The sequence below is a fragment of the Pteropus medius genome, unplaced genomic scaffold, assembly GCF_902729225.1.
Source record: "Pteropus medius unplaced genomic scaffold, Ma_sr-lr_union100, whole genome shotgun sequence".
Taxonomy (NCBI): Eukaryota; Metazoa; Chordata; class Mammalia; order Chiroptera; family Pteropodidae; genus Pteropus; species Pteropus medius.
Genome location: NW_024349519.1, coordinates 10045993 through 10118081, shown reverse-complemented (window position 1 = coordinate 10118081; position 72089 = coordinate 10045993). Strand labels below are relative to the sequence as shown.

General features: G+C 37.5%; 1 protein-coding gene, 1 non-coding gene and 2 pseudogenes across 10 annotated transcripts; all 4 read left to right on the top strand.

Annotated features, from left to right (window-relative positions):
- The first annotated feature begins 1895 nt into the window (after positions 1–1895).
- Positions 1896–1998, top strand: LOC120618790 (U6 spliceosomal RNA). Its single transcript, XR_005657294.1, has one exon. It is a non-coding gene; the product is annotated as a U6 spliceosomal RNA (small nuclear RNA).
- A 17431-nt stretch (positions 1999–19429) lies between these two features.
- LOC120618810 (uncharacterized) lies at positions 19430–19548 on the top strand (annotated as a pseudogene).
- Positions 19549–33374: 13826 nt separating this feature from the next.
- Positions 33375–33973, top strand: LOC120618569 (60S ribosomal protein L23a-like; annotated as a pseudogene).
- A 7466-nt stretch (positions 33974–41439) lies between these two features.
- RESF1 (retroelement silencing factor 1) lies at positions 41440–65365 on the top strand. Of its 9 annotated transcripts, none has more exons than XM_039882359.1 (8): positions 41456–41591; positions 42569–42607; positions 42935–43023; positions 50909–51037; positions 51227–51297; positions 55809–60817; positions 62091–62174; positions 64633–65365. In XM_039882359.1, the coding sequence occupies exons 6-8, from the start codon at positions 55867–55869 to the stop codon at positions 64797–64799; spliced, it is 5202 nt and encodes a 1733-aa protein (XP_039738293.1). In that variant the 5' UTR covers positions 41456–41591; positions 42569–42607; positions 42935–43023; positions 50909–51037; positions 51227–51297; positions 55809–55866; the 3' UTR covers positions 64800–65365. The 9 variants fall into 9 exon arrangements, with proteins under 9 accessions (XP_039738290.1, XP_039738296.1, XP_039738294.1 ...); XM_039882355.1 differs by having other exon boundaries at positions 51224–51297; XM_039882358.1 differs by lacking the exon at positions 41456–41591 and adding an exon at positions 41840–41971 and having other exon boundaries at positions 51224–51297.
- The last annotated feature ends 6724 nt before the right edge of the window (positions 65366–72089 follow it).

Sequence of the window (72089 nt, the reverse complement as noted above, 5' to 3'; positions counted from 1 at the left end):
GACAAGAAGAAGAAACAACAAAAAGTAACTTTTAAGGGAGATTGCAAATTATCTTTATTCAGAAAATTCACAATTTCTTGAGCTTTAACAGCACTAACAGGGAACATTAAGAAGAGGAGGTGGTTCGAGAGTATCTGTTGGTTTCTCAGAAAAATGTGTAACAACGAAATATTTTATGTTTAAAGACAGGTAGCAGATGTCTTGTAATTCTTCACATTGTTGCTTCATTGATGATTTGAAATAATCCAAAAGAAAGATAATTTCAAATTTCTGAGTGTTTTGAACAAGTGTTGAATATTTTATGATGCGATAACAAAGAATATTGTGTGAATGCATGACCCAGTGGCAATAAACTTCATTTTGGCAGTGGACTAGTGAAAAGGGCAATTTTTTGTTCAGCAAACCTCATTTGAGCACTCATATAGCACAGGCTTTGGAGTCTGACAAACACTGGATTCTTCTCTTCAAGTGCTACCACTTGAAGATGTGTGTCTTGGGAAAAGTAATTTTTCAGTGCCTCGATCTACTTGTCTGCAAAATGGGGGTTTAATAATGGTCTTGTTGAGATGGTTAAGTAGATAATATGTATAAGATTCTTAGTACTGTGCCTGGCACATAATGAGCCTTTGATAAATGCTGTCTACTAGTTTCAAGAGCGATGTACTGTACAGTGGGCTAAAAATTACATATATGGCATAAGTTGCAGTTTGAGCCTATGGTCCACTTGCTGTAGGATTTAGGCATGTCAGTTGGGCTAGTGGCCTGATATAAGAGGAAAATAGGAACCTCTGAAAACCTTTCTCTTCTCTTAGAGAAAGAGAGAGTGAAGGACAGGTTTAGTTCAAGAAAAGGGGCTAGAGTAAAAAAGAAGGGTAACAATGCCTAGTACTCAGAATACTCTACTGGCCACAATCTCTGACTGTAATGCAATTAAATTAAAAATTAATAAAAATATAACTTAAAATTTATTTGTTAATATAAAAGTGCACCATTAACTCATGAGACCAAGAAGAAATCATGGTAAAAATTAAGAAACTTTAAACTGAATGATAATGAAAATACCAAATATCAAAACTTCTGGGATGCATCTAAAGCAGCATGTAGAGAAAATTTTTTAGTTTAAAATGTTTATATTAGGAAATAAGAAAGCTAGAAATTTATAAGCTTAGAGAGTTAAAACAAAAAAAAAGAACAACAGAATAAACAAAAGTAGAAGAACATAAATAAGAGCAGAAAATCATAAACTAGAAGCCAAGACACAATAAATATTATCTGTAGAGCCAAAAAATTGATTATTTGAGACTAATAAAATAGACAAAACTTTGGTGAGAAAAGAAAAGAGAGAGAGGAAAGCCATACATAACTAATAGAATTTAAAAAGGGGGAATGTAATAGCAGTTTGGCAAATATTTAAATAATAATTAAATAGTATTTATACAAATAAGTATGCTAATAAATTTGAAATTTAGATTGAAATGCCAAATTTTTAGAAAAAAATATAACTTACCAAAATTTACTCTAGAAGAAATAAAAAGCCTAAATAGTTCTATCATCAGTAAAGTGCTTCAATCATAAATTTAAAATATTCCCACAAAAAAATATTAGACCCTTAAGATTTTATATGTGAGTTATATTGAGCTTTAAGAAAGAGATCATTGCAACTATATGAGCTCTTCCAAATAACAAAAAAGAAAGAAAGCTCCCTGTGGTGAAGTTGTCAACTGTATATTTAAAATCTTTCTCCCCTTCTTCCAAGGGGAAGAAGGCAACAGCGGGTGTGTAGCTGCACAGCCAGAGACTGTTTCTTCCTCCATTGTAGTTAGATGTGGTTATGTGAATAAGTTCTCCCCAAATGAATGTGAGCAGACATTAAAAGTACAATGTCTTGTGCTTGCTTTGGCATCACAAGACTGTACTAAAATTGGAATAATACAGAGAAGATTAGCATGGCCTCTGAACAGGGATAACACGCAAATTCATGAAACATTCCATTTTTTGTGCAGCGCCCCAGCTTTCTCACACCATTTGCTGATTAGCTCAGAAGAAACAATGAGTCAAAGCATAATGTATGGTGTGCCATGTCTTTCTCTTCATAGAGCATGTGTGCCCACGTCACTCTTATTATTTCCTGCTTGCTGAAACATGGACGTAGCTGCAATCTTGTTTCAACCATGCAAATGGAGCAAAATCCTTGGTGGTGACTTAGCCTCAAATTAGAAGGAACCAGGGTTCCTGAATGACAATGAAGATTAGACTCACCTGGCAATTTGGAACTCCCATCCTTGACTTTTATATATTAAGTGGAAAACTATATTAAAATATAAAACTGTGCATCGAGTCACTTTTTCAAAAATGGAAAAGATAAGCCATAAATTAAGAGAAAATATTTTTTACACATATAATCCATAGAGATTAGTATTCAAACAAATTTTAAAATTTGATGAATCATTAAGAAAAAGATTTTAAAAAGATGGACTTAAGCTATAAACTGTCGTTAACATTGATGGGGTTCAGGACATGCTACCCTCAAATATAGCACCTTAGCATTTTGAATATTTTCAGCTGAAGGGGTTAGAGGAAAAAAAGCAGAAGCAAGAAAATCACTCTGACCTCCTCCCCTCCCCTTGCCCTTCTTCCCTGAAACAGGTCAAAAACTTTTCAGTAAAGGTATCCTGCCTTTACCCAGAGAGGAAAGGAGCATCCTTATCTCCAAAGGCAAAGGGAGCCAAGAAGAATTCTAACAAACAGATCTTGCTAAGTGTCCCCAGTTTACTACAATTACCTCATACTTCTTAACCTACTACTGTATTCTTCCATGATTGTCCATTCTTCATTAAACCTAGCATAAAAATACACAGGTCTAACTATTTGTGTGTGTGTGTGTGTGTGTGTGTGTGTGTGTGTGTGTGTGTGGTGTGTGGTGTGTATGTTGGCTACAAGGTAGGCTGCTGTGTGGAGGGGGAGGGGAGGGTTAATTTCCCAATGAAGGCTCCCGTGACACATAAAACTTATATTAAATAAATTTGTATGCTTTTCTCCTGCTAATATATTTTCATCAGTTTAATTATCAGACTCAGCCAGGTACCCTAAAAGGTTAAGGAAAACTTTTCCCTCCCCTACACTAGTCAATCAATATATATACTTATATATACTGTTGACAACAATTCAACAAAATATATATTGAATATCTACAGTGTATTAGGCAATACTCAGGATGCTGGGAATACAAAGATCTTATATTTGTGAAATTTAAATTCTTGCAGATACGCAATGCACAAAAGTGGAGAATGCAAACAACCAATAAACATGAAAAGATTCTCATTGATTTTCAGGGAGATGTGAAATCAAAGCAGCAATCAGATGCAATTTTAAACCTATCATTGAAAAAATGTTTAAGTTGAAAAATATCAGATTGGTGGGGAGGATTTTGAAACAACAGGAACTACTAGGTGTGGGGCACATGATGGGGATTATAAATCACTAAAGTAATATTGAAGGACATATTGATAATATATAATAAATTTGAAGATGCGTTTATCCTATATTTGCATTTTCCTCTCTAGGTATACAATGTTTTACGTAAGGTTACATACATGTATTGTGAAATTGTACAAATATGTAATGGAATGATAGAACATCAAATTCAGGGTAGTGCTTAATTGTGGAATGAAAGGTGGGGAAGCATATAAACCAGGGATTAAAATGCATTGGCAATAATTTATTTCTTTAGCTGGATAGTGGATATTTCTGTACCTGCTGAGCTATTCTTTACATATTCTATATACTTTGCATGTCTTAAACATTGAAAAAAATTGGGCATACTCCAAATCCAATCAAGATCAGAAAGACATGATTGGAATGTTACATTACTAAAAGACAGAGGTCTAATGAATGGCATTTCATTTTCTCAACAAAAAGAATGTTTTTAACAATCTTGAGAGCTGATCTGTAGAGCATCTATAAAAGGAAAATAGCAGAACAAGAAATTGTTCTCATAGAATCTGGAAAGTATGCAGGGGAGAAGATTCCATACCTGTTTGACTTGATTGTGTACCAGGCAATGAGCCTTCAGAGTAATATCTGGCATGCTCATTGATAGTAATATTTGTCACTGCAAAGTAACAAATATAAAAACCGAAATCTCTCTTTATAGCTCAGAGGCACCATAGGGTAAGGATCTTTTCTGTTTTGTTCACCTGTGTATCCTCAGCACACAGCACCAAGATTGACACATAATGAATGAAAACTGATTCTTAAGAAATGGATAAATGAATCTTTTAGGTTGTTTCAATCAACTTTGGGTATATTTAACATTTTAATTTCTAAACTAAAGACTAGGCCTTGGAATAGATGACCCTGCCAAGATAGCATGAGAAGCCTGTGGACAGGCCACCTTGCCTTAAATGGTGACTCTTTGGCATAAGGATTATTCTGAGCAGAAGGTACTGGAAAATTAGCAAATGCAGGAAGAGGCTTTCTCCAAACTCCTCTTATCTGTCTCAAGACAGATCCTGTAAAATAACTCAATTGTTATAAATCACTTCCCCAGGGGTTTCATCAACCAGGTAAGATTGACTCAGTCATTACAGAAGAGGAGACTAGAAGTCTAGAAGATACCATACCCTGATATACTTCGTTACAAACTATCATATTTTCCATCTATTCTTCTAAAGGCTCATTCATCCTTTTTCAAAATCATTTACTCTCCCCTAAGAGGCCTAATCCTCCTTTCCCTTCCCCTACTGAGATGATATATTGAAAAAGGGCCTGGTTGGGACCCCCATAGTAGAGGTCTCACAGCATCCCCGGCTTCACTTTTCCTTGCTCTATAGCTTAACAATAGATTGTCCCCAGCGGCTTGACCCAGGGCTTGCAACGTCCCTTGCCATAGACTGTTCCCTTGTCCTCATGCTTACTGATCACAATCCTCCTGGTCTAGCATTCTTTCCAGACTACTCTCATCTTTGTTCCTGGGTTGCTAATGCCACTGGAGGACCATGTTGCCAGAAAAATGGCTCCATGAAGCACAACAGACTCTCCCCCAACCCCCCGCCCCATACCTGGAACCTTCATGTAGTCTCTGGAATAATGCCCAGATATTTCCTTAAATACCCTAAGCCAGACTGAGAAGCCAAGGTAGTTTTGAAGGTGTTAACTTGCTGCCTTCTCAGATCACCTGTGCTCTGATAATAAACGCTTATTCTAAGGATCCTAACTCCTGTGTCAGTCTATTGGCTGAGCGGCAAAGGCAGCACAAGCCCCAGACTTGGTTGTCCTCCGGTTTCAATATAATCTCTGAAATTTCACTGCTTTTGGGGGTATTCACTTTTTATTCCCGTGATGCCCCTATGCTCGTAATGTTAAAAATTAATAAATTTGTAAAAAAACAAACTAATTGAAAACAGACTCACAAATATAGAGGACAGTCTAGTGACTGCCAGAGGGGAGGGAGGTTGGGGCTGGGAGAAAGGAGTGAAGGGTTAAAGTAACACAATTAATAGTTGAAAGATGGTCATGGGGATGGGGAGTACGACATAGGGAATGCAGTCAGCAGTAGTGTAATGTCTGTGTGTAGAGCCAGAAGGAAAATAGAGTAATAAGGGGGATTGTTTTATAAACTATATAAATGTCTAACCAGTGTACTGTATACTTGAAACTAATAATAAAATAAAATACATTAAAAATTAATAAATGCGTATACCTTTTCTCTAATTAATCTGCCTGTTATTGGTTTATTTCATAGAGCCAGCTATTGAAGCTAGAAGGGTGGAAAGTTCTTCTTCCTATACCCTCTTCTGGCAAAATGTCATTCTTGTCAGTTTTCTCCTTCCTTTTTTCCCTCTGTTCCTCCTCTCTCTTTTCTCTTTTTCTCTTCCCTGCCCCCCCTCAACCCAGTGCATTCTTTAAACTCTAACACTTTTGACTAACATTCCTAAATGCAAAGGAGAATTTTGAAAGAGGAAGCTGTTGTAATCCATTTCCTAAACCATTCATTGATTTAATTTTACATCTGAAAAAGACTTCAATGTTCAGTAGTTAAAACAGTTCATTGCTTAATTTTATAACCTGCCCAAATGTTCCAAAAATAGTTTGGCTATTAATGAATGAGCCTTTACAAATATTTACTCTGCATTTGTGTTTCTGGTAGAATGCCAATGAGAGGCTCATGGTAATGCAGAGGCCTTCTGGGTTAAGATGGTGGACAGAACACAACAATTTAATTTGGTTCCCTCCCTAAAACTACAATAGGAGGATTTAAAAAAAAAAAAGACACGAAGGCTCAAAGATGGGGAGGACAACAATAATAAGCCTTTGGAAGCTGAAAAGGAAATTGATTGAAAACTAACTTAGAAAAAGCTGAATTCTATGGCAACAGTGTAGAAAATTGAAAACAGACAATCATATTGCAGGATCACTCACAGATTCAAATTCTTCCCCCTATCCTCTCCCTGGCTCTATCGTACTCGATGACTATTTCTCCCTGCCTCCAGTAGAAGTTGGAATCTCTGGGGAGGATAACATTAAAGTCTCTGGATTGGGGGACAGCAGGCACCATTGAGAGCATTGAAACCATTCAAAAACGGATGTTTACATGATCACATGCATCCTGCACACTAAAGCTCCACCTCCTGCTCCACAGCCCTCATCAACCATTCAGTTCCCAAATTATGGCAGCCAGATCTTTACCCTCTAGACAGGAGATTGGCAAACTTTTTTCTAGGGAAGTCTGTGCAACCCAAGAGAGAGGAAGTAGATAAAATTACATTTAGGATTGCCCAACAAATAAGTTGCCCTACAGTAACCTCAAAATACACAAGAGCTCTCCTTGTACACAGAACTTCCAATTAGTTCTTAATCATGAGGAGAAAACCAAAGATCACCAGAACTCTAAAGAATGTCTCTGTCATGCAAGATAAAGCTAAAGAAGCAGAAAAAGCACCTTAGAGAAAGAAAACTTTACAAAGAAATAATGTTTGTTTAGTCAAAACTTCCCAGAAGAGACCACCAAAGAAATCTGTTATGATTACAAAAATAAACACCAAACTTAGTTTATTAAAAATGTGCCAGGCAAGGGAGACACTGGCCAGATGAAGTCAGTCAAATGGACTCTGAGAAGCTTTGACACTTGAGTTTTATAAAGTTTCATTGGGGAGGAGTTAATCAAAGAATGGTTTTAGGGCGGAAGTTGGCCAGGGTGGGGGAGGGGCAGGAAGGAAGGGTAGGGCTAGAACAGGAAAGAACTGGTCAGATTTTGCAAGTGAGCTGAGTCTCTAAGGGCTTTGATAGGCGAGGCAAGGCAGTTGTGAAAAAGTCTGTGGTTTTATCTTTCCTAAACGCAGGGTATAAGCTGAGCTGTTGCTGAAATTGTTTGTCTGTTTTGCAAATTGTGGTTTCTAGGCAGTTTTTCTGTTTTTCAAGTTCTGGTTTCTGTAGTTTTCCATTTCTCAGTCCTGAGAACGATAAGAGAAAACAACGCATCCTTAAAACAAAAACAGGGCACTATTTTCAAAAAGAGGAACATTGATAGAACAAAGAAGAGCCTTTGGAATTTAAAAATATGATAAGAAATGAAAACAATAAAGAACTGAAAAATAAAATTGAGGAAATTATGGAGGGAGAATAGCAAAAAGATAAGGAGATATGGAAATAGAAAAAATAAATCAGTCTGTGCAGTCTGGCAGTCAAATAATAAAATTTTCAGAAAGAAAAAACAAGAAAAGAAATTTTTTAAAAATGAAATAATTCAAGGAAAGTTCTCAGAACTGAAAGACGTAAATTTCCATATTGAAAGAGCTTATCATAATGGATTAAAATTTTTCTACACCAAATCATTTAATTGTGAAATTTAAAACATTTAGGACAAAAGAGGAGATTCTCAGGTTTCCAGAAAAAGAGACGAGAAAGAATGGGGCACAAGAAGGAAGAGCCAAAATCAGAATTGCTCTGGACTTCTCAACAGCACCATGGTGTAGGGGAAGAAAAAGTTTTCTTCACCTTCTTAGAGTCCCTAGCTGGAACTGAAAATTAAACTGACAAAGACGGATTAACAGAAGAAAAACAAACAAATTTTATAGGATTTTTACATGTACATGGGAGCCTTCACAAGAGAATGAAAACTTGAAGAAGTGACCAAAAGAAGAAGCTTTTATACACTGAACAAAAATACAATAAGAAGAATTAATTATAAGACAGAGGGGCTTGGGCTATGGGTAATAAATGATGAAGAAGTAACAATATTTGTTTATACAGCCCTAAGTTCCCTGTCTGTGGTGATAAGAATGTCTCTCTTACTCCAGTTACAGGGAGGATACCTTTCATGTAGAAGATCTAGCGCCTGCTCTCAGGGAAGCAGGATGACATGGTGGTGGTTGAGGGATGGTTGTCACAGTGACCTTTCTGATTATGCTGTTTTCTCAAACTCCTTCAATTCGAGATACTCGATATGCCAAGATGCCATATTTTGGGGTAGCATATCCTGAAATTCATTATTAGGAAGCTAGAAGACAGTTCAGCAATGCTTTAAAAATTCTGAAAGGAAATTTATTTCAACAGAGAACTCTCTATTCAGCCAAATTATCAAACAAGTGCTAGCGTATATAACAAATTGCAAAGAATAAAAAAATACTTTTCACACTCCCTTTCGAAAGAGACTACTGGAGGATATGTGCCACCAAAATGAGAAAACTAAGAAATATGAAATGTAGGAAACGGGAAAGAGGCAAAGGGAATACGCGAGATGATAGTGAAAGAAAAATCACGAATGGAAACCAGGTACAAATGTGGAAGGCAACTGATTCAGATTGGAAGTGATGTAAGTCAAGATGTTACTGTTGGGGGTTATCTAAATCTGTTGTTGCCCTGGTGGCGCTACAGTGGCCTCGGTTCTTTCCGCAAATGCAGTAAAGAATTACGAATCAGCAAAATTTAGGAAAAGTTGAATTTATTAAAGTACATTTCAAGAGAGCAATGAGCTATGCCAGAGATGGCCATAGCCCCACAGAATTTGGGAAATGTACTTTATATAGGCCCTAGATGGGTGAGTTTTTTGGGCGGGGTACTAGATGTTTGGCATGTGAGGTCCTTTTGATTGACACTTGACTATTATATAACTCTTTGTCTAGTTGCATGCAGTCACCCAGAATTCAGTGTTATAATTAGATTCATGAACTTTTGAGCATATGTATGATATTATAATGATGGTATCATGAGACTAAGGTCAAGCAAGGACAGTGCTGTCATATGCTAACTATACAGGCATTTGTGGTTGGCCTAAACCAGTGGTTATTTTGTGGGGTTTTTTTTTTTTTTTTTTACTTCCTTGTATTTCAGGATGTAAAGATGTTTTTAACCACAAAATGGGTGTTTGTGGTAGGTCTTAAGGGCGGTCCCTGGGTTGGGCCTGCATTCCCCTCATCTACCTAACTGCCTAACAAAGAGACAAACATGTCGAGAATGTCATCTTCATGTTTAACTGGAGGTCAGAATCTTGTCTGCATTTAGCTGGTTTCTATTGTTTGCCCCTTCTCCTTGCCGGCCTGGATCAAATGAGAATCTCTATTTTACCTCACAGAAGAGTTCTGCTTTGATCCATCCACTCTTGAGACCTAGACATAGGCCATAGTTAGCTGGATGAAGTTCTTATAAACTCTCGGAAGACACTGTTCTACCTTGGACGTTTTCACCAAACAGTGGCAATATTTTATTTTTCTTATCTAGATAGTTCTCTTCTTGATACTCAGTGTTTTACATCCAAAAAGTACAGTAAACTTTTTTCTTAATGTATGGCAAATGACAAAGTAATTGAATTGCCTAAGGTTTGGGGTCTTGTTATTGCCAGAATTGTGAATGAACAACTGAGTCTACACAGTTAGCTTGCTAAGAATTCTAGAGATCAGGGAACCAAATGCCAATTACTTAATATCATAATTCTCATTACAGGTTTTTTCTTATATTGTTTAGAGATACAAAAGTAAGTTGTAAAAGTTATAAAGAAAAGCAGAGAAGTAACTAATATAAAAATCTCGAGAAAAGGACGAGGAGAATGCTTTAGGAAGAAGAGAGGGAGATGTAAGGTCTTTCCTCCTTAATTTTTAATTGTTGTCCATTTACTTCCTAGAAGACCACCAAAAAGCCCCATTGATCAAGCAAAGCTAAGTTTATTAGGCAGACTGCAGTAAGGAAATATACCACTTTGGTAGAATATTAGTAGCACCTCAAAAGGAAAAGTCAGGAGACAATATTTCTCAGTATGTTGAGATCTTGCTTGCAAGTATATCCTCTGTTTGACTCAAACTCTTATAAAAATTCTCTACAGATTTAGGCATTCTTAGTTGACAAAATGTTTCATTCTAACTTTTCCTTTCACTGTATGCATGACCTTATCTCTCATTATTATTTCATTTGTGAAATATACATATAGATTATATCCACAATAGGTTCTTATTCTATTTAGAATCTGTGTTGTCAAGACCCCTTCCTACATTAACCTCTAAATCAATGTGGGGTTATTTTTTTGTTTTTTAGTCAATAATTTTAAAACTTTGATCGACGCCTATAGTTAAAGTTCACTTTTATATCACCACCCAGTAAAGGCATAGTTGCATATATAATTGAAACAAAAGTTTCATGAGATAATTACAAGATAATCTTGCAGTACACTATGATATTTCTTATTCTATTCATTTCAGTTATATTCTAGTTCACTCAATTCCACTTCATTTTTTGAAAGTCCTGGTGAAAACCCACCATATTGGTTTTGCTAACCTAAAAAAAAGTCAAGATAAGAGACAACAAACATTTGAGATCCAAAAAGAAATGTAATTCTGGGAAGCAGTGATTCAGGCAGAAACCCAAATAGTGTTCTGATTAGGAGACAAAGGCAAGGAGTACTTATGGGGAAGGGAAAGGGAACAACTGCATCAATAGAAAGAAGACATTTCTATAGGTGAAGATAAGCTAACATAGGGAGGCTAATTCTAAACAAATGTTTTTAATTTTCAATTTAGTAATCTTTAATCTGGTAATCACAATATCTGCTTTCTTGTTATCTTTGCAGATAGTTCTTTGAGATCAATGTTGATTTAGGCCCAGTTCGAAGATTATTTTGCCCTGTTTTAACATCCCAAAGGTTTGAGGCACAAGACGTGCAGGGCATTTCCTCTGGGATGTCACTCTGGCTCCATTTTAAAGTGGCTCCATTTATATTATTTTTTAATGCTCTCTACTACTTAGCTACATCTCACATTTACCATCTGAAAAATTTGTATAATTATTTGGTTCAACAGATTATAATTTTCATTCTCAATTCTTAATTTGTGTCTTTCTTAATTTTCTAGCACATGGAGATTCTCTATTTATCATTTTAGTGAATACTTATGACTCAACCTGTTCCCCCACCCCTCCAAAAAGGGCAGCTTGCTGCCAGCATTAATTTAATTTTACATAACCACACTCTTTGAGGCTGAAGCAAATATGACTGGTTTTCAATGTGAAAATAAAATATAAAAACTCTTCTTGGAGTTATTTCTAAACAGAACTCGTCTCTAATTCTAATGTAATAGAAATGTATTCATAAATAGTATTCATCAAAGAATCTTCAGCTAACAACTGTTCGAGAACAATGTTAACATTATGCATAGGAACGCTACGTTTTCTAGGATTTGAGATTTTCAGCAATTAAGAATTACTATATTTTGTAAATGGAAATACCACTACTAAAAACAGAATGCTATAAACAGAATGATATCATTTGTTTCCAAAGACTATCGATATACTAGAGGGATGTGAAAATAATAAAAGTGAGATATTTCGTGGCAAACTTTGGGGGTAAGGTTAGGGCCATAATCCGTGATTTATCTCAGGGTAAATGCTGAAGCTATAAATGCCACTGGTGAGTATTCTCAGGGCAAATGGGAAATGGGTTACTAGCATTATAGTGAGAGAATGTCATAATTTCAGTCTTGTGAACTTTGTTGAGATTCGCCTTATGGCCAAATACATATTTAGTTAATAAAATTTTCCTGTGTACTTTGTGTGTTTTTTGCAGTCATCATAGTGTTCTGTTTCCATTATGTCAAAATTTGTAAATCATACAGGTCAAATCCTCTATATTCTTGCTGAATATTTTCTATCAATTACTAGAGAGATATATATTAAAGTCCTCCACTATGACTATAGATTTATCTGATGTGTGTGTGTGTGTGTGTGAGAGAGAGAGAGAGAGATTCTGTCAGTCTTTGCATTATATGTATTTCAGGCTATGATTTTAGACACTTATAAAAGAAATTCATACCTAGGCCAAAAACAATGAAATTACCAAAAAAAAAAAAAAAAAAAGTCAAAGAGGCTATCATAAAACAGCAGCAAGGAAAAAAATCTTCAAATAAGCAGAGTTAGCGACCCTTGGCTTAGGGACGGTGTGATCCACAGGACAATGAAATGTTATCTTCATTGTGCTGAGAGTAAGTAACTGACAACTTGGAATTCTAAACCCAGTGAAAATATCTTTCAAGAAAGAAGACAAAATAAAATCACTTTCAGACAAATAAAACTATGTCTCCAGGATAGAAAAGGCTTAGCTAGAAGTAAAGTGATCCCAGATGAAAAGTTTAAGATACAAGAAGAAACAAAGGGTAAAAGAGATAGTAAATATTTGGATAAATCTAAACAAATATCAACTATAAAATAATAATGTTTAATGACATTTAAATTTAAAATTAAAAATCCAAAATAATATTAACTTGTGACAGGTTCATTTTCTGGAGGAGATATTGATTAACTTTAGACATTGTAATTTATGAAATCACATTGCAATTTACAGGATAACCATCACCAAAATACAAAAAATAAAAACTACATCCCCAAACCAAGTGTATAACTTCTAAACTAGTAGGAAAAATAATAGAATTAATCCAAAAGAAGATAAAAAAGAATAGGAAGTAAAAGATAGCATAAACTTGGGTGGTAGATTTTTATGTTATTAATTTTATAAAGGTAAATGAACTTGGTGCCTTAGCAGTTAAGAGAAAAAGTTTAGATTTTAAAAATCCCTTCTATAGGCTGCCTGCAAACATTAGAAAGGTTGAAAGTAAATAGTATGAAAGAAAAAGAGGCCATATACTAAACCAGACAAGCTCAGGGGCCCTGAATGGCAGACCTTACAAACTTGGTTACCAAAGTAACCATAGAGGATGGTCTGATAAATTCCTAACTGGGCAGGTCGTGGTGAGTAGTCACATCCCAGGCCTACAGCTTCCTTAGTCAGTCTTTAAGTGACCTCTGTCCATTGTTCTTAGCATGTAGGATAACATACCTTTGGAATGTCAGCATAATTTTCCTTTCTAGACCCCTCAGAGGCACAACCCCAGGCCCCAGAGCACAAGACCACCAGAGTGGGAGACCACAGAACCCCTCATTTTTATCTGGTTTCCCAAACATTCCAGTTCTCTGTGTTGTAAATGTTAATTATTAACTATGTAAAAATTATTACCAATGTAAAAGAAGTATATATTTCTCCATTTTACTTTTTATCCATTTTGATTTTTCCCACTCCCTTAATCCATTACCAATGGATTTCATGTAACTCTCCATATGTCTTCTCCTTTGACTCTAAGGTATAAAATAAGCTGCAAAACATTCCCTAGAGCATTTTCTCAGCTATTGAGATTTTGCTTTCAGGCATGTCCTCGAATTTTTGGCTCAAATAAACTCTTATAAAACTTTTTTCATCAACAATAGAAATAGAAAAGAATAGAATATAAAGTAAATAGAAGGGAAAGTTATGCCAAGCAAAAAGAAAGCCAGTATAGCTATGTTAAAATGAGAAAACAATAGAATTCCATACAAACAGCATTATTAGAAAAAAACAAGGCCACTGTTAGTAAGAACATAAGACTGTTCATTCATCCTTTTCATTTTATAATTTGATCATCAAAACATGGTGGTATATCACATATCTTCCATTATCAAGGCAAAGATTTGTTCATAAAGTTTCTTCTTATGTCTTAAAGTTTCTACTTCTCCCCTGCCCCTCCTTTTCCTCCACTTTCTTCCTCCCCTCCTCCTCAACTATCCCCTTTCTCCCTTTTCTCCTAACCCCCCTCTCTCTGGGGTAACGAGTGGGGGGATAAAAATAAAACTTCCAAGATACAGTAAAATAAAGATTTTTCAAGAATTTAAATTTATTTATTTTAGTAAACCCTTACAAGCATTAATCTTTTTAGGGAAAAGAAGTATCTCAATGTTTTAATTTGAATTTCTGTGATTACTTGTAAGGTTGAACTTTTTTTTTTTTTTTTTTTTTTGCATTTAGATTTTCTCCATTATGAATTATTGTCCAACATTCTCTGCACATTTTTCTAACAGCATTTTTGCCTATTTATACCTGGTCTGGTCAAAAGAGGGGACTTACACTCAATATCTGTAACTAAAAAGTTGAATTTATGACTTAAGTAAGAAAGAACTATGCTGATCAGGTACAGTATCCTCAAGGAAAGCAAACTGCTGGGCTAATGAGGTCCTTGGGAAGCATTTGCCTAGTGGTCCTTGGGAAGCATTTGCCTAGTGATTATAGAGACAAGAGTGGGTTGACATCAGCCTTAAAAATGTGGCTTGTGCTAGTTACAGAGATGAGAGTAGGTTGTTCTGGCAAGACTTGTTGACTAGCTGACTTTCAGGAACATTGAGCTGTTTTTGATTGGTTGGCTTTCAAAGGCATTTTCACAAAAGCAAATTGATTTAGGAGGATTGCTTGTTACCATGGCTATAGAACTGTCAAACTTTCTCTGAAGAGCATAAGGACATTTTAATACTTAGCTCTGTATAATAAAGATATTAAGCTTTGTCATGTGGTTTAAATTTTTGTTTTCAGGTTGTCTTTTAATTTGAAGATTCTTCAAGTGTAAAAACCTATATTTTGTCAAATTCCTTGTCTTCTTTATGCTTCCTACTTTTTCTCAGTAAAATCTTTCACTTGTGGAATATGATGAGGAACTTCCTATTTTTTTTTATCATTAACTCTCATTTTAAAAGCAGCTCTTTGTATCGATTCATAATAATGTTAACCTAAGAAGAACAGGCCAACGTGAGAAGCAGCACACAGTTATTTGAGATACAAAAGAATAGCTATTTGGAAAGCATAAATTCAGGGAGAAATCCATATAGTGCTCTGACCTGGAAGTGAAGGTAAGGGGCATTGAAGAGAAAGGGAAGGCAAAAGATTACATGAATAGAAGGAAGAAATTTCTATGGCTGAACAAGCTAAGGAAGAAATTTCTATAGGTGCAGATAAGCTTACATAATGATGTCAATTCTAAAGAATGTCTTTAATTTTCAGTCTGGTAATGTCTGCTTTCCTGTTATCTTTGCAAATAATAGTTTGGAATAAAATGCTGCTTTAGGCCCAGCCAAGGTTATTTTTCCCAGTTTTAACATTCCAAAGGTTTAAGGATTGAGACTTGCAAGACAGTTCCTTGAGATGCAGCTCTGACTTCATTTCGAAGTGGTTCCATTAATATTATCTCTCGCAATGTCTATATATCTTGCTTTCTCTAAAATTCTAAACTCCAATAGGTCGGGGTTTATATCATTTTTTTCCTCTCACAGCACATATAATGGTGTATGAGAGGGATGTAAGGTTGCAGTGTGAAGCCTGGATTGGAACAGGATAATTAAGACTGAGAGATACTAAATTATCTAGTGGGGTAAGATTTGATAAGAGTTCATATAAACCAGGGACAAGTGAAATGTGGGAAAAGATTCAAGTAGAGGTAACTGAGGATCCTAATTTGATAGAATGTAATTTGTTGACAAAATTAACACTTGGCAACACAAATTTCTGCCATTTTCTTTTTTTTTTAATCAACAATTCTGCTGTTTATTTGGCATTAAATCAGTGGATTGGAAATAGTGGAGTCCTCTTGCACAGTCTTATTAAGGCAAGGTGGTTGATAAAGCATAAAGACTGGCCTTATAAAAAGAGCCACAAACAATTGAACTTAATAAACCTGCAGGGAGTACTAGAAGACTGAGGACTCAGGTGGTAGCTTTATTTAAACGGTTACATCTGAACTTAGCGGACAAAAGTAACCATAATTAGTGTGCTTTCTCCGGGGTGGTCCCTAAAGGTGCATAAATCCCCAAACTCTGTCTAGGACGTCCTAAGGGTAATCAAAATCACAGGTATTTTTTTCCCCCAAAAGAGTCTCAAAAATTTTTGTGCATGTCATATTAAGTTAAAAGGTGGAATAGCCTACATCTGGACTTCTCGTTATGTGAGATAATGAATTTCCTCACGATGACTGTAGGGGAGAAAATTTTTATTCTACCCTTCTAGGTTCTTTTGGCTGGTCTAATAATTAAATTGACAGGACAGATTAACAGGAGAAAAGCAAATTTAATTTTGTATGTATGAGTGCCCCACAAAGACACATGAGGCTCTCAGATAGTCAGACAATTGAGTCTTATATGCCATCCTGAGCTAAAGAGAAGTGGGTAGGGGCCTGAGGTTTCAAAAGAAGGAAAGACAACTCACAGGAAGATGGGAAGAACAAATGTTTGGTAAACAAAGCTTTTCGATGCCATGCAGAGACAATGGGACAGAGAGGACTGTCAAGGCTGAGTGGATTGTGTCTGCTCTGCCAAGTGTCAGAGGTATTGCTGACCGAGAAGGGAAGGTTCGATGGTGAGACGCCTAGTTGGAAGAATGCACAAGAGGCAGACATGAGGATGAAATGACAGGACCCAACTTTATTGTGCAGAGCACACTTCTGCTGGGAAGTGCAGTTCTATTGGGGAGTGCAGTCTATTGCATGGGGCGTGCAGTCTTGTGTGCACTTCTGCTCCTCTTTCTCATACTCCCCTTCTGCTCTCCTGGGGACCACGTGGCTCCTCACTTAGCAGAGTACAAAAGTGCCATTCAGCCACGCATGCATGTTACAATAAGCTGAAGTATGTTTACGTATTTTCTAAATCTGGAGTCCTATTCTTAGCCATGAGCCTAGATCACAGCCAGACCTTGGACCAGCCAGATCTTGGGCCAATCAGGCCTTGGATCAGCCAGGCCTTGGATCACAGCCAGACCTTGGATCACAGCCAGACCTTGGGCCGGCCAGGCCTGGCATCCACAAGGACTTTGAACAAACAGGCCCTGCCTAATTCCCCTAGCCTACTACACCTAGCCCAAACTCTTTTTAGTTATCTCTGGTGATAGTTCTCTTCCTGGGCCAGATCTTCTATCTAAATTCTTTTAGGCAGTTAAGGGGGAGGTAAAGGTTCTCCTGAGTCTTTTGGGCCTTTATTGTCTTCAGCTCAAATGTGGCACATTCTGGAGGGACTTGTTCTTATTGATGAGCATTCTTATGCTTAAACCTCTAGAAAATTTTTATAAGCGTTTATTAGGGTTTATCTGAGCCAAACAGAGGATATGTCTCTGGAAGTTCTCAAGAGACTGAGAAAAATGCTCCCTAGAATGACCATTTGCAGTTTCTTTTATACATTTGCAATTAAGAGGGGGACTATAAGGAAGATTAAATGAGGGTGGAAGAAAGCAAGATGAGGACTGGGTTACAGGATAGTTAATAAGATTATGTGCTCTCTTCAGGGTGGTTAAGCTTCTGAGGGGTTTGAAAAAGAGGTATTTCAAAGGCGTGTTAACCTAGATGCACCGGAAAAATGGGTAGGACTTGCTTAAGGCAAAGATAAACCTTTTACTAAAGTTATAGGCCTGGGTAGTGACTACCTACCATGACCTGCTCAGTTAGGAATTTATAATTGTTCACCCTGTGAGATTACTTTTAGTTAAATTTATTATAGCACCCCTTTCTTGTCCACGGTCTGAACTCCTTCATGATGAAAGAAAGAAGATGGAAGGAAGGGAGGGAGGGAAGGAGGGAGGACAGATGGACAGATGGATGGACAGATGAAAGGAGAAAAGAAAGAAGGGGGAAGAAAGAGAAGAAAAAAGCGAAAAGCAAGTAGCCTAGAAATTAAAAGTCATAATCAGTGACTTGACAGAGGTAAAAGAAGGAGGCCTACAGTGAGGGTTTCCTGGAGAAAAGTTTTCTGCCAGTTATTTGCTAATTGTATAATGCTATAGTTTGGGGATGCAAAAGGCATCTGAAAGTCACTTAGTAGTACTCCTTGACTTTTTAAAGAAAACAGATTTAAATGCTCAAAGGTTAAATTATTTTCTAAGGTTAGTTAGTACCAGAGTTAGAACTATAATTCATATCTTCTGATTTATAAACTCATGATATGCACTTTACAATATGCCTTTATAAACTCATGGTATGCACTTTACAATATGCCTTATTACACATCCCAACCTCTGCCTCATAGTTCAACAGCTAATGGGTGAGAGAGCACAAACTCAGACAGCTAAACAAAGATGTTTAGCTATGTCTTAATGATTTTGGATAATATGCTCTCTCTGGATGGATTCTTAAGAATGTAGTTAATGTTTCCCAAGGATACTAAAGTCACTCTTTCATTTCCTTATGCCCCTCACATGAATGAGGTTTGCTAGGCCCCAGGAAGAAGATAGATCATTTATGGGTGGCTCTGATAAATATATCCTTCGCTTTCTACATCTTGCAGAATAATGAATAGGTAAGGCAAGTCAAGTTTTTAAGAAAAAATGGCTTGGTTAAGCATGACTTTTCCTGTTAGGACATATTCATTTGATTTTATTCTGATCAGAGTATCTTAGCAGGGTGGTCTTGCCTTAGACTTTTATAGGGAAGGATAAACAGCTATAGTTGGGGTGATTTACAGTTGAGATTGTTTTGTAAGCAAGGGACATCTCAGTCAGTGGAACAGATGTTTTTCTCTCTAATTAGCTAGTGTCGGGGGGACAAAATATTCTAATGGAAAGGAAAAGAATGGAAAGTTGATTAGATACAAAGCAGGTTCAGGCAAAGGAGAAAAGTCTGGCCTTGTCACAGCCTTTTCTCAATCAACAATTTTTGAATCTCTCATTATTTCCTGATTAGTCTAAATCAATCTAAATCCCCCAAGTAACCAAATCCTCCCTTGCCTTGCTCTAGACTTGATGGAAAGCTCTCAGTCACGAAATTAATTTATGGAAAATGTTAGTTTGTTGTGAATGCTTTCCAACTTTTAGTTATTAATGTTCTTACAATTGAGGTTCTCTGCCAAGAGCTACTTCAATAATGTAGCCAGAAATAAATCAGAGAGTAGTAGTGATAGTTGTACAACATTATGCATGTACTTAACACCACTGAATTGTACACTATAAATGTTAAATTTTATGTGTGTGTATATATATATATGTATATATATAAAACTACAAATTTTAAAAGTCAATAGAAAAAATCAGAAAACATAATGGAAAAAATTTTTTTATAATAGCAAGAGAAACTAGATTATCTAGGAAGAAAATTATAAGATTGTATAAAAAGCCATAATAGAAGTCTACGACCATGCTACCATGAACAAACCCGATCCCGTTTGATCTCGGAAGCTAAGCAGGGTTGGGCCTGGTTAGTACTTGGATGGGAGACCACCTAGGAAGACTAGGTGCTATAGGCATAAAGAATAAAAATAAATAAATAAATAAATAAATAAGGGCTTGTAAGCTGACAAGGTCCTTGCAATCCATGAGGTCAACCCAGGGTTGCCTTGACTAAAAATAAAATAAAATAAAAAGCCATAATAGAATATCTGAATAAATGGAGAGATGTACAGTACTCCTAGATTGAAGGACTTGATATAAAAAAAAAAATAACCAAGGAAATTTTTAACTTATCTATGCATTCTATGCAGTACAAAGGAAGTCACGATAGAATTTATATATACATGTACAATAGATAGATAGACACATGCACAAAAATTGATTCTATAATTATCAAAGACCTGGAATGGATTGTTCAATAAGTAGTATTGAGACAAGTGAATAACCATCTGGAAAGTGATAGGTGAACTCCTACAACTTACCTTACACCAAAATTAATTCCAGGTGGATGAAAAATGTAAACTCAAAACCATAATAAAAACAAAGAAATACAGACCTTTCCTCCCCAAATGTGCTAAATTCTTGAACAGGCATGACATCAAATAGGAATTCTAAAAGGCAAATAGAAATGTAAAGGTGCTATCTCCCATTATAATCAGTAAAACCACAATAAGTTATTTCTTTATACTCAGTAGAATGACTGACATTAAAAAGGTTGATAAAACCACAGATTGGTGAGAAATGAGCAACAGAAACTTTTGTGCCCCGCTATTGGCAGTGTAAACTGATACAACTTCTTTGAGAAACAGTTTGACATTGAATATACCCAATGACTCCAAAATTCTGTTTCTATCAGTTCAAAAAAATATAATTCATTAATAAAAAACAATATCTGGGAGAGTAGATTTACTTAAATAACATATTTTAAACAAGAATAAACATAGGAGATATGCTCTCCCAGATATAAAAATATGAAGAAAGCTATTAAAATATTGTCATATTAAAGCAGATTTAGACAAATTGGTCTATACTGAAAGAGAAGAAAGTTCAGAAATAGAATCGATGATATATCTATATATAATATAGTAACCTAAAGTTTTATTTCAAATCAGTGGGAAAAGATGAACTATTCAATAAGTGATGTTTCATCTGTTTTGATGAAAAAAAGGATACTTATATTACATCAAATAATAAATATTTTGGGAGGAGGGAGATTTAAAAATCTAAAGATAAACAAAGATATAAGGTTACCAGAAAAAAATTTTAGGGAAATACCTTTATATTTTTGAAGAGACAATGTATGTGTGTATATAAATATATACCTTAAATATACATTATGTATGTATATATAGTATACATATACTAAAAATATGTGATGTATACATATATACACACACACACACTATATATATATATATATATATATATATATATATATAAATTTATTCCAAACTTGTAAAGAGACTAAGTGATAATTGCTTGAATTTTTTTTTTTTATATATGACAACGTTTACTAAGTCTGCTTGCTTTAATGTAACATTCTTGGAAAACGATAGTATATATCTGACAACAATTAACATCTAATGAAGGTACAGATGTACAACTGCTCTATAAGATTAGAAATTTACCTGTAAACTTGATAAGTTGATAGAATGGTTACCACCTGGTAGAGATACTAACCCCAAATATGATAGGTCATTATCTCTCTGAAAAAGTTAACCACTCAACCAATTTAGCACACTTATTTGGCCTTTCTTTCCCTTTTGAATGTGTAAGACTGTTCTTTAAATGCTTCTCAAATCAACATTTTTCTTACCTGCTGGTTCCTTCATAATTCAATAAAACTTTTACATGTACTAACAAATTTATCTAAGAATTTCATCTTTTAATATAATTGTATATTCACAGACAAGGCTCTGGAAGGATATACACAAAATTAAATTTGACAGTGGTCATTTCTGGAGTTGGAAATTGAAAATTAAATTTTTGCAACATTTCTGCATAACTTTTGTATTGTAAAAAGTCCTGATTTTTTAAAATGTTATTGTGTTGTAAAAAATAATATAGACAGAGCCACTTCAAAATGGAGTTGGGGCTGTCATCCCAAAGGAACTACCTTGCAAGTTTAACTCCTCAAACCTTTGGAATGTTAAAACTGGGCAAAATAATCTTTGGACTAGGCCTATAGCAGCATTGTATTCCAAACAATTGTTTGCAAAGATAACATAAAAGCTGCTATAACTACCAATTAAAGACATTCTTTAGAATTAACATCACTGTTATCTTATCTATACCTACAGAAATTCCTTTCCTAGCTTATCTGCACTCATAGAAATTCCTTCTATTTAACTATTCTCTTTCTTTTCTCATAATACCCCTTGCCTTCTCCTCCTAATGAGAATAGTATTTGGGTTTCTGCCTGAATCAGTGCTTCTCAGAATTGCAATTCTTCTTGGATCTCAAATAAACCCTTGTTGCCACTCACCTTGACTCTTTTGTTTTTAGGTTAACGGTATCTAAGTAAAACCAAAGAAGAAAGAATTATCCATTAACTCTTTATTTACCACTGGAGAAATGATTTAGCAAAATATAGTACCTCTTTTCCTTTAAAAAAATGTGCAATCATTAGGCTTATGTTTCTGAAGATTATATTATAACATGTAAACCTATTTTGTTAAAGAAAACTAAAACTGTGCATAGAAATGAAGCCATGGGAAGAAAAACACTAATATAAAAATGATAGTTATCTTTGGGTAATAGGCTATTAGTAATATTTTATTTTTCTCATTGTCTAATGAGCATAAATTATTTTTATAATAAAGAAAATATTGGTACAAACAAATCACAGCATGTTTCAGCATGCCCTGACTCTTCTTTGATGATATGTGATGCAATAGGTTGGCTTCTTGTGACTTGTACAAAAACTTGTAGTGTGTATTCCCTCCCATACCTAGGAATTTTTCCTCATGTGATATATAGTGGGTAGTATGCTTTTCAAAAGAAAGACAAATTAACACTCTAAATTGTGGTTGATTTAGGTAGAGTAGGTCTCTTGCAAGTTCTGACTAAGAAGACTTAATTAACAATTCTGTACTATGTTGTGGCAGCCTGACTCTGCCTAGCCATTTCCTGCTTGAACGAGTTCGTTCCTGACTGCCCTTCCCCCAACTCAATGACTCTCTGGCTAACATCAGTTTTCTCATAGCTTGCCAACCAATTAATATTCTTCCTTATATCTGTAGCTGTGCAGGAATGATAAGACTATATAAAACTGCCTGTTGTGTTACAATCGGGGCTCAGCCTTTGGATGAGAATCTGCTGAGCTAGTACCGGCATCAGTAAACACTCCTTCCTGCTTATAGCCTCGGTGTCCTGTCTCTCCATTCAAGAATCCTGCAACATTTCTGGGGCTCATCCAGGATCCAGAGATGGTGATTTTTTGCCTCCCTTGTCTTCGGGATTTGGTCCCCAGGATGCTGGAAGAAGCGGACTTCATCTGGCACTCCAGCAGACCTATTGTCTATGGGGGATGATGACTCTTCCAGCAGATCTGGGCGGTGGCTCCGAGAGCACAATGGAACCCGGAGAGGTACAAGAACTGGCCCAGGAGCACCGCCTGACTGAGTGGTAAGGACCCGGATCCCAGGAACAGCCTGTCCACTAGAGGACAGAAGGGGAGTCTGATCAACTCCGAGTACTCTGTATTTGTTAGAGGAAACCTCTCAGGTATGTAGGGTAGAAGGTGGAGTGTGTTTGGTATATGATTGTGTGTGGCTGAGACATGACCTTTTACAAAGCGAGAGTTGAGCCCCTATTTGCAGTTCCATGGCTAACCTCATATGGCTTAGGGTGGTGTCACTGGATCCCCGTGAGGAGTCTAGTTCAGTGATCCTAGTTGGGGGTTTATACCAACCCACCAATTGCTAAGAGGCACCTGAAAGATCCCCTTGAGGGGAGCAGCTGGAGTCAGGCGAAGCAAATCTGAGTGCATGTGCATCACAGACCACGGGTGGAAGGATGGGTGGACAACAGAATAAACAGACACTTTTAGGTTGTATGCTTAAGAATTTCAAAAAGGGTTATTCAGGAGATTATGGAGTTAAACTTACCCCACAGAAACTCAGCACCTTTTGTGAGACCGACTGGCCCTCTTTTGGCATTGGGTGGCCAGCAAAAGGAGCTCTTGATAAGGAAATCATTGCAAAGGTCTCTCAAGTCATTATGGGTCAACCAAACCACCCAAACCAATTCCCTTATATCAATTCTTGGGAGGCAATAGATCACACCCGACCTCCTTGGTTGAGAGTCTGCCTAAAGGAGAACTGTAGGGTCCTCCTAGCCTGAGCCTTGGCACTCTCCCAAGGTCATTTGAAGAAAAAGAAGCCTGTATTGTCAGCACTAGGCTGGACCGGGCTCCATTCTGCCACGCCCCCTGGAGCCTATGGCCCAAACGATAGTCGGGTGCTGATTTATTGACTTTCTGGTTGACACTGGAGCTGAACACTCAGTTGTAACTTGGCCTGTGGGCTCCCTTTCTCAAAGACAAGCTACCATTATAGGAGCAACCGGGGGGTGAATCCATCGCCCCTTCCTGCAGCTCTGCCTGTGCAACCTAGGAGGATGAGAAGTCGTCCACGAATTCCTATATCTGCTCGACTGCACCGTGGCACTGATGAGACAAGAGCTTTTAGGAAAACTACAGGCTCAAATTACCTTTGACACATGTGGCCAAGCAGCCAGCCCTAAGCTTAGGGAGGCCAGAAGCAAGGATCATGTCACTCACGGTTCCCCAAGGAGAAGAGTGACGCCTCTATAGTCTCATAGAAGGGACCCAACAGAGACCCAAACTCCCCTTCAAGGTGCCTGGAGTGTGGGCGAAGACAACTCTCCAGAACTGGTCTGATACATTCCTCCAGTGGTGATAGAGTTAAAACCAGGAGCTGAGCCAGCCCACCAAAAACAGTATTTCACCCCCTATAAGGCACAAGTAGGGATCTAAAAACATTTAGAGAAATTTCTGAACTATGGAAGTCGTCTTCCCCGCCAATCATCCTGGAATACACCTCTCCTGCTGTTTCAGAAGCCAGAGACCAATGAATACCGGCTGGTCCACAATTTACGAGCAATCAACCAGGCGACTGTCACCCTGCACCCTGTTGTCTCCAATCTGTATATCCTCCTAGGCCTCATCCCCACTGAAGTAGCTTATTAAGGATGGACCTTAAGGATGCCTCCTTCTGGACCTTAAGGATGCCTCCTTCTGCATTCGCCTGGCTCCTCAGAGTCAACCAATCTTTGCCTTCCAATGGATAAGCCCTAAAAGCAGAGACAAGACTAACTGACCTGGACAAGATTGCCTCAGAGGTTCAAAAACTCCCTGACCATCTTTGGGACAGCTCTAGCCTCAGATGTAGAGGCCTTCCCGGCAGACCAACACAGCTGTACTTTATTCCAGTATGTAGATGACCTCCTCTTAGCAGGAAAAACCTATGAGGAATGCACAGAAAGAACACATCTACTCCTCAATCTCCTCTGGGAAGCAGGTTACAAGGTCTCTAAAAGGAAAGCTCAGATCTACCAAGAAAGAGTCAAATACCTCAGCTTTCACCTCTCACAGGGACAGCACCAACTTGGTCCAAAAAGGAAACAAACAGTTTGCTCAATTCCCATCCCTACCACCCAGAGACAAGTCCTCAAATTCCTCAGAGTAGCTGGCTTCTGCAGAATCTGGATACCTAATTTCTTCATCCTGGCCAAACCCCTCTACGAAGCCACAAAGAGGGGAGAACAGGAGCCCCTACTCTGGGAATCTACATAACAGAAGGCCTTTGAAGAAATCAAATGGGCACTCACTAATGCCCCTGGACTAGAACTCCCAGACTTAACCAAATCTTTCTTTCCGTATGTACACGAACAGACGGGTGTCGCAGTAGGAGTCTTAACCTAACTGCTAGGATCTTGGCACCATCCTGTGGCTTATCTCTCCACACAACTTGACTGTCACCCAGGGCTGGCCACCGTGCTTGTAAGCACTCACAGCCACAGCCCTCCTTGTGTCAGAGAAAAACTAATTATGGGGCAAGAACTGACAGTTCGAATACCACATTCAGTAATAACATTACTGGAACACAAGGAACAATAATGGCTAACTAATGCCTGGATGGTCAGATACCAAGGAATACTGTGTGAGAATCCATGCATCTGCCTAGAGGTAGCATGAACATTGAACCCAGCCATCTTGCTACCTGTTGGGCCCGACCAGCCAGACCACGATTGCATTGAAGTCATGGATGAAGTGTTTTCCAGCTGACCCAACTTGACAGACCAGCCCCTCAAGGACCCTGGTGTAGACTATTACATTGATGGTAGCAGCTTTGTGAGGGGAGGAGTATGCCTTGCAGGATATGCTGTGGTGACCTTACATTCCACCACTGGGGCAAAGCCTTTGCTTAGGGGAACCTCAGCACAAAAAGCAGAGCTCATCACCTTGATCCACGCCTTTCAGCTGGCAGCAGGAATGAGTGCTAACATAATATACTGGCTCTAAGTATGCCTTCACCACCCTCTCTGTACAAAGAGAAGGGTCTAATCAATTCTGGGGAAAACACATAAAATATGGAAAAGAAATTCTAGAACTCTTAGATACTGTGTGGGCCCCCAAGAAAGTATCAGTCATGCACTGCAGAGGATACAAAAAGGGGGACACCATAACAGCCCGGGGAAACTGCAGGGCAGACCATGTTGCCAAACAGGCAGCGGCCAAGGAAATAAATGACAAGCCCTTCAGCTCTAACTGCCTCCCTGTTTCCCAGTCCCTTAGCAGAATGGGAACTCGCCTCAAGTACTCGCCTCAAGTACTCGCCTCAAGAAGAAGCCTGGTTTAAACTGAAGAGGGGAGCCTCCTCTCTGGTGGGTAGTGGAAGTTCAAGGACAGGCGAATTGCAGTCCCTGGGATCCTAGCTCCAGCTTTTGTCAAGCAGTTTTACCAAAGGACTCACTTTGGTCGCACTGCCCTAGAAACCACTCTGGGCTGGTACTTCTATGTCCCCCCGGCTCTCTAGCACCTCCTGAGTGGTGAGAAGTCTGTGCCCGCAACAACCCCAGGCAAAGGCTGTATGCTCCACCGGTGGTCCAAAGTGTCGAAGGCATGCCCTTTGAGGAACTTGAAGTAGACTTCACTGAAATGTCTCAATCACAGGGCCTCAAGTATCTCTTAATCTTTGTATGCCCCTATTTCAGTTGGGTAGAGGCTTATCCCACCTGGACTGAGAAGGCCCAAGAAGTAGCCAGACTGCTCCTCCGAAAAATTATTCCATGATTTGGCCTACCAATTACCATTGGCTCATATAACAGGCCAGCTTTTGTAGCAGAAATAGTGCAGCTTTTCGCCAAGAATTTAAATATTAAATGGAAATTGCGTACTGCCTAACAACCACAAAGTTCAGGACAGGTGGAACATAGGAACAGGACCCTTAAGACTCAGTTGGTAAAACTATGTCAGGAAACACATCTACATTGGGATGAAATCTTCCCCATGGCACTATTAAGAATCAAGTTGGCCCCAATCAAGAAGACTGGGTTCTCTTCCTATGAGATGGTGGGCAGCCACCATCACTCATCAAAGGACTATGAAGAGACCTCAAGGAAATAGGTGAATTGACTCTGAAACAACAGCTTCAGGCCCTAGGGACCACCTTTCAGACTCTCAACCACTGGGTTAGGAAAAGGCTCCCTGTCAGTTTAACCACTGAAGGTCATTCCTTTAAGCCAGGAGACTCTGTCTTGGTAAAGGAATGGAACATTCAGCCCCTAAAACCTCTGTGGAAAGGCCCTTTTACTGTTATTTTGTCTACTCCCACTGCAGTTAAGGTTGCTGAAATAACGCCCTTGATATATCACAGCAGACTTAAACCCACAGCTGCAGAGTGGGAATGTGTTCCAGACCCTTCTGAGCCCCTCAAGGCAACCCTCCAGAAGAAAACACCAACTGTGCCAACAAATGAAGGGCCCCGCTTTGGTCACACCAGAAGTTGACCAATCTACACGCAGCAGAAGCCTGAAGATGACGTCAGGATGGCACCCCTAAAGTCTCTTTTCCTTCTCCTACTCTGCCACGTGTGGCTCCAGTAGTCTCCCCACTACTTCTTCTCCTTGTACCCATTGCATGCAAAAGTATAGAATAGAGTCCAACATTGCCACCGGCTTCACTTCTGGAATCAGCCTACCCAAAGAGTGTGCCCTAAACGCCACGCTCTGCACTCGTTGGGGATTCCAATAGTGGATGGGGTGCATAAAGGTTAGATTTGAGAGTGGCCAATCCTGCCAAGAGCCTGAAAAATTAGGAGAAACTTGGGTTTGTGGGCAATGAACCTCAAGCGGGGGAAATGTCCATAACTATGCAGAGGACCCAGCAGTCGGAGAAATTGTCCAATGGCTGCATAATTCAACCTCATCTAAGCCTACACTGTCTCCTAGGTTCCAAAGCCCACAAAAGTATAATCAGCTAAAGGCCTCCTTGGGCCAAAACCTAGAGAAAAACCTCTTTGTTGAGCTAGCTGAGAGGATAGCCCACGAACTTGGTGTCATTAAATGCTAGGTTTGTGGAGGAGTACACATGAGTGAACATTGGCCTTGGAAGGGAACTAGCCTAGACGCCTTTTACCTCCTCCAGTGGAACCACATGGTAGCTCACCACGAAGAGGGTCAACCCCAGAGCTGGATCCTCTCTTCAGAAGTAGTAGGGGAAGAATGTCTTGGCTGGATAGGTACAGGATACACTCAATGGGTTGGAGAAACCCCATGTAAAAGAATGCTATTTTTAAATCACACAGACCTAAACTTGTGGCCGAAGTCTCCTTCCTGGTATTGGGCCATTAATATTGCAGCTAACTCCTCCTTGTACCACTCTCTCAACCAAAATGTACTATAGAAAATGGCATGGTCCCTAACCCTTTCCATGCCATTCCAACTATTGGCACATTCTGGGAAAAATCTCAATTTCACCAGCCCCAAAACTAGAAAGTGCCCGATGGGCTCTTCTGGATTTGTGGAAAGTGGGCTTATACTCAATTCCTGATGAACTGGAAGGGAAGATGCACCATTGGGAGCATTCAGCCTGGCTTCTTCCTTCTTCCTGACCAAGGAGGAAAAGAGCTAGGTGTTCCCCTATTACAAGATTTGAAGGCCCGGACTAAGAGATCATTTAAAATAGGGGACAACAAATGTAGGGGGAAGATAAGTGGCCGTCTCACCATATTATTCAATACTATGGCCCTGCAACTTGGGCCCAAGATGAGAGCTGGGGTTACCAGACCCCTATATACATGCTTAACCAGATTATTAAATTACAAGCAGTTCTTGAGATCATAACCAATGAGACTGCAACTGCTTAGAGCTTCTAGCCAGGCAACGAACCCAGATGCATTCAGCTATTTAATAGATTATCTATTAGCGGAAGAAGGAGAAATGTGCGGAAAGTTTAACCAGACTGATTCGACCCTTAAAATAGATGACGATGGCAAAGCTGTGACTGCCATAGCTACTAATATTAGGAAAATAGCTCATATGCCAGTTCAAAGTTAGAAAGGATGAGACCCTAGTAACCTCTTTGGAGACTGGTTCTCCACTTTCGGTGGCTTTAAGACCTTAATTAGGATAATACTCCTCCTTGGGACTTGCCTCCTCCTCCCATGCCTGTTGCCTCTTGTTATCCGGTCAACCGCCTCCCTATAGAGGCTATAATAGAAAGAAAAACTGCAGCAAAAATCCTTATGCTAAGGAGGTACGACCTTCTAAAACAAAAGTTAGAAAAAGAAGATGATGCTCTCTGACCCAGTCCTGGGTCCAAGCATCAAAGGGGGAAATGTGGCAGCCCGACTCCACCTGGTCATCTCCTGTTTGAATGAGTTTGTTCCTGACTACCCTTCCCCCACCTCAAGGACTCTCCAGCTAACAACAGTTTTCTCATAGCTTGTCAACCAATTAATGTTCTTCCTTATATCTGTAGCTGTGTAGGAATGACAAGACTATATGAAAATGTTATAATCAGGACTCAGCCTTGATGAGAATCTGCTGAGCTGGCGCCGGCATCAATAAATGCTCCTTCCTGCTCATAGCCTCGTTGTCCTGTCTCTCCATTCGAGAATCTCTCAACAAAGCTGTCTATCAAAGGAATTTCTTCAGATGATTTATCTATTTGGAAAAAATTTTTTTTTTAACTTAAATGTGTGGAGAGGAAAAAATTCTACCCTTTTAGATTTATTGTAGGGAGTGTGTAAATTAACGAAAGACAGAATAATGGAAGAAAAGGCACTTAATTTTTTTATGTGCAGGAGTTCACAGAAAATAAATGAAACTCAAAGAAGCAGGGCTTATATACTCTTTTAACAAAAGAAAGGGGGTTTGGGCTTCAGAGACAATAGACTGTAGAAAAGTTAAACTAATAGATAATAAGGGCTATTTTAGCAGGTTTTTTTTTTTAATGAAAACTCATCTTGGTGGTGGCTCCCTCTCTTTGAAAAATAAGAGTCACTCTTTCTTCCATTTGGTGTGGGGTTAAGTGGGGGTGATGGGGTGATTATTAATGCCTTCAACTCAAAATAATTCTATGCCAAAGTGGCATATTTTGGGGTGGAATATTCAGATTCTTTTCAAACAAAATGAACAAGTGAAAAATATCTATGGGGTAAAAAAAAAAATCACCATTCTGTGCAGGGAATTTATTGCTATGCAGAATTTATGCTCTTCAGGGATGACAATGGTTATGTTAGGCAGTTAGGTAGCTGTGAGCAGGAGCGAAGACCCAGCTCTGTAACCACAGGAATGACAAGAATAATGGCCAAACTCAAAGGCAGCCCCAAGGACCTTCCAGAAAACAAAAAACAAAAAACAAAACATTTTTCAATTAATGCCCCTATACTGGAGTACAAGGAAATAAATGACCATAACATAGCAACCAGTTTAGGCCAGCCACAAATGCTTGCTAGTAAAGAGTACTCTGACCTTTTCACCTCAGCCTCATTATACCATCATTATAATATCTTACATACGCCTGGAAGTTCATGAATCTAATTACAACAGACTGAATTCTGGGTAAGACAAAAGGTTATAGAACAGCCTACTGTCAATCAAAATGACAACACATGCCAATCAGTAAGCACCACTCTAGTAACCTCCCACCATGGCCCAAATGTAATGCAGATCTCTCTATTTCTACAGTACTGTGGCCATCTCTGGTGTAGCTTGTTTCTCTCTTGGAACATACTTTATTAAATCTTACTTTTCCTAAATTTCACTGATTTGTAATTCTTTACTTTGTTGGCAGAAAGAACTGAGGCCCCCTCAGTGCCACTGGGGCAATGACGGATTTAGATCGCCCCCAACAGTAACAGTTCTGAGCAGAAACTCTCAATTGTCCAGCTTCTCATATTCTAGCTCTGTGCCCTTGGGCAAACTTATTAACCTTTTTGAGTTCAATTTCTTCACCTGTAAAATAATGTTGTAGTAAAGATCAAACAAGATAAGGCACAGTTAGCAAAATGTCTGGCACATAGCAAATAATTAATGCTACGAATATAATTTTATGTTCCTGTTTAGAAGATGCTTATTTCATAAGTGTACTGACTCCTCTCTCCTATCAAGTGGAGCTTGATTAGAGAAGCAGAAAGATAAATAATAGAATAAGGAACTTATTATAGGCATTAGACCTTAGACAATTATGATAGCTGGTTGAAAAGTCTATACAAGCCTATTATTGCCTCTCTTTTGTGTAGGCCCTTAAGTCATCCAGCTGGCAATCAGGAAAGCTGGATGCGAAGCAAGGAAGAGCAAGAACTGGAATCCATAAGGAAAAACTAGAAACTACAGACAAACCATGATGTTGGGTGACCTGCAGAAGCTGGTGCCCTTCACCATGGTTCTACCCATGCACCTGGCCCCAGGACTAGGAAAAGCTGAAGAAGGAGATAAGGTATGTGCTTGAGGAAGTATGGACTGGGTACTTCTGTACTCCCACAATGTGAGCTAGCAGATCAGTGTCAATGTGTGCTCAGTACAACAATGCTTGGCACCCTGTACTGATTTTTAGTGTGAGAAAAATGACAGCTGTTTCACTTAGGACTTCTAAAACATGCTCATATTTTTTCCTGTGGTCAGTAGTAACTCAGAATCATGCAGGGAAAGAAATTCTGGGAAAGTTAGTTTGAACTTAGCTAAGCTGACGTAGTACAAAGCCATCATATTTTTGTATTGCTTATGATACTGCCTACATTAGTCTGAAACTGAAAGCTTGGAGGAAAAAACACCATAGCATTCAGATTTTTAAAGCCTGCTTCTTTTATTTTGAAATTTGGGGTGTTCAAATAGCAAAAAAATATTACCTTTACTGTTCTATTTAATGAATATGTAGTTAAGAAAACAAGAATTTATATTAAAACATGTAATTTCGAATGAATTATGTATCACTCCATACAGAAATTTGTTTGGCAAAGGACTGTCAAACTCTTGTGCAGATTTGGCTTCTGGGAGAGGTTGGGTCCAAGCAAATCTGAGTGGATCGTGACAGCATGTCCAGCATAATAGCCTCCTTGTTTGATCCTGAACTAGTACCCATCTATAGACAGCTTTAAATATGGATCATTTAAAGGAGTTTCAAAGAAGTCAGAATGAGGCAGGTGAAATTTCCAAATAAGCCCATGACAGTTTCGAGGTTTGCCTTCCATCCAGGAAGAACAGCGATGGGGTCTAGAGTGTTCCCACAATGGATAGAATATGTGCAGATGGAGAGGAGAAGCTTTTATAGGAAGTCAATTTAGAGGCATAAACATGCTAAGTAGGTATTTCCATTCAAGAATAAGGTTTGACAGAGACTCATGGACATGGACAATGGACTAGTGGTTACTAGAGGGGAAGGGGTTGGGGGAGGGAGGGGAAACAAAAAAAAGTCAAGTAAATAAATAAATAAATAATATCTATTGGGGGTGGGGGGAAGAATAACATTTGAACAGCATCAGAGCCCATGCGGTTAAGTGCATATACTAAGACTAAGTCTGCAGACTGGCATCTATTGCCACTGCACCAAAACAAGATGTGTAGGCTTTTGCTATGGGGTCAAATGAGGGGGTATAATCAATGGATCTCTGATGTCCATTATATTGTTGTTACAACCCCTAGGGTTAGTCTTGATTTTCTACATACAAATAGAAAGAAAAGTTTATGACAATTAGGGAGTCCAAGGGTAGTGAATCTATTCAGGTGTATAAGGAATCAAAATATTTACTTAATTGTGTAAATCAAAATATTTACTTAACTGTGTATATTGACTGTGTGAGACAGATAAGCGGACTGCCCGCTGATGTCAATATTTACTAAGAGTATAAGCATAAGAAAATATTTAGGTTGCTCGCTTGCTATCTTGCTCACAACATGCAATGAGGTAATGCTCGCATGTGGTGGACAAGATAAGGGTGTATCCGAGGAACTGCATAAAGAGTAGGGCCAAGAGGACAGCAGCAGCACTTCATGCTCCAACACTGACCCAAACGAGACTATGTGTCAAGAGACCTGACTTGAGGCTGCAGCCAATGCCGAGGAGAATGACCACGGGGCCCCACTCTTAAGCTGAACCCAGACATCTAATTGTGAGTAATAAAGTGTTCATGTGCAACCGCAATCTTGAGTGGTCTGTATTCTTCCTCCGGTGTCTTTAGTTATAAGATCCAAGTCCTGTGCGAGGTTCTAGGGACACCTAGAGCCTAGTAGGTGATTGCCACGAAGGTCACTTACTTGGGACTAATTAATTAAATACAAGTAACAGGCCAGAACATTCTATTTGGACATCAGGGCAAGGACTCAGGTGTGTCGACTAGTTAAGATCATTTAAAGGGCACTCAGGCTTTTTACAAAGATGACCCCAAAAGCAAAGAAGGAAGCCCCTGCTTCTCCCAAAGCTGAAGCCAAAGTAAAGGCTTTGAAGGCAAAGAAAGCAGTGCTGACAGGCATCTACAGCCGAAAAAAGAAGAGACGAGGAGGAGGAAGAAGAGGAGGAGGAGGAGGAGGAGAAGAAGAAGAAGATAACACGTCACCCACTTTCCAATGGCCCAAGACACTGTAGCTTCTAAAGCCAGCCAAATATCCTCAGAAGAGCACCTTTGGGAGAAATGAGCTTGACCCCTATGCCATCATCAAGGTTCCCCTGACTACTGAGCCAGTCATGAAGAAGATAAAAGACAACAATACACTTGTGTGCATTGTGGATGTCAAAGCCAATTGGCACCAGACCACCAGATCAAATAGGCTGTGAAGAAGCTCTTTGACACTGATGTGGCCCACGTCAATACCCTGAGCAAGCCTGATGGAGAGAAGAAGGCATATGTTCGACTGGCTCCCAACTATGATGCTTTGGATGTTGCCAATAAAATTGGGGTCCAGCTGGCTAATTCTAAATTGAATCCAAATGGCTAATTCTAAATATAAAATTTTTTCTCTATAAAAAAAAAAGGGTGGGGGGAGGGCAGCAAGTACAGAAAGTTAGAAATCTAATATCTACAATATCCTATGAGTTCAAAAACTCTTCTGAATTCTGTTTTGGTAATTAGCCAGCTAAAGTCATAAAGTCATAAAGAGCTTCTAGTCTCAAAAAGGAGAGAGACTTTCCATTTTTGCATAAAGATGTTATGACCAACATAGTGCACTTTGATCTGACAAAAGTAGAGTTTATCCTTTGAGAAGTTATGTCCCTCATTTGCTAATGCTGTCAGCAAGTGGGGGAATCAATTGTTTGAGACTTTGTATCTGGAGAGCTTGACAGAAGATTTACACATTACATAAGAGTTTCCCTGCCTCTGGGTCCCCTAAGGAGATGAATTAATTGATACAGATGAGAGAATCCATACTCTAAATTTCTAAAATGATTATAAATTTTTCAATGATTTAGAAAGTTCTTAGCTAGATTATGAAAACTTGATCTTGACCAAAGTATAAAGTTATAAGGCCAATAAGTTTGGTCATCATCTTCACCTATGTTATGACATGAAGAAATACTGTCCAATGACAGGGATATGTTTAGGAAAGGCAATAAGACCTTGGGAAGGTACAGGAGGAAGAGGGTGAGCAAAACAAGGGGAAGAGGAAGTCCAGTACATTTTAGCAGGAGTTATAGGTTGAAATTTGGCTGCGTGGGGATTAGTTTGTCAAAAATGTGTCCTTGGGAAAGAGAGGAATAGTTCTTGTGGATTAGTAGCCACTGTTTGTTTAATCAGGAGGAATTGAAAGATGATAGGAAAGGGCTATGTTCATGTGTCAGGAGGCAAGAGGAGGAACACCTGTGGGGACAAGGACTTGAGAGAACCACTGGAAAATTCTGTCTTTCAGCATCTCTCATGACATCCTCTATTACCTGAGATATCACCCCTGAGAATGAACAAACCTAACACAACCAGACTGAAGTACGGTCTTTAAAAACCATATTGGTAGAATTTATCTCCCTTGACCAAGAATCTGAACAGAATGAATTGATTAGTTAGTAGCTTTTTATATTTTACACTTCAGTCTCCAAAACTCAAAGCTCTTAGCATCTGAATTGCTGGCCTATTTTCCTTTTTGAAGGCTAGATCCTGTGGCCAACTTCTAAGCATTTTGTTCTTTGTTTTTCAAATTAGCCTTGAATTTTGCTTTCCAGTTGGTAATTCGATTTACCAGATCTTTTTGACTGTGCAAATAAACACAACAATGCGATCACTTTACATAGATTGAGAAATTGATATCCATGTCAATGATAGGGAAAAATTAACTTGCTGGGTATTAATGAAAGAAAGTAACGTGGTAATATTTGTTATGTTGAAGTTATAGTTCAATCCAGCAGTCTATATCCTGGCGATCCTTCCAATACTTGTGGGTTGTTCACAAGTGACAAAAATTGGAAACGAAGTAAATTTCAATTGGATAAGGATGGATTTTAAGTAATTATTAAAAGTGACTTAGAGCTATTTTCATGACCTGGAGAGATTTCTACGGCCTATTGAATAAAGCAAGAATCAGGGGAGTGTGTACCATATGCTATTTAATAAAATGGTGACTAACATCTCTCTATATTCATATTTATTAACATGGTTAAATGAGCATGTTAATAAATATGAAAAGTAAGAATAAACCACCAATTGCCCCTCACTCATGAAATACACCTGGGTGAGGGGTAATTGGTAGTTTATCCTTATACCAAAACAGACTTCTTGATTGTTATATAGTAAGTCTTGAAATCAGGTTGTGAAAGTCCTTCAACTGTTCTTCTTCAGGAATGTTTTTGCTGTCCTTGGTGTTACTGAACCCAGGTTCACGTGTCAACGCTTTGAAAAGCCAAAACTCAAAGTGTCAAGAATTCGAAGTTAGAAAAAGCTTATTGATTGAGAAGCCTCCAACTGAGAAGCTAGGAGACCTACCAGTGCTCCGAATCCATCTTGCTCACTGGTTAAGGGTTTTTAAGGAGTTAGGGGAAACAGGCATGCAGAAGTACTAATGGGACAAGGTTTAATTGGAGGACCTTGAGATTTGGCCATTTATGGTAAAAGATATTAACACTGGATCTTCCTGGACAATGGACCCTTCTGAAAGGGTTCCATTGTTCAAGTTCCAGTTATGATCCAGTCCTTTAGTTCTATGTGTATGTTGGGGTGGGGAGGGGAGGGAGGAGATATAAAACTTGTTTTAGATGCAGCTGGAGGTCAAAGTTTTCTCCTCTGTGCATGCTTTGACTGTATGAAATGCAGTTTTGGTCTGTTATCCCTGAAAAGGAACTCAGTATCTTGTTAAACAGGACGGGACCTTTTTGAGCTGGTTCTGTGGTTGTATTGGTCTTTTATATTTCTAGGTTCAAGTCTCCAATTATCCCCTTCTTGTCAAATCCAAAGAGTATTTTCAAGTTTACGCTTACTTGATCTTTAACAGGACTGAACTGTTTTCACTCATGTGAATTGTTCTCTTTCCTTGCCTTCTGTGATATTATTCTTTTACTTTTTCTTCTGTTTTTCTGGCTATTTCCTTGTCTCTTTAAGGCTTGCCCTTCTTCCTTGCCATTAAACATTGGAGTTTTTCAAGACTTGTTCATGAAAAAGACCTCTTGTCTCTTGACTCATTCTACACTTTACATGAACTAATACTTTCATGTTCAGAGATTTAATCATCTTTTAAAAGATAAAAATGTACTTCTCTCTCAGTAGTAGTCTAGCTGCTCCAGGCAGGAGGAGAGCTCTTCTTTACAGATCTTTCCGTATTCTTTGCATTTTGTTCTTTAAACATCACCTTGGGCAGATGTTATAACTTGGCGTCCATTATATTAGTTTCCCATTGTTGATGAAGGGGATCAAAGTTTTGCCACTCTGAAGCTGCCTTTTGGGAATATTGATTTTAAGCTGGTTATTAAGAAACAAAAGAATCTTTGACCTTGCTCCCTTTCCTGCCCCAGTGATTCAGACAGAAAAACTTGTTTCAGAAAGAAAATCTTAGGATGTTTGCCATAGGCTAATTTGAATTAAGTATGGTAAATAAGAGGGCTTCTCGCAGGGGCCTGTTAGCTAGATACCCTCTGTGTTCCATTGTTTCTGAGTTGCTTGGAAAGAATTTGCCTGCCATGTGTGTTCTGCTCTTCCTCAATTACCTGTAAATCACCCATTCTCACTTCTGAAATCCGATAACCTGCCCCCCACACCACACCTTTCTCCTTTTTCTAAAATGTCATATAGAACCAATATTGCCTCATTGTCTTATATGAATTCCCCATGCGCATGTATTAAAATTTTGATTTTATCCTGTTAATCTATTTCTGTTAATTTGATTATTAGCCCAGCTAAAAGAATTAAGAAGGTGAGAGGAAAAGTATTAATTTTTTAGCCCCTACACTGACATAATGTCACTATAAACTGAGCTGCTTAAACAACATTTACTTATTATCTCACGGAGTTCACTTCCAAGCTCATTCAAGTTGCTGGCAGAATGAATCTCCTTATGCTTTCCCCATGGCCCCCACCACAGTCAGCCCAGCTCCACTGAGTTAAACCCTTCTCATGCTTTCAATCTCAGACTTGCCCCTCTGCCACATCTCTCTGGCCTCCTCTCCTACCTTGCTCTTCTGCTTTTAAGAGCTCATATGATTACACTGAGCTGGGCCCACCTAGATAATCCAGGCTAATCTGTCAGCTGATTAGTATTCTTAGTTATATCTGAGAAGTCCCTTTAGTATGTAAGTAACATAACCACGGAGTAACACAGGAGGTGAAGGTCACAGGAGCCAAAATTCTGCCTACTACATCCATGTATAGAATTCAGGAATACTATGAATTTGGATGACAAAACAATTAACTCTGTTTTCACTAACATTTTACTGAAATGGACTACTTCTTTCAATTATGAATGTTGGCAACAAAGCCACAGTCATACAGCAGTATAACAGTAAACTTTTAACTGTAAAAATCACAGGTATTTTTATTATAATTATGCAGATAAGCTTGAAATATCATTTATGTCCACAAGTTTCAAAATCAGTTATTAGATCTGCTACTAGATCTTATTTATTGTGTTAATAAAGAAATAGATTTATTTTAAAAAATATTTTGATAACTTTCATATTTAATTAACTTCCTTTGTAATCTTATGTATTTTATTTTAAGCATTCCAAAGCATTATTCTAAGAGGGGGTTTATTGGCTCCACCAAACTTGCCCAAGAGATTTATGGCATAAAAAATTTTAAAAGTCATGTCAGGAATTATCTTCTTTTGCGTGATTGATATCGGGTTACTGTCATTTCTACATTACAATCCAAGCAAATGGAGAAAGATCTAGGAATTTCAGGGTAAGACATTTCCTTAGGCAGAAGTAGCATACAATATTTCTGCTCATATGTCACTTTGAGAACTGAAACACGGCAATATTTAGCCTCAAGGGAGGCCTGGGGAATGTATTCTCCAGTTAAGTAACCTCGTACCCAGCTAAATATTACTAAAAGGAAGGAAAAACAATATAGGAGATAACCAAGAAAAGAAATAGAAAACCAGACTTGATTTATAACTTACAGTTATTCCTTTACAATGAATAATAGGCATCTCTTGTTAACCAACATAATTTTATTAACCCCAAGATAAAAGGTCAAAGTGAGAGGGAACGAGCATTTATTTGAATCCAAAAGAATAGCTATTTGGGAGGCACTGATTCAGGTAGAAACCCAAACACTGGTCGGACTAAGAGGTGAAGGCAAGGAGTGTTTATGAGAATGGGAAGGGGAACAGTTATAAGAGTAGAGGGAATTTCTATAGGTACAGATAAGCTAACAAAGTGATTTAATTCTAAAGAATGTCTTTAATTTTCTGTCTGGTAGTCAGGGCTGCTTTTCTGTTATCTTTGCAAACAATTGTTTGGAATACAATGCTGCTTTAGGCCCAGTTTAAAAATTGTTTTGCACAGTGTTAACATTCCAAACGTTTAAGGAGTAAGACAGTTCATCTGGGATAGCAGCTTTGACTTCGTTTTGAAATGTGTCCATTCATATTATTTTTCAGTTTCTTATTATAGATAAGTTAATGATGTCATGCACTTTTCTAAACATGTTTTATGAGTTTCAGAGTTAACAAGCCTTGAGCTACATGTTATACTCTTGAAAGATTGAGATAACATCTACAGGCAAAGTAATTTGACCTGAGAGCCTTTCCTTTCGAATGTTGGGAAACACAGAGAGAGGATCTATAATTTACAATAGGGGACATAGCTTAGAGCAATCTAATCTTTTAGGGGAATCTTTCCTTGGCCTGACCAGTTGGATAACAAGTTTCTCTGGCACAATAACTTGAAAATATCGGAAAGAGAAGGCACTACAAAGCCCAACCCTTGATTAAGCTTACTTTCAAATTCCAGATAGTGTGTCCTCCCTTTGCAAGTCTCCTTGCTGGAGACTCCCCAGGGCTACTATATTGATGAATGTGTTGATGCAAGAATGTCCAAACCCATAGAGAATTTTTTATGAGCGTTTATTTGAGCCAAACTAATGACATGTTGGGAAGCAAGATCTCAAATGCTCTGAAGAATGACAGTTCTGCAGGGTTTTTTTTTAATACATTTGGAATTAAGGAGGGAATGTAAGTAAGATTAAATGAAAATGGGAGGAAGTAAGGTGGGGAAATCTTTGTAGTTGGATTAGAGGATAGTTAGAGCACAAGACCATGTGCTCCCTGGAGGGTGGTTATTCTAAAGTCTGCAAAAGAGCATTACTTCTGGCATTTCAGAGGTGTGTTAACCTAGATGCACAAGAACATGGACAAAGATTGCCTAAGGCAAAGAGAAACCTTTATAGGCCTGAGGGTGACTACCCACCATGACCAGCCCAGTTAGGAATTTAAGATCAGATCACCCTGAAAGGTTACTTTGAGTCATTGAATTTGTCTGATTTACTACATAGCTTCCTTCATTCATAAATGTCAGTTGTATGGTAGGATTGGTGAAAAGACCAAAACCTTTTGGAAAATCAGACAAGCTTTACTTATCTAGAGGAGACAGGAGAAAAGCAGCACAAACACGGACAAGGATACGTGGCAGAGAGCTCAGCAACCTCATCCCAAGTAGACCTGAAGCTTCCTGGGCATTAAATCTTGCTGGGCATTACGCCTTCCTAAGGCTGTATATGAGTCCATAGGGGTGGGAGTGATGGTGGTGGAGTCCCTATCAGACTTTCTGGCAAGGAAACTCTCTCCCCCTTGGGTTCATTTCTGCTTGTTGACCTGTATGGCTTTGGTTCTGGAAAACCTTATAACTGAGCCAAGTGAACCAGACCATATTCCAGGGTCTGCTCTAGGTTATATATTAGTTCAAGTAACTATCTCAAAATTCCTATGAGGTATAGGTGTTATTCTCATTTTACAGATGGGAAAACTGGGCAGAGATAGGTCAAGTGATTTCCCCAAGGTTGTATGTCTAGTAAGTGGAAGAGCTAAGAACTGAACCTCACAGGCAAAGGAATACCCTGTCCTCCATATCGCAAGAATTAAATGCCTCTGCCCTTTCTCATTCTTAATTGCTCATACAGGATTCTCTTGTTTACTTCCTATGAAAACCCTCCTGTAAAAAAGTTGTATTTCCTTTTCTTTGAGAAGGTTCTGCTGCATTAATGGATGTTCTCCCTACTGCAATAGGCTGAAAATTTTTTACATTACGCTTCACTTGGTGCACTTTCTTTCACATGCTTTGAAGAGGAATTTCATTAAAGGCTAATCAGCCTTTTGTTCTGTTTCTGTAAATACGCTTGCTGCATGTAAGAGCTCACTTGCAGAGCTCACTTGCACCTTATCCTACTTGTCTAGGCAATGACTATAACTACTTGTATTCCTTAGCAGCTCCCTGCTTCCTGTAACAATTTGTAACATAACCATCAGTACTCCGGCCCTTCCTCCTGTTACTACTTGCAACCATAGCAACTCCCACCATCTTCTAACGGTCTGAGTTCAAATCAACCAATCAGCTTATGTAAAAATCCTGTATATAAGGAATGTTGCAACTGAGTTCGGGGCCCAGATTCTTCAGAGCACTAGATCCTCTGGGACGTAATAAATGTGAGTTCTCTTTCTCCTTGGTTTTTCGCTGGTATGATTTTGGAGCTTTTCCACAACAGCTCTATGGAAAGCTTGTCTACCTCATAATTCTAGATCACTGGTTCTGAGACCAGGGAACTTGTTAAAGAAACCAACATTTTCAATCCTATTCTGCACATATTGAATTGCCAATTTCCCAGGCAGTGCTCTTCAATCCCTTTTTAACAAGACCTCTAGATAATTCCAATGCACTTTAAAGGCAGAGAACCACTGCGCAAGAAGTTTTTTCCATCGGTAAGTGAATGTGGTCTGCAAACCTCGGCGTAATCCACTGGAAAGCCTGGCTGGCCAGTGCGGAACATATTCGGGCGGCACTAGGACCGCGGCGGCGCGGGCCTTGCAGCTGCCGCCGACGCTCGGGGCGGGGCCCAGCTGTTCGGGAGCCCGGGTCTTGCAGCTCGACCCGCCCCTGAAGGCGGATCGGAGTTGACTTAAACTCTGGGGCCCGGGAGGCTGGCCGGACCTCCTCTCGTACACTGCCTTGATACTTCGCCTGTCGGTGAGTGTGGCAGTTGGTACCCGGCTGCACCGCGCTCGCCTTCTGGGATCTCCGGCGGGCGGTGGGCACCTGGAGCCCGGGCGCCCGCGGGCAGGGGCAGGGCGCGCGCCCGCCGAGCGCTTTTGTTCTGAGGCGGGGACCGAGTCGCGCGGGCTGCGGGCGTCGGGCGCCTCCGGGCCTTCAGTCCCCGCCGGCTCGCGCGACCCGCGGGCCGCCGCCCCGAGCACGGCCGGCCTGTCTCGCCCGCTGCCCTGCTCGCGGTGCAGGGACCGGCTCTGGCCATCCACGGACGTGCAGCTGGAGCCCGAAGGCGCCGCCTCGCCGGGTGTTTTCCTTAAAATGCTTCCCCTCACAGTGGAGGTCGCGGGTGGCGTCAGCGAGTACGCATTTTGTGCAGCTACAGGGCGGTTGGTTAGATAGGTGGGAGTTAGGAGTAGCTTCTGTTTTTAATTATTTCCTGTCGCTGGCGTGGAAAAAAAAAATCTTTGTTTTGCATTTACTATTTATCGAGTTCCCTTCCTCCCCACCCCCATTATGGTGTTCCTGGCAAAACAAATGCCCGGCTTGCATCTCCAAGCGTCCCGCGAACGCGCCTGTGCCGGATGTTTTCTGGTCCTTAGCAATAGTTCGTTCCTAGAAGCATTTTTAAATGCGCAAATGCCTACTGGTTTTAGATGTTCTTGAGGGACGCGGATTCCCTATGCATATGTCCTTAGGGTCCTGAGTTCAGCAGCTAGCTTTCGGGGAATCATTTCAGTGAAAACAATTTATTTGTAATACTTTTAGAGCCTGTCTTCAAAATAAAAGAGAATAGCAGGCGATGTTGTATGACGCTGGGGTGTATTTTAATAGGCGAGTTACAGACCTTGTTTGGGGATTTTCTGTTTAACATGTTGGCTGTAAAAATCATTTAAGTTTTATTTAGTGTTGACATGAACGAATATTAAGGTGTTGGTTACTTCTTCCCCTCTGTACAGTGGGATTCTCTCATTCATCTAATAAAGAAAATTGCCAAGGTAAAGTATTTTTGTTTGGGAATGAAAGGACAATACTGGACCTGGAGGAGGGCTCATAAATTGGGATTCTAATTTGAAAGAAAATGGTATTTTAGGTCAGACTTAGATTCTATTTCTCTTACTTTGCACACTTAAGAATTCAGTCAACTTGGTATGCTTTTGGGTACAACCTTAAGTAACACAGTTTTGCACAGCAGTGTCGTATCAAGTGAACGGATTAGCATGTACTTTTATTATAACTTTTATTATACTTTTAATATAAATAGAAGTGACATGCATTTTATATTAAATAATTAATAATTATGTAATGTTTCTTGACATCCCAAGGATCAAGTAAACATTGTGGAGGGACACTGATGTGTTTGGAGGTAAATGGGAACATATACAGTAAGGAAAAAATAACATCTTATTTAAAGGTAAGTATGTCACCTCTAAGGTAGCCTACTCTAATTTGTCTCTTATGGAAAAAAAATTAACTAAATGAATCCATTGATTAAAAATTAAACTGTAGGACAACTTGAGGAGAAATAATGTGGTTGGTTTAGCATGGAGTATTCAATTTTTCATCTTTACAAGATACGGAAGAGGAGGTTATGGTGAGGTGACTGAGGTCCAAGTTACTAAGACTGAGGTCTACTTAAGGTTATTTTCTACATGCTTTGTTTCTTATTTGATTGTATTTATTTTATTATTAGTGGCACATGGTGTTGGGGAAAGGCAGCACAACACAACTCTGAGAGAACCAGTCTGTGATATACCAACCTATAAAGCCAAAGTGATCATCTCCAGGGTTTCTGCCCTGTGTAATGATTAAGATCATGGTCCCTGCAGTCAGACTTCTGAGCTTCAGATCTTGGCTACCCCTTACTATCTATACAAACTTGGTTAAATATTTAACCTGTCTGCCTCAGTTATCTCATCTGGAAAGTGAGGTAACAGTAGTACCTACCTCATAGAATTGTTGTAGCATATTTGGAACAGCTCCTGGCACATGGTAAGTGCTCAATAAATTTTAGCTGTTATGTTAGAGGAAATATATTTTATGGCCTAAGACAACACTGTCTTAATACAAAATTCAGTTAACCTCTGAATCAATTATCAGCTTTGTGTTGATTAAACTTTTCACTGTAGATCCTGTTGTAGGTTCTGTTTTTATAAGGAAGTACCAGACACAACTCTAGTTTTTACCTGCAGGCTTATTTGAAATGAAGAATACCTCCATGAAATTCTCCACCCAAGGCAAATTTGCCCCAAAGCTTTGCTTTTCCATATTATCTCTGTGATGTGCTGGAAGCTCTCTTCCCATTTATATTATCAAAGTCTTGGGCACAATAGGAACATAAATATTTAGAGAATTGATCTAACTTACTGTTTCGAAGGTATTTATAAATTTCAAGAATTTATTTTTGTCTAGCCCGACCTCCTACACCCCCTTTTAAATCCCCACTGGAAGCATACTCTGTGCAAAATAGACATGGAAAGCATTTAATATAAGATAAAGAGCAATTTACCAATCCTCTCTATAGAAATGCAAGTTAAAATTTATTTCGTTGTATGATAAATCTTTTCTTAAAAAAAAAGAAGTAATCTCGTTGACCTTGAATTCTAAATGCTTTGTTGGGAGGCAGCTATGTAATATGTGTACTCTTTAATACCCTAAATGTGCTCATAAATTGAAGAGCAATGTTGGAGGTGGGCCTGTTGAAGTAAATGTCTCAAGTGAGACATTTGCTCATAGTTATAATAATTGCAGAGATTTAATGACAGTCACCGAGATTCTCTTGAGATGTATTAAATTACAAGACTTCATTTGTAAATAAACTTTTAACTTGTGGTTAAAATGGAAAACTGATATATAGTCCAGTTAAGTTTTGGGAAGTAAAAATCATAAGCAGATTACTGTTTTTTTAAGTCTGAAAAGAAAATTTATTGCTTTTCATAACTTAAAAGTTCATGTAGGTTGACCCTCAGGTTTGGCTAGATCCAGCATCTGAATCTGAAAAAAAGTTTTGAAGATTTGAGACACTGTCTTTGAGCTCTGCTATCTTCAGCATCGATTGACTTTGTTGTGGCGCGATCAATTCTAAGACCCACGGAGCCAATTGAGATGAATTATGAGCCTTTATGAGCCGGTATTAGCCGGAGCCGGCCGGCGACTAACTCGCTACCGCTCTCTACCACGCAGAGTTCGAGGAGATCAGCCTCGAGCTCCCAAAAGAGGCAGCTTATAAAAGCCTAGCCACACCCTAGTTAACATCAAAGAAGCAAGCAGATTAACCACACCCTAGTTATTCATCAAACAAGCAATCAGATTAACCACACCCTAGTTAATTATCAAACAAGCAAGCAGATTACAGAAGCAGAAGTTGGCCGTTAGCATATCTTTGCCCAGAACCACACCCTTAATAACTTTATTCTCAGGCACATCTTCTAAATGAGTGGCCCTAGTATCTCTAGGTTTATATCTGTTGATGTAAGAACGTTCAAACCTGTAGAAAAATTTTATAAGTTTATTAGAGTTTATTTGAACCAAACCGAAGACATACCTGGAAGCAGGATCTCAACGGACTGAGAAAATGCTCAGAAGAATGGCAATTTTGCATTTCTTTCTATGCATTTGGAATCGAAACAGGAAATATAAGGATGATTACATGAACGATTCATGAATTGGGGTAACCTCCTATCTAGTAAATAGAAAGGTGCTCCAAGAAGTTGTGCAAAATTAATATAATATTGTATATCAACTATAATTGAAAAATTAAACTTAAAAAATTATGCAAAATGGAAGAATTTTATAGGAAACCGAGTGGGGCAAAGAAAGAAAACAGTTGTTTCAGTCAAGGTGCCCGACTTTGGGGTTGGGGGAAGCGGGACAGTGCTCCTTACCAGGTGGATTACTTTGCTAATGTTCAGGAAATTCCATCTTAAATTCCAGTTGCCAGAGGGACTGAAACTGCAATTAAGTCCTGGTTTGCTGTCTTGGAGGCAAGTGACCCCACCTTTGGCCTATTTGTTTTCTTTAACAATATTAGTCAGTTTTGAAATTGAGGAGTATGAATCCTCCAACTTTACTTTTTCATGATTAATTTTAGGATCAGGTTCTCAATTTCTGCAAAAAAATCTGGGAGTGTTGCACTGAATCTATAAATCAATAAACCTTCTAATCCAGGAATGTGGATTTTTTTTTTCCTTTGGTCAGTTATTTAGGTCTTCAATTTCTTTTAGCAACATTTTATAACATTGAGTATAAAATTTTCACTTTTGTTAGATTTATTCCAATGTTTTCATTCTTTTTGATACTGTAAATAGAATTTTTTCGAGAATGTTTCCTAGGAATATATTTTTTGTATATTGGGCTTGTATTAGTCAAACTAGTTCTGTTAGTGTTTTAGTGGATTCCTAAGTTTTCTTATAAACAAGATGATGTCACCTGCAAGTAGAGATAGTTTTACTTATTCATTTCCAGTCTGGATGTCTTTTATTTCTTTTTTGTTTTGTTTTCTTTTTTTTTTTCTTTATTGTTTGCCTTACTTCCATGGCTAGAACCTCTAGTACAGTGTGAACAGAAGTGGCAAGAGTAGACATCCTTGTCTTATTCCTGATCTTAGAGGGAAAGCATTCAGTCTTTCACTATTAAGTCTGATGTAAGCTTGGGTTTTTTTGGTTTTTTTTTTGTAGACAATTTTTATCCGTTGAGGAAGTTTCTATCTAGTTTGAGTGTTTTTTATCATGAAAGGGTGTTAGATCTTAAGATGCATTTAATTTCAGTCGTTAGATGTTGACTTCATCTGCTGAGATGATTGTGTAATTTTTATCCTTTGTTCTATTGATATGTTATATAACGTTGATTTTTTATTTTTAAGTTGAACCAATCTTGCATTTCTGAGATAAGTCCCAATTGGTCATGGAATGTAATTATTTTTATATGCTGCTGTATTTGGTTTGCTAATATTTTGTTGAGGTTTTCCAATCTATATTCATTACAGATTGGTCTGTAGTTTTCTTGTGATTTCTTTTTTGATTTTGGTATTACAGTAATATTGGCCTTACAGAATTGAATTGGGAGGTAGTCCCTCTTTTATATTTTAGAAGAGTTTGTAGAATTGGTTAAAAATTTTTAATTTTTGCTGTGATTTATCAGAATGCCATCTGGGTCTATCCATTTCTTTTTGGGTAGTTTCTATTACTAGTACAATCTCTTTATAGGCCTATTTAGATTTCCTATATCTTCTTGAGTCAGTTTTGGTCACTTTCTTTCTTTCTGGGTTCTGCACACAATTCCAGTGTGTGTGTCGGGAGGAGGTTTATGCCCACACCAATAACAGGTTCTCTAGGGACAGATTTCATAGGTTGAAGGCTCAGTCCCACAAGACTGCCCTCCTCCCCACTGCAGATGCCAGTGGCAAGCGCATGTCGTTAACCTGTGCTTCTGACCCTCCGGCTCCAGATTAGAGGTTCCCACAACCCTCTGCTTGGACTTCAGGTGCTAGTTGCAAGTCCAGATTGTTACCTGTACTTCTGGCCACCTACCTATAGATCAGAGGTTTTCAAGACCTCCTCCTTGGGTTTGATTAATTTGCTAGAGTAGCTCATAGAACTCAGAAACATTTTACTTAGTAGATTACTGGTTTATTGCAAGGGATATGAATCAACAGCCAGATGGAAGAGATGCATAGAGTGAGGTATGTGGGAAAAGTCTTCTATGCCCTCTTCTGCCATGCCAACTCTCCCCAGATCGCCATATGTTCACCAGACCTGAAGCTCTGAACCCTGTCCTTTTGGGTTTTTATGGAGGCTTTATTATATTGTCGTGATCGATTAAATGAAAAGACACCTTTATTACTCATTAAAAATCCAAAGGTTTTAGGAGTCCTGTTCCAGAAACGGGTGAAGACCAAATATGGTAAGTCCAAACCTAATGTGGTCAATAGGTTCTGCGACTTTAGGTGAAATGACTGTAATGATGAAACCAATTTTATCACATGTTAATTGGTAAAAACAAGATTTAAGTTTCTAAGGCATCTATGTCATAGTGAAACAATGTTGTTTGAGGACCTGCTGTATATATATTTTTGTAAATTACAACATCACAGGAGGTTTGTCCTTTTCATCCAAAAGTTTTAGTGTATTGGCATACAGTTCATAGTATTCTTTTTTTGATGTAAGCTTGGTAGTAATGTCCCTATTTCATTACAGATTTTAGTTATTTGAGTCTTTCTTGGTCAGGTTAGCTAAAGGTTTATCAATTTTTTTTTATCTTTTCAGAGGCCTGACTTGTGGTTTAGTTCCTTTTTATCTTTTTTTGTATTCTCTAGGCTAAAGTTTATGCCAGTAAAGGATACAGTATAAAGCCAACAGGAAAAAATTAGCATGGGCAGTCTTTAGAGGTCAGGTGCATGCTTCCCGGTTCTCTTGAAGCGGAATTTTTACTTAAAAGGCTAACCTTATAATCCAGCTCTTTGTTCTGCTTCTCTAATAGGCTTGCTGCATAGGCCCTAAGGCAGGGTGACCCTGAAATTAACTAAAGACTCATCCTCCCTTTTGCTTGTTCTGACTAAATAACAAATGTAACTGCCTGTAACCCATAGCAACTCTAATGCTTTGTAACTCTTTGTAACTGCTTGCAACCCATAGCAAGTCCGGTACTCTGTGACTTCCTGAGGACAAATTAACCAATAGGCCCATGCCACTAAGCCTATAAAAAAAAGCAAGGTTGCATCTGAGCTCGAGGCCCAGATCTTCAGAGTGCTAGCTCTTCTGGGACCGCTGGCGTAATAAACCTGAGTTCTCCATCTCTCTCGGAGTGGAGTGGTGCTTGGTTTCTCCCTGGTCTGATTTTTGCAATGTTTCTGCAACATTTCCTCCATAAGAATTACATGGACATGGTTTTTCTGCAGCTGCAGACTGCAGAACATGTGGGAATATGTTCTCAAAAAGAAGTATATACATTAAAAACTCTTAAGGACCCCAAAGAGCATTTGTTTATGTAGTTTACATCAGTATTCACTGCTTTAGAAACTAAATATAGGAAATTTAAAAAAATTATTTCATTTTTAAAAGTAACAACAAATTCTTACATGTTAATACGAATATTTTCTGTAAACAATAGAAAAGTGGCTTTTTTGTATTTTTGAAAATTTCTTTTCAAATTTAGCTTAATAGAAAATAATTAGATTCTCTTCTGCTTCTGTGTTCAATTTCTTGCCACATGTTTTAGTTGAAATAGTTAAAAGATGTCTTTTGGGTGACAAATCTACCTCAGGTAGCTCACTGCTTCAGTATGGCCCTAAAGATTCATTGCCACAGTTTCTATCAGTTTTTACATTTTCTGTTTACATGATCATGTCATTAGACAAAGTGTTGTGCCTAGGGTGGATTAGAGCATAGGGATCGATCAGTCATTTTACAACTGATTGCCATCCCTTCTCACCCAAGAAAACTTGCATAGTTTCCCTTTGATTGCTGGGGAAGGAAAACAATAGACCCAGGGGAGTCAAGTGGTGTGGAGGTGGAAACCATTAATCAAGTTTACCCCAGGTTGTTGCCCCTATCCTCAACACAACTGCTGGCCAATGGAAGATCTTAATCTAAGGACACTTAGAAACTTTCAGCAGTTCTTGACGTTGGGAGTGGATGTCCTTGGGAGTTGTGTCCTTGGGCGAAGTCCCGAATACCTCATTCTAAAAGTTGTTTCCCATGGTTTCCTTATTAAGGGAAAGTAGAACTCTGTGTGTGTATTTTTTAGGCTTTAGTTATGGCCCTGAATTTAACTGATTGCTGGGTCCTTCATCTGTTACCTGACGCTGTTGACAGGAAGGTAAATTCTGCCCTATAGTCTCTTCTGGCATTTAAGGTTCCCCTTGCATGATTAATCCCAACCTTTAGTTATATAAAGTGTGAACTATTAACCGAGTCTAACAGAATGCCTCTGTTGGAGATTCTTGGAACCCTCTCAACAGAACCTGAGACAATCCGAGGAAACACTGGAATGTGGTGTGTAATGACGGGTAACCAACGGGGAATAACACTTTTATCAGATAACACTACAGAGGCATTTCAGCTTGTTTTATGCGAACTGATCAGTTTTACTCCTGGAACTTTTCTACCTCAGGAACACAGAATTGCCTCACTCGTGTTTTAATAAGTGATACTTATATTCCTAATGTAGTTTATAACCCAAAAGAATACTGCATCTTACGTAGCTTATACTTTGGTAAACACTAATTGTGTACTTGAGTTGGTTGTCATAGATGTCTAGATATTTGAGACCACCCCTCTAAAGGATCATGTTTCCTTGAGGTGAGTACCTAGAGGGTTCTAAAATGAGTTGTCAGATCTCCAAGGAAGGATAAATGACTTCATGTGTACTCTGTGTTAATTCCCACTTTAGGGAATAACAACTAGAAAAGGTGGCCTGAAATTTGTCTCTGACCTCTGCTCTGGAAATAAAACAAACTACAGTTGACCCTTGAACAACATGTGTTTGAACTGTGAGGATCCACTTATGCATTGATTTTTTTTTTCTAGTGGATATATAGTGCTGTAAATTTATTTTCTCACGATTTTCTTAACATTTTTTCTCTAAGTTATTTTGTTGTAAGAATACAGTATATCATAGTATAACATAAAATATGTGTTAATTCTTTTATGTTAGTAAGGCTTTCAGTCAACAGACTATTGGTAGTTAAGTTTTTAAAGAGTCAAAAGCTATGCTCGGATTTTTTTTAGCATTTTATTTTATTATTTTGAAGTATAGAGTACATTGGTTAGATATGTATATAGTTTATGAAACAATCACCCCGATAGCTCAGGTTTTTGACTGCATGCACGTGAGTGCAGAGGATTTGTTTAAGGGTCAAGTGAAGTGTAAACTCTCTAGCCAGAATGATAGTTACATTGTTCTGAACTTCCTGCTGACCAGTCACGATGGGATATATGTGATTGCCAACACCCCATGCTATACCTAGATTAATCAATCAGGAAAGTAGAGCCATTTATTTCTTACTTCTCTGTTCTACATGTGGCTCTCACTGGTGAACCTTGATGCTATCTAGTACATACTTAGCTGGCTTCATATAAAAAGCCTCATTGTGGCTTGACCTTCACAAAAGGCTTGATTATTCTATCCTGCTGGAAGTCACAGTCTAGTCACTTACCCAGTGTTGCCTAAGAGAAAGTACAATGAGAGTGTCTAATTGATAGGCCAGTGCTTCTGAATAGAATTTTTAGTTAGATACATGAACAACTGGAGCGTGGAGATATAGGTGAACAACTTTACCAGGGTGCCTCTTTCTCTTACAGGCCTCAGTTAATCTCAGTCTGACCCACATCTTGGCAGGACACACTGCCAGTCCACCCAGAACAAAGGTTGATAAACAGACTTGCGAGACAGAACCACGAGTGGTCCCTTATCTGCCTCCTTAGTTTCAGGTGAGCATAGGACTTGGCCACCTCTCTTTTGTGATATAGCTGCAGGCTGTAAAATATCTACAGCTGGCTCCTTAGCAGCCTCAGTATCACCCTCTGGACTAGGGACACCGATGCTGGTTTTGCTGTTTGGTAAGAAATTATATGCAAATCCATTTATTTGGTCTTTTCTCCTTTCTGTCTGTATAGCAGTGTGGAGAAACAACCTAATAGCTGTGATAGTGGGGCTTGCAGCCCTGCCAGCCATGGATGTTACTGCTTAGGTAAGACTGCTTGATTTCACTTGTTTTGACAGTTAAATGTGATTTAATGTATGTAGAGAATGCAGCACAGTTCTTGCCATATAATAAATTCTAATGTTAGCTATTATTATTTATAGTTATAGTTAACATACTACAGATGTATTATAATGTAAAATGTAGAATAATTTATTGAAAGCCTCTTTTGAGAACTGTTAGCCTAATTTCTCCTATGACTATGGATACAAAAAGCCAGAGCTATGATAAGTTCAATAATCTTAATACTTTTGGAATTCCTGAAAAGTAGCTTTTACACCGAAGTGTTGGTGTTTGTTGTTTTGTTGATTTTTTTATAGATGTATCTGTAGTTTTTTCCAATACAAATCAGTTTTCCAATGAAAAAATGCTAGTTTTCCTCAATTTAACCATATTAGTAGACACTCTCCAAATACCTTTGGCTGTGGAACACTTTGGAATATCTTTCCATTTCTTTGTATCTTCTTTGATTTCTTTCAATAGGTCTTGTAGTTTTCATTACATAGGTCCTTCACATGTTTCATTAAATTTATTCCTAGGTGTTTTCTTCTTTTTGTTACAATTGCAAAAGGAATTATTTTTTCTACTTTTTTCTGACATTTCATTATTAGAGTATAGGAATGCTGGATTTTTGAACATCAATTTTGTATCCAGAGACCTTACTGTATTTGCTTATTGTTTCTAGTTGTTCTTGTGGAGTCTTTAGGGTTTTCTATATAGAGAATCATGTCATCCGCAAATAGTGACAGTTTGACTTCTTCGTTTCCTATTTGGGTGCCTTTTATATCTTTTTCTTGCCTGATTGCACTCGCTAGGATCTCCAGTGTTAAATTATATATAACAGTGGCAATAGTGGACAGCCTTGCCCTGTTCCTTGATCTTAGAGGGAAGGTTTTTAGTTTTTCATTATTAAGTATGTTGTTGGCTGGGGGTTTGTCATAGATGGCCTTTATTATGTTAAGGTACTTTCCTTCTATACTGGTTTTGTTAAGTGTTTTGATCATAAATGGATGCTGTATCTTGTCGAAGGCTTTTTCTGCATCTTTCAATATGATCATATGATTCTTATTTTTTAATTTGTTTATGTGGTGTATCACATTATTCGATTTGCATATGTTGAACCATCTCTGTGCCCCTGGGATGAAGCCCACTTGATCATAGTGTATAATCTTTTTAATATGTTGCTGTATTTGGTTCGCTAGTATCTTATTTAGGATTTTTGCATCTGTGTTCATGAGAGATATTGGTCTGTAGTTTTCTTTTTTTGTCTTATCTTTTCCAGGTTTTGGTATCCCAGTAATATTGGCCTCATAAAATGAGTTGAGAAGTTTTGCCTCCTCTTCGATTATTTGGAAGAGTTTGAGGAGAATATGTATTAAATCTTCTTTGAATGTTTAGTAGAATTCATTAGTGAAGCCATCTGGTCCTAGAATTTTACTTTTTGGTAGGTTTTTGATGAGTGTTTCAATTTCCATGCTGCTTATCGATCTATTTAGATTTTCCAGATCTTCTTGATTCCGTCTAGGAAGATTGTATTTTTCTAAGTACTGGTTCATTTCTTCTAGGTTATTAAATTTGTTATTATATACTTTTTTATAGTATTCTTGTATGATCCTTTGTATTGCTGCGATGCCAGTCATAATTTCCCCTTTTTCATCCTTGATTTTGTTTATTTGTGTCCTTTTTGTGAATCTAGCCAGGGTTTGTCAATTTTATTAGCCTTCTCAAAGAACCAGCTCTTCGTTGTTGTTATTTTTTCTTTTTCTTTTTTTTTTGGTTTACAATTTCATTTATTTCTGCTCTAATTTTGATTATTTCTTTCCTTCTGCTGACTTTAGGCTTCATTTGTTCTTCCTTTATATATACGTTTTTTAAGAAGTCATTTTTGAGGTACTGAAATGCTTAATGATGAAATCGTGTGACGTGTATGGTTGGCATAGATATAAAGAAGAGAGAGGAGGAACTTTTTCCCGTCTATAAGTTTAAATAAGGACTTCTTTTTAATTTGGTATTTGGCAATTAAAGATAATGTTTGTTCATTCAACAAACATTGATTGATGCCTGCTAGTCTAGATGCATATCATTGGGTTGTCCAGAGGCAGTCTTTTCTTATGCCTGTCATTTTGGTTATTCATAGTACTGTCTTTTGGTCTAATAATGTTTCAGTTTCTTTGATGAAATAATGGTCACCCTTGTATACAAAACTTTTTGGTGTTACATAATTTGCCTTTTCATGTTCTATTTCTTCCTGTCTCATCATGCTATTCACAACTGAAAGATCAGTAGATTGTTTTTGCATTTTCTTCATGAGTAGTCAGTTTTATGTTTTCCTTCCCAGTTCTTACTTTTTAAGTACTCTGATACAATAACGGGGTGATAGTGGCATCTACATTTTTGTTCGTCTAAATTTTTGAAGTTAGTATTTATTAAAATTAAGGAAATTTCTATTCTTGGTTTGATAAAATTGTTCTTTTAATGAATGGATATTGGATTTCATCAAAAGTTCTTCCATCTATTGAAATAATTACATGATTTTTAAAATTATTGTAATTTGGTTAATTTTCAAATGGCAAACCTTGTATTCTTGTAATTTATTTATTTAAATTATAATTAATTATAAGTGTAATTTCTTTAAAAGAGATGTGGTATTCTTACGTCAGTTTTGGTTAGCCATGATTTTCAAGGATTTTCTTCAATCCACCTAAATTTTAAATGTATTTGAATTGTTACTCAAATACTTATCATTTTAATGTCTGTAGGGTCTAGTGATAGCCTCCTTTCCCAATATTATGTTGTATTTTTTTCATGAACAGTGTTGTCAGAGGCTTAATGATTTTTATTATTCTTTTTATAGAACCATCTTGTGGCTTGTTGAGTCTTTGTATTTTTGTTCATTTTGTGTTTATTTCACTCTATTCTATTTCTGTAGTTGAACTTATTCTCACTTCTTGTGATAAATGTGGAGATTGTTTCCCACTCCTTTTTAAAAATAAGTATTTAATGCTATAAAATGTCTTCAAGTCTTATGTAAACATGGGGATGGGAACCTGTTACAAAATGGATTGTGTGCCCCACCCCCCAGTTCATACGTTAAAGCGCTAACCTCCAATGTGACTGTATTTGGTGATGGGGCCTTTAGAGAGGTAATTCTAGGAGGTTGTAGGAGTAGGTCCCTAATTCAGTAGGACTGGTGTCATTAGAAAGAGACACCAGAGATCTCTCTCACTGTTTGAATATAAAGTGCATGCTTTATTTCTCAATAATTTTGCAATTTTCTAGCTACATTTTTTCTATAATTTCTAGATTAATTCCACTGTGAATTGCACTGGATTATTTTAAGCTTTGAAATTTGAGATTTGCTTATGGTCCAGCCATATGGTCAATATCAGTAAAAATTCACATGCACTTAGAAAGAATGTATATTCTGAAGTTGTTGAGTGTAGTATTCATGTAAGTCAAATTTATTTTTAATCTATCTTTCCTTTATCATTTACTATGGATATGGATTTGTCCATTGTTAGGCTTCTCAGTATACTGTTGGTGAGAGTAAACTTATTTCAACTTTTTTGGAATGCAGTTTCATCACTGTTTATGAAAATAGTTTTAATGTCTTTCGACGCATTGATTTCACATCTATGAATTTCTAGAAATGTTTAGTAGAAATATAAAAGCATAAGTACAAGAATGCTTAGTAAAATTTATAAGTGCAAAAACTTAATACAGGCGTGCCTTGGAGATATTGTGGGTTCAGTTCCAGATCACCACAATAAAATATCACAATAGTGAGTTGTAATCTTTTACCCATTGAGCTTCTTGCCTTCAGTTTGTAAAAAATGCAACATCTGTGAGGTGCAGTGAAGTAAAACACAATACATTTAAGAGGTATGCCTGTATCTAGTCCATACATTACTGGTTAAATGGTGATATATGCATAAAATAGAATATTATTCTGACAATGAGGTTAGAAATGTGTGTGGTAAAATAAGATATTCTAGGTATAGTAATGAAAATCAGGCAAACTGTACACAGTGTGTTTGGTAGGATTCCATTTGTTTAAAAGATCAAGTTTTATTTATGTATTATTGTTTTTTATGTATGGAAAGTTTTTGAGAGAAGGCAACAGTAGATACCCTTAGGGAGTATGGAGATGGACAGTAATATATTTGAACTTCTTAAAATAGTGAGCGTGGGTTACTTAGAATAAAGAGCTAGTTAACAATAAAAGCAGAAAGTAATCACCACTTAAACATAAAGTGCTAACTGTATTATGTAGCATGAATTCCTATTAAATACCCTAGAGATTTTATTAACATTTGTTGTATTTATTGTTGAATCCACTTTTGCTATTCCTCTTTCCCAAATTAAAAATGAGGATTTGTCTAGTCTAAGGTTTCAGGAATTATGATGTAGTCAGCATTAATATTAAGGTAAACTAATTTTCTTAGATGTTCCCTCTGGGCTAAACAGTTTTGGTAATAAATGATATTTATTTCCTACAGATTCTCGACATTCAAAAAGAACTGACTTTTAATACACTGCTAATACATCAACTCAACAATGAATTGGAACATAAACCCAGAGAGTGTCACCTTACCACCATTGTATCCTAAAAACCAATCATCTTTTTTGGAGACAACTTTAATAAACACACCATCTCAAAATGCTTTAAACTACCCTGGAAGTAACCAAGAAGCATGCATGTTTCTCAGTAATTCAAATCCAGTTTCACAGCCACTGTTCAACATCAGAAATTATAAAACTCCTCAACAGAGCTCTGTTTCTGATATGCAGAGTGGGACAATTGTGGCCTCGCAGACTTCGGTAGAAAAAATTACATATGCAAATGTTAAAGGACCCAAACAGCTAAATCACAATTTGCAAATGCCTTCAGGAGTTGCTCAAAATGTGTGGTTGAACCCACCAGTGAGAAATTCTACACTTTCTCATACAGGGGCAACTGTACCTCAACAAACTGGTTTTGGAACTAATACACTCAATACACACACACTACAGAATCAATTTGTAACATCGGATACCTATTCTATGCAAGTACAAATGATTCCTTCTAATTCTATAAGAATTCCTATAACTTATCAAGGTAACCGGAAACTTAACTCATCTTTATCGGAGCGACAGGGTGACTGGGCACAACAGTATACATCCAATGGACTGACCTATCCAGATTACAGACCACTTCCAAAGCAATACAGTTATTCATCACAAAACTTTTTGCAAGATCCTACACTTCAGACACAAACTCCTTTGCCACCTACATCGTTACAAGTTAAAAATAGTCACCCTCCAAATTCTACACTGACTTTACAGTCAAAGCAGACTGCAGCTGTACATTCCTTTCAATATGCATTCACTCATACCGACAAAAGACCTCCTCCTCCTTATGACTGTAGATATGCAAGCCAGCCTTTGCAAAGTACTCAGCATGTTATTAAACACTCTTCTATGGAAGTTCCTCAGAGTCAGGAAACACACTTACCTGAAATAAGGAAAGACTTTTGCAGAGGCTTTCAACAGCAGTGGCAAAACCTTAATGAAAATGCCAGCACGATTGGACATTTCTGTAACTTGAAAGTAAACACTGATGTCAGTCAGCCTTTTAATGAACCTATTGGATCTTCTTTGGATGCTGTTCAGATTCTTACTCAAAATAATCAAGAGGAAAGAGGGGATTCTTGCACTCTAACTTCAAATCAAGTACTAGACACAAGCGCCACAAAAGAAAAGTTAGTGAGGGATATTAAAACATTGGTAGAAATAAAAAAGAAATTCTCTGAACTGGCAAGGAAAATTAAAATTAGTAAAGGTCTTTTGATAGCAGCAGGTTGTAGTAAAACAACTAAAATCTCTTGTAATGAATCAGCTCAAAATTCTGAACTGTCTCAGAAACAAACTGCCAAAATCCTTCCTGGACCACAAGTAAGCGTAGTTACTTCAGCGCCTGTAGAGGACAAACCACCAACAGTAATGGAAACTGCAGAAGAAACAAGTAGAACACAAAGTACCTTGAATTCCAACATTCAGGACACCAATTGCAGAAATTTTAACCAAGTCAGTTCCATTTTACAAAATTCTGTGTGTTCAGGAAAGTTGACAGTGCCAGAAAAGTTAAATGATTTGAAAGTTACAACTTTAAAGACATCAACTCTAGGGAGTACCCATGCAACATTAAATAACACCCAGTTTTCCTCAGAAAATTTTTTCGGCATTGAAGAAAATGTGCCAACGAAATCTGAAACAACTACTGTTCCTCAGCCTAAGGCTTTTGAGAAATTACCTTCAAAATATCTAAATAAAAATAGGCTACTTCTCAGTCTTCTTGCACATGGAGATAAAATTGAAAAGACATTATTAAAAGATGTTCATGGAACTGTTCAGGATTCTGAACCACATAGTTTTGAAATGAGTCCCAATACCCAAATCACTGGTAACCAACTGAACTTGAAAAACATGGAAACTCCAAGTATTTGTAACATGAATGCCAAGATTTCAGGCATTTCTTGCCTTGAGCATAAATCCTCAGCAAATGAAATGTCTTCGAAAAGTGACAGTCAGTGTTCCATGGAATTGCTAGCAACATGCCTTTCTCTGTGGAAAAAGCAGCCTTCAGAATCTTCAGGAAACAAACAGTGTAATGAGTCAAGAACAAACAAAATAGCAATTGGAATTTCAAAGCCTGTGGAAATCTGTGATAAGAGTCCAGTTTCAGTTGTGGGAAATTCTCAGAATAAGATGATTAACAGCTCACAAGAAACAATTTTGTCAATGGTAGTGCAGAATTATGAGTCTTCGGGTGCCACTATTACAAAAGGAACAGAACTTCAGATTGCTGTAGTGTCACCTTTAATTCTTTCAGATGTCAAAACATTGCCTGTCAAAGCGGTAACATCTGAAGCTTTATCTGAAACAGTGTATCCTGTTATTAAAGAAGGAAGTGTTTGTAGCTTACAGAATCAATTGGCAGAAAATACAAGAGTTACTACTGCTTCGAAAGCTAATGAACCAGTAGCAAGTACAACTAGCACCAAGATTTTCCCACTTATTCTGAAAGAAAAGCAAAATGAGTCAACTAATGTTAATTCAGAAGACACACCTAATGCCAATCAAGGAAAGCATATCAAATCAGAGCCTGATATTCACTATCCTATGAGTGATCAGCAGGCCTCCTACAGTGATATTGTGAATAGTGATATGTTACAGATTGACAATATTTGTTCTCTTGTTGAAGGTGATATATCTTATAATTCTCAAATAGCAGAGATATTCAACTCGCCTGTGAAAAAAGTCGAGTCACAGAAATCTCTACTTAATCATCAAGTGATTAGTAGTAGACAACAAAAAGAACCATCAGACAATATCAATGAAAATAAAGACTTTGGTTTTCAAAAAGATAATGTACAGCACACAGATGTTTCACATAAAATGCCTGATCAATCAAAGTCACTGCAACTTCCAGAATCAAATAGTGAAATTCGAGAGGAAAATGACTTGGAGCATATCAATAAACAAGAAAGCACAGCTAAAGATACATGTTCATCAGCTGCTACTCAACAGGATGGTAACCCTCAGGAAATTGATGTGTCCTGCAATTACACTGCCCAGGATCCTGCAAAAAATGAGATTCTTGATGATAAGACATCCATCTTATACCTACATGATCAGCTTTCAGAACTGTTAAAAGAATTTCCCTATGGTATTGAACCTGTGAACACACATGAAGGTTCTGTGGCACAACAAATAACAGACCAAATCTCAAAAGATCAGTCTTGTGATAAAACCAGCTGTGACTCAAAAGACTCAACAGACCAAATACACATTACAGTATTAAACTCAGAGCAAATGAAAGAAATATTTCCTGAACAGGGCAATCAACACTGTGAGGTAGACAAATCAACAGAACCTGAGAAAGCAAAGCCTGTCACAGAAGAAAGGAGTCAGTGTGACCCACAAGTACATACAGATGGAGGAAGTCGTAATCCTTTAATACTGGATTCTGAGAAAGATGATGTCGATTGCTGTGCATTGGGGTGGCTTTCTATGGTTTATGATGGAGTGCCCCAATGCCAGTGTGATTCCATCAAGAACTCTACTTCAAAGGAAGAAAAAGGGAAAGATCAGTGTTCTCCATTGGAGACCAACAGTTGTAAGCAAGAAGAGAGTACCTCTGATAGAGATGTTCTTTTTGGATTTTATAGTCCTCCAAGTAACAATCCAAAGATTGCTCTGACTTTTCCAGATGAGAAAGAATGTTCTCCTGAAATAGAACAAAGCAAGTATATAGAAGATGTATTCAAAATAAAACATAACAGCTCTCTAAAAACAAAGACAAAACAGGAATTATCTGGTCAGCCTTTATCTGAAGGTGATAAAAACATAGATTCCTCACAAAGTCACAAAAGAAAACTGAAATTTCATGAGGTAACTTTTCAGTCTAGTAATAAAAAATTTTCTCAAGAGAGTCTGCAGAGGAAGCTCATAGCACAGTTACGTCCACTAAAAGCAAAGACAGGTTTTTTGACAAATAAAGATCTGCACGTGAAGAATGGTTCTTCAGTACAGTCAGTATTGCCAGAAAAGAGAAAATTGAAAACAGATGACTCTGAACAAAAAGTTTTAGAAAAAAGGAAGTCAGAAGAAGAGAGCATACTTGATTCTGAGATAAAGAGGATGAAATACGATAAACAAGGGCAGAATAAAAATGGAGGTGGTACATTTAAAATACATAATTTTTTGTCAACCCCAACTGAAAGAGCTAGAGTTAAAGAAAAGACAGTATCAAATGTCAAGTCCTCAGGCTCTAAGGATAGTTCATCTAAAATTAATAGAGTTCTATCACAGGAGTATTTACAAAAGCAGAAGCATAAAGAAGCAATGGGTAGCAAAGCATCAAAGAAAAGCTATGCGAAAAATACACCATGTGATTCTCAGTCCATGTGGTCCAGTAAACACTCTATGCAAATTGAGAGTGGGAAATCAAATGAGAGACATAGTAGTGTACAGACCTCTAAAGAATCATTAAATATTTGTACAAGCCATGGTAAAATCCTCAAAATCCACCGTTCCAAGGGGTCTAAAACACACATTTCAAGGAATGTTAAAGGTACAGCTGGTGGAAAGCAACCTGATAAAATGTGGATTGATAAATTAGACAAAAATGTTAATATAAATAATGAAGTTGAATTCAGCCAGATGTCTCCCCAAGCAAAGGAGCAAAGGAAACAATATCTGAACAGAGTTGCATTTAAATGCACTGAACGTGAGAGCATTTGTCTCACAAAATTAGAAAGTTTACCTAGGAAGTTTAATAAAGAGAAAGAGAAGAGACTGGAAAATAAGCCGAAGAGCATTTTACCTAAGAAAGATGCTACAGAAAAACGAAGCATGCTGGAGTTTAAATTATGTCCAGATGGATTAATTAATAAGAGTACAAACTCCAGTGAAGGCCAGAAGAATCTGCAGTCTTGTCCCGGGAAGGAGCAAGTCCCTGTGCAAGGTCCAGTATATATTTTTTTGTTGTTGTTTGTTTTTGATGGTGTCTACAACATTGTAAAGAGTCGTAGGTCAAGTAGGTTGGCACCTCTCCTGCAATCTTGGGTAGCTGTGAAAGATGAACACATTTTGCCATTACTTATTATTTTTCTCAGTAAATAGGTGTTCATCAGGCAATATTTGTTTTAAGTTTGTCTTCCCTTAATTGTAAATTGTACTATTTGTACCAATGATGAGGCATGTAAAATTGTAAGGTGTGCCAAGAACCTTATATAGTAAAAAACGTGTATTGTGTTAAGCTAGAAAAGTGTCTTATGCACATTATTTCAAGTTTACTTTTGTTGATTTTCCTTCGGAGTTGCAATTTGAAAGTCCTGTGAATTTGAAATTTTGGTCTGTCAGGAGGTATGTAATGATTATTAAAGATATCTTTTTATACTACGTATAAAAGGTTCATTCATTTACCATCTTTAAAGCAGTTGGTGACTGTTATTGAAGTTAAAGTGGTAACATCTAGTCTACTCATGAAGGAGGACCGTGGAAACAGTACTGTCTAGTGTTAAGTCACCAAACCCAGGAAGGCAAATGCAACTATTGGTTAGCTGAATGGTAGAATTCTCACATAGTATAGGAGGGAAGGAATAAATAGATGACTAATTATTTGTGGTAGTAAGGAAACATTTATGGGTTGTGGATGTTACATATAAAACATTGTGCCGGGAAACCCAGATTGGAAAACTAAATGATTTGAATGGAAACCTTAGTATCTCCTGTGCCTTTTAGGTGGTAACTGGGTACGTAAAATTACAGTGTAAATAAGGTACATTTTCTTGGAAGGTGATAGGGATATATGATTAAAAGTATAAAATTCATTTTGTAAAGTACTGATGATTTCACTTGGTGCTTATAACTAGATATCCTCAGAATTTGAGGCATGGATGTAATAGGAGCATTGAAAGTGGGTGGGGGCAGTGTGAATGATGTTTTCTATCATGTACCCTTAAATACCTTGAGATGCGTTGGGCGTTCACCCCAAGTAGGAGAAACATAATTTACATAGTGAAGACAAACTTTTAAAACAACTAATTTTCTAGCATGAGATTATTTAGGAGCTTCAAATGGGAGAAAGTACTTTTTTAGGTCCTTTTTAGGATTGTTTTGTGAATATATTTAATGCCTTTTAAAATCTCTTTTATGCTTACCCGATTTTCATTCATTATAGTAATAAAAGTGGTAACTAGCAATATCTAGACATCTGAAAATGAATATTTAAATAGTTTCAGGAATAAAAAGTACAAAAGAAGACTGGATAAAATACATACCTGAGGAGAAAAGGATTCCAGAAGCCAACCAAGAAATAGGTAAAATCATTTCTTTATCACTCTGTCATGTATAAGCTGGGTTATACTTACAAAACTATTGTGATGTTGGATTTTTATTTACATTCGTTTTTAAATGATTCAGTATTTGTATGTACGAGGGTTGGAAGACATTCTCTCCTATTTTCTCTCATGCCGTGGAGAAGGAAGCAGTGATCTGTTTGCTTTTAACAAGAAAGTAATTCTCATCACAATGAGTTAGATGAGGATAGGCATAATTTTTCTGTGTAGGACAAGGCAATAAATATTAGGTTTTGCGGATTGTAAGGTCTCTCTCCCCTAAATAATCATCTCTGACATTATAGTAAGAGAAAATAATAAATGAATATTATGGGCCATAAAATAATAAATGAATGTTATGGGCTTTGTTGCAATTAAACTTTAAAAAAATTTTTTTTACCAAAACTGGCTAGAGGCTGGGATTGGCCTGCAGGCCATACCTTCTTTGCCTACCCTTGGATTAGATGATTTGCAAGGCAATTCATTTAAATCTCAAAACCAGGTAGGCAGGGATGTTCCCATTTTATCAATGACAGCTTAGATCACTTGACTAAAATTGTAAGGCTCCTAACTGAATATTAGGGACTTGAACTGGATTCCCTTTCTTGATGTTTATTAAATGTGTAATTGAATTATTTTGATGATGAGAGACCGATGCTCTTAGTTAACATTTTTTTTTGGTTGAGGAGGGATTCGGGCTGAGGGCCAAACCAGAAAAACCAAAGTTTTTATTATCCGATTTAATTAGTGGAATGAATGTAGTTTGTTTTTAGGCTTTTGCATTAAGAATGAGAAGCTAGGGTTCAGAAGTTTTATCTTATTTTGGTCGGTCGAATATGTAATGACAAGAGTTTATAGTCGCTCGGAAATGGAGAGAAACAATTCCACCGTGAGCAACAAAAGAGAAGCACATTCTTTAAAAGAGGAATGTGACAGATTTAGAAGAGAGCTAAAAGCACAAATACATCTAGAAACCAAGTCCTACACATTGAAAATGCACGTAGGGAAAAACTAAAGTTGAATCAAAAGAGAAATGTCTAATCAAAACAGGAAAACAACCAGAAAAGGGATCTGAGAGTAGAAAAGACTTAAATTTGGAACATGGAAAGTCAGAAATGCAAAAGATGGAAATGGGCATGTAAATAGGGGCAAGAAAGGTCCTTAGAAACAGGAGAGACATAAATGTTAACTCATAGAGAAGGTGAGAGATTCCAGTTCATAATTGGAATCTGAATATGAAACTACTTGGGAAACAGATGCATGCACAGGTTGACCAAAGAGGCTCAGAGATAAGCATGAGCTAAATGACAGGCATAAAAACAGTCACATCTAGGATGAACAATAAACAGTGAAAGTGGAATATCAGTACTCGGAATCATGGAAAAAACACAAACCAGAGTATAAGCACAATGAGATTTGCAGCAACTTGAGAGAAAAGCGAAGATATAAGTCATCGAACTCTCTCAATCTGAATGGAGTCAGGGAAAGAGTGAAAGATAAAACATAGACCAAGATGAAGAGACTGGAGAATGGGAAACCTGTGTGAAGTGAGACAAAAACAAATGTCACAAACTCCCAAACAGCTATACAGAAACATTTAAGTATACATCTAAATTTGGTAGCAAAGTTTGGAGTGTGGATAGAGCAAGTTAGAAAACTACCGGTCAGGGTAAGGTTGAAGAAGAAGTAACAGAATCCAATGGAAAGCAACTTAGAGACCCAACTCAGGCCATCAACATTACTGATGTCATGAAAGAAAGATAACAAGGGCATAAAAGAATTATGAAACAGTTAAAGAAGACAGAATACTTGACCTGCCTAGGCAGAAATAGGTAAAACAAATCTGTCATCCAGAGAAGAATGGCAAAAGCAGGAATGAAAAGTGGGAACGCTGAATCTAGGAAATAGTGAGATAGGAGCACATCTAGAAAGGCACAGAAGTATGTAAAGCTGGGCCTATCAAGAAAAGGAATGGTGAGGCTAATGCACACTGAAACGGTCTAATGAAACAGAAGTACAGGCATGTCTTAGAATGCCTAATGCATAACAAGGCCAGAATTTTACTATCCGCTGTTTAAAACTGGCTGATGTTTGTGCTCTTCATATTTAGATTGCTGTTAAGAAGGTCACATTTGTAATAGTGTGCAAATGATAAATGAGATTTTTATCAAGCAAGGAAAAGGGTAGAGCAGAACAGCCCTGGGCGGTGAAGACAGGAGTGAAAGTAGAAAATAGCCCCCGAAGGAGAGGCAAGATGTGCCATTTGTATAATTTATAATTCAATCGGAAAAGAGCCATAGTTTGTCTGACTTAACTCCTCACCCTAATTTTTTATCCCAGAGAAGAATGTGTACTTTCGATCTATTTTGATTGACTGTATGTTGGTCACTAATGTTAACAGTAATAATAAAGTAAATAAATGAAATTTTTGTTTCCGTAGATGATGATAATGTGGCTAATTCAAGAGTCGTCAAGAGAACCTTCAGTGCAGATGGATTTGAGATAATACAAAACCCAGTAAAGGATTCAAAAACAATGTTTCAAACCTACAAAAAGATGTACATGGAGAAGAGAAGCAGAAGCCTTGGTAGCAGTCCTTTAAAATGAGAAAATTTCTCTCATTTTCTGTTCAGAATATTTTACTGGAAATAGGATGGCTATGATAAAATTTCTTGGTCAAAGAGTTTGGTTACCACTTAGGTTATTTTTATCAGTGGAATTACTTAATTAAAATGGCTGAGAACCTTAGTTATGGATAGCAGACATAAGATGTAGATGATGGTATTTGTCAGGGAAACCATAAGGTATTGAATTTTAAAATTATTGAGCCAGGTTCACCATATTTTAAAAGGAATTCTTACACAAAACTTATTTTGAAATGCTAACTATCCATTCTGAGGCAGGACTATTCCTCAGTTAAGGACTTGTTTATTTTTGCTGAGACTGCAAATATATTTTTTTTTCTAAAACTTATTAGCAAAACTTAGTTTTTAAAAGTGCTCACTGAATGTCAAAGTATATTCCTAAGTATTTTATACCTAATTGTAAACTTTTTGTCAGAAGTCTTGTTTTATACTTGTTAAAACTGAACAGAATTTTGGATGATGTCAAAACCTTACTTACATACTTGAAATAAACATTTATTTTTTAAAAAAATATATTTGAAATCATAATGGATTGTTTTGTGTTTGATTTCTCACCCTCACAACAGGACGCATTTTTGAAAGGTGTTTTGTCTTTTCGTAATTAAATTTATTGAGGAACATTTTCTAGGATATGACATTTTCAGCGATTGAGAATTACTGTATTTTGTAAATGGAAATACTACTAAAAACAGAAAGCTATAAATAGAATGATGTCATTTGTTTCCAAAGACTGTCCATGTACTAAAGTGATGCGAAAGTAATAACAAAAAGATATTTTGTTGCAAACATTAGGGGTAAGGTTAGGACTGTAATATGTGAGTTATCTCAGAGTAAACGTTGCAGCCTCAAGGGCCACCAGCAAATATTCTCAGGGCGGATGAGAAATGGGTTAATTCATCCCACTTCTCTGTTGTGCCTTTTGATTGGTAAGTTCAGCTATATACATTTACGGTGATTATTGATATGAGAGGACTTAACTACAACTGTTTTGTTTTCTGGTTGTGTTTAATAGTCTGAAATACTATTTCCTGCTTCTGTTTTTCTGTTTGCCCTCTTACTCAAAGTTTTGTGTACTTTAATCTTTTTGTTTCAGGTCAAAGAGCTCCTTTAAACATTTCTTGTAATTCAGATGTTGTGGCAGTGAATTCCTTCAGTTTTTGTCTGTCTGGCAGTCTTTATCTCTCCTTCATATGTGAAGAATGTATTATTCTTGGCTGGTGGTTTTCTTCTAATATTTTGAATATATATAATTTCACTCCTGGCTTGTACTGTTTATACTGAAAAATCTTATGATAATCTGATGGGATTTCCTTTGTAGGTTACTGTCTTTTTTTCTGCCTAGTTTCTTTGAGAATTCTTTCTTTGTCATTAACTTGATAGTTTTAGTGTAATGTGTCTTGGAGAAAGTTTTTTTCATTGAGATAATTACATGTTTTGTTAGGTTCTTTATTTGAATGTCTAGCTCCTTCCATAGGTTTGGGAAGTTCTGATCAATTACTTGTTTGAATAGACTCTCTGTTCTCTCTCCTCCTTCTGGTCTACCCATTAATCTTCATACTGCTCTTTCTAATGGGGTCAGATTTCATAGTTTCATTTTTTTAATTCTTAATTTTCCTTCCACCTGAAATAGTTCTAGATTTTTATCTTTGAGCTTGCTAATCTCTCTTCCATATGGTCTGCTCTATTTCCACTGTTCTTTCATGCGTTCTTCATCTCATTTATTGAGTTTCAGCTCCAGAATTTATTTTTGCTTTTTTTTCTATAGTCTCAATCTCTTCAGTGAAGTTCTACTTTGCGTATTAATTTTATTTCTGAGCTCATCGAACTGCCATACTGAGCTTTCTTGTGTCTTTTTGAGTTTCTTAACTGCAATTTTGAACTCCCTGTCATTTAAATCACAGTTTTCCATGACTTTGGTTTCTGGAGACTTCATTTTCTTTCTGTGCTACCATGTTACCTTGATTATTCACAGGACTGGATGGATTGTTTCTCTGCCTACATATTTGAGGTAGCGAATGCCTATGTTTAGATACTGTTTCGCTCTTAATTGGTCAGGTTGATAAGCACAGGTCTTATGTTTTCCAGTAGATGGTGCTATAGTGCAAGTTTTTGTTTCCTCTTACCTGTGCTACTTGTGCCTCTGAGATTGCGGTGGGACTATGTTGCTTTGGTGGTGGAAATTGTGTATCCACCACGTAGGTGGGTGGGTTGCCTTGGTCTTTGGGCACCACCACTGTGATGGAGAATATGGCGGGTAGTAGAGAATCGGGTTTGCAAGCTCCCACTGCTGCCTCCTTTTTACTAATGGCCTCTAACCCCTCTGTGCTGTTTGCTACAACTCTACTGCCTCTACTGGGTTCTACCAAGATGGGTGAGAGAAAGGACTTATGTTCACCAGTCTGCAGCACTACCTCCTTGTTAGTAATGCCTGCTGGCACCACTATGCTATTTAACACATCTCAGCCACTGTTACCAAGTTCTACCACAATGGGATGTGGGGAAGGCAATTGGCTTCTTGGGCAGGGATGCTGTTTCTTGTACCCCTTATTCTCTGGGCCATATGCTGTGTGTGTGTGCCACAGCCTAGCTCCTCTACCACTATCCAGTTAGATGGGACCACTGGCAGGTGCTGAACTGTATCTGTAGCTGCCATCCCTGTCCTTCCTTGTACATCCCTACTCCTAAAATGCTCTCCAGATATACCGATGTGTGGATCTTTCATGCATGGTTGTGCATTGAGTAGGGGAACCTTTTTTGAATTATAGGTGTCTGATTTGTAGTAATTTTAAGAGGAGAGAGAAAGGGGTCTTCTTTCTTTGCCATGATGTTGATGTCACTCAGGTGTTTTTAAAAGGAAATGTTAAGCTGTCACAAGTAAATATTTTCAGGTTTCATTCAGAAGAAAAGCAAAAATTTTACTAGATTTAGGAAATTGCAAGAAAGCACAGAAGGCAAAATGTAACTCTTCAAATGTTTCTGGGTTTTACTTTATGACTATGAGAAAAATACTGGTTATTTTTATAAAATCTTAATCTATATATCATCTTGATATATATGCTATGTATATATATAGATATATTATTAACCTACATTTCTGGGACTAGGGAGAGATTAGGAGTTGCTAAATGCATGTAATATTAGTTTTGCTAATGAGAATATTCTTAACATTACTGAAGTGTACAATTAAAAATCCTTAAGATGGTAACATGTCTATTTTATCACAATTAAAAAAATACATTCTAAAGACAAGACTGGGCTTCTCATAAAATATTAAGCAACATGCTTCCGTGGGAAAAGCAGCTATGTTCATCTTGAGTATTTGGTGGTTTAATGTCAGTAAAAGATGCAGGTAGAAAAGCGATGGTCTGTAAAACTGCGGGCCCCGAGGACCAGTCAAGGCAATAGCTCTACACTGGATTAGTAGTCATTAAATTGGTCATTGTATTCTTTACTGCTGGGAACTTTCCAAATTAAATCTCTCACCTAAGAATGCCTTCAATAAAGAAGCAGTGGAAGTTATTAATGTTATTAAATCTCAGCCCTTGAGTGCACATCTTTTAAGTATCCTGTGATGAAAGAGCAAGTATACATAAAGCACTGCACGCGTTCCAGCTGAATTTGAAACAGATAACAGAAGCAATGATGTGTGATGGTCAAGGAAAAACATGTAAATGTTTGACTCGTAAACTGAAGTAGTCCCATGAAATATCAGATTTGAATGAGTCATTAACATTTTTCTCAAACTACTTGATCCTGACATTTCGAGAAAAATGAAAATACTTGTCAATGATAAAATTTGAGCTTTCTAAGAAAAGTTAGGATTTTAGAAAACATATTTGGAGACCCTGAGCTTGATAGCATCCTACTATGAAAGGATATGTGCTAAAATGTGTCTGTATTTGTAAGATTTGCATAACTTAGTGAACCAGTATTTTCTGATGACCAATGCAAGTTAATAAAGAGATCCATTCAAAAAGCCAGCTAGACCAATGGATTTTAATAGAACAATACAAAAAGATCCTTATGGTTTCAGCTTCCATATTGCAACTGACCTTTAGAAAACACATCTTGTCAGCTTTTGGTACAGTATCAGAGGACAATATGATTATCCAAAAAGGCTGTTAACAAGCATGTGAAAAGCTACATATATTTGTGAGATTGGATTTCCTTGACTATTTCAAGCAAGACAACATAGCTCAACAACAGAATGCATAAGTAGATAGGAAGATTTAGCTGTCCTCTATTAGACATTAAAGAGATTTGTGAAAATATAAAACAATACCAGACTTCGTGTTTTTTGTTTTGATAATTATTTTTCATAAATTTACATAACCATTTAATGGATTAATTTTTAAATGAAACACTTTAAAATTTGGGTTTCTCATGGAATAAATATTGATAAATATCTCTGGAAATTCCTCAGGTTTTTAGATCGTAGAAAAAAAATCAAGTGGTTACAGTGGTGATTCAGGAACAAGCACAATTAAATGGATATGTACAGTTATATGTCATTGCCAAAAAGTCAATATTAACTTTCAAGTACTTTTCTAAAATCATATAAAGCATTTACATTGTAAGTACTGAACAACTTTGAATTAGCTGCTATCATTCTTTAATTGTTTAATAGTTAATGTTCTCATATTAGGTGTAGCTTTTACATATTAAGGCTAAGATCTTACAGGTACCAATGAATATTTTATGACATTTCAAAGGTTCATTTCAGGCGAGAATGAGCGAAGACCATGCACACCCCTCTAAAATGTTGAGTACAGAAAGAAAGCAATAATAAAAGAAAGCTAATTTTAGAGGAAAAATATAGAGTGAAAAATCCATCTGAATGAGATCAATTAGCATATTACACATGCCTTATTTCCTGGAATTAAATTTTCAAATAGTAAATATAATGTATGAAGCTTGTGGAAAGCACAGTGCTACTATAGAAGCCACGATGATCAGTAAAACAAGTTCTTTCCTTGGGAACCTCCAATCTAGAAGATGTAAAAAGCAAGTGTCAAAATGTCAGTTGATATTTGGTAGAGGTAAAAATGTCATGGGAGATTAAATGAGAGATGAAAAACAATATTTAAAAGTTTTCTTATCGACTTTGGAATGCCTTATATTACTTTACCACAGCCAGATTAATGCCTTTTCTTGTCTATCCAGATGAGAGTGGTCAACTACTGGTCTTAGCAACTAATTTTTTTTTGAGTTTCTCTTCAAGAGAAGAGTCCAGAGATAGAAGCACAAATAATATTGCTTTGTTATTACAATCTACACATCTCAAGGAAGGCTCATTTCAATTTGAGGTTCATTTCAATTCTAGATATTTAAAAGTGGAACTTGGGAGAAGTATTTAAAGCTCCTCTATGTTATGTTTAGACTACAGAATACAGAATATGGAGTATGAGTCAGGATCTCACCTAAACTTAAATGAAGACTATCACATCAAAACAGACACAAGGTCATTGGGACCCGAAAGCCTTCAGATATTCAAAAGAAGCTTGAGAATGAACATCAGATTCTGACTTCAATATGGGAAAGTACCCTATAAAGGGAATAGATACACCTTTAAGAAAGTATTGCTAGGGAAGGTGAAGAATGATGCAAACTGATAGCATTTTGATAGCCCTGTAATCATAGTAAACATGCTATAAATAACAGGTTACCAAAAAGTAAGTAACTAGAGCTTAACTGTCTGATACAGTAGCCAGTAGCCATATGTGGCTATTGAGCACTTGAAATGTCAGCTGGTCCAAATTAAGATGTGCTAAAAGTATAAAATGCACTGGACAGTTTTAATCTATATTCAGGAGGGAGAGTCAATAGGACTTAATGGTAAATTGATAAGGGAGAAGAAGAGGGAAAAGTCTTGTTTCTGGATTGTGCCAAGGAGTGGGTTAAGTAAGAGGCCTGCCTTTCCTGTGTAATTTAGGGAGCAATAGTCTTGAGGCTGACTGGTGGTGATTGATTACCTTAAGCATGTGGCCGATTTCCATGGAGCTTTGTAAGGGCCAACTCCTTTTCCTGGAGGCCAGCCTACGAGCCAACAGTCCTGAACAAGTTAACCCACACCTCTTAGTGGTTGAGTCAACCCAGCATAGATTCTAGAGAGAAATGGAGTCATGAATTTATACTCAGTCCACCATCTTTTCAGACAGATCATTATTTTCATAGCTGATATTTTGGGATAAATGTTATTGAAATAAATAAGGTTTAATATTTTTATTTTTCTACCTTTGCTTTGCTTAAGTAGAATGGATTTATCTGTAATATAATAGCAATTACAATCCATTTCTTCCCAAGGGACATTTCAAATGTTTATTCATTTGAAAAGAGCCATGTAGTCAACATTGAATGTGAAAAGAGAAGATCTATTGAAAAATGAGACTTTTTTCTGGAAATTATAGCATTAATTTACTCATTGAAGAATGCAGAGGCCAAAACAATATCAAATGCAGATGGTCGAAGTTTGAGAATCATGGCTATGGCTTCTAATGTTCTGGTATTATGCTGTTACTTTTATTTTTTTAAAGACATTTTAATGACTCAGAGTTACACCATACATTTACCATTATTTATATCATAGCTAATGTTAAATCTGTTTAAGTTTATAGTTATTAATTTATATTAGCATTTATAGATTCATTTTGGAACCATTGTAAATATAGTAATGCTTATCTTAAAGGTATTATTAAATATGTGAATGTTTACATTAAAAATAAAAACCACAAGCCAATTTCATGTATTTGAAACATACTATTATCATGTGCTTCTTTTGCAGAGTAAAGCTCATTAGTTACCTGCATCAGTTATTGTCTTCACCTGTCTTAAAATAGCAAACATTTATTATGTCACCATACTAATGGGTCAAAATCTGATTGTGGCTTAGCTGGGTGCCTCCTTAGGGTCTCAAAAGGCTGCAATCAAAGTGTTCACCAGGACTATAGTCTCATCTGAAGGCTTGACTTGAGAAGGATTCACTTCCAAGCTTATGTACTTGGATGCAGGATGCAGGTCTCACAGGCTGGTACACTGAGAGCCTCAGATCCTTACCGTCTTTGACCAGGGGCCTCCTTCAACTCCTTGCCGTGATGGTTTCTTTATAAGGCAGCCTACAACATGGCAGCTGACTTTCCTCATAGCAACAGAACATGAGTGTGAGAAAGAGCAGGCAAGGCGAAAGTCTTTCTGTAATTTAATCTCAGAAGTGACTTCTTGTTTTTGCTATATCGTGTTTTTAGAAGTGAGTCAC

Excerpts from the sequence above, each read along its gene's own strand:
- RESF1 (XM_039882362.1), top strand. The coding sequence starts at position 55,867 with ATGAATTGGAACATAAACCCAGAGAGTGTCACCTTACCACCATTGTAT. Across the intron at positions 60,818-62,090 it reads GGAGCAAGTCCCTGTGCAAG|TTTCAGGAATAAAAAGTACA; the intron begins GTCCAGTATATA and ends ATATTTAAATAG. Across the intron at positions 62,175-64,632 it reads AGAAGCCAACCAAGAAATAG|ATGATGATAATGTGGCTAAT; the intron begins GTAAAATCATTT and ends TTGTTTCCGTAG.